This window comes from Odontesthes bonariensis, chromosome 2 (genome assembly GCF_027942865.1).
Source record: "Odontesthes bonariensis isolate fOdoBon6 chromosome 2, fOdoBon6.hap1, whole genome shotgun sequence".
NCBI classification, from domain to species: Eukaryota; Metazoa; Chordata; class Actinopteri; order Atheriniformes; family Atherinopsidae; genus Odontesthes; species Odontesthes bonariensis.
This window is the reverse complement of record NC_134507.1, coordinates 37528318-37599782: the sequence shown is the minus strand read 5'-3', so window position 1 is coordinate 37599782 and position 71465 is coordinate 37528318. Positions and strand designations below refer to the sequence as shown.

General features: G+C 45.9%; 10 non-coding genes and 2 pseudogenes across 10 annotated transcripts; 5 read left to right on the top strand and 7 right to left on the bottom strand.

The window, feature by feature from the left end:
• Positions 1 to 2316: 2316 nt before the first annotated feature.
• trnak-uuu (transfer RNA lysine (anticodon UUU)) lies at positions 2317 to 2389 on the top strand. Its single transcript has one exon. It is a non-coding gene; the product is annotated as a tRNA-Lys (tRNA).
• An 8956-nt stretch (positions 2390 to 11345) lies between these two features.
• trnap-ugg (transfer RNA proline (anticodon UGG)) lies at positions 11346 to 11417 on the top strand. Its single transcript has one exon. It is a non-coding gene; the product is annotated as a tRNA-Pro (tRNA).
• Positions 11418 to 27186: 15769 nt separating this feature from the next.
• Positions 27187 to 27362, top strand: LOC142370439 (U2 spliceosomal RNA; annotated as a pseudogene).
• Positions 27363 to 27726: 364 nt separating this feature from the next.
• LOC142374068 (5S ribosomal RNA) lies at positions 27727 to 27845 on the top strand. The gene has a single exon (XR_012768634.1). It is a non-coding gene; the product is annotated as a 5S ribosomal RNA (ribosomal RNA).
• A 609-nt stretch (positions 27846 to 28454) lies between these two features.
• LOC142374324 (U5 spliceosomal RNA) lies at positions 28455 to 28567 on the top strand. Its single transcript, XR_012768690.1, has one exon. It is a non-coding gene; the product is annotated as a U5 spliceosomal RNA (small nuclear RNA).
• A 212-nt stretch (positions 28568 to 28779) lies between these two features.
• Positions 28780 to 28943, bottom strand: LOC142366264 (U1 spliceosomal RNA). Its single transcript, XR_012766767.1, has one exon. It is a non-coding gene; the product is annotated as a U1 spliceosomal RNA (small nuclear RNA).
• A 549-nt stretch (positions 28944 to 29492) lies between these two features.
• On the bottom strand, positions 29493 to 29656 carry LOC142366515 (U1 spliceosomal RNA). The gene has a single exon (XR_012766840.1). It is a non-coding gene; the product is annotated as a U1 spliceosomal RNA (small nuclear RNA).
• Positions 29657 to 30204: 548 nt separating this feature from the next.
• On the bottom strand, positions 30205 to 30368 carry LOC142366460 (U1 spliceosomal RNA). The gene has a single exon (XR_012766825.1). It is a non-coding gene; the product is annotated as a U1 spliceosomal RNA (small nuclear RNA).
• Positions 30369 to 30916: 548 nt separating this feature from the next.
• Positions 30917 to 31080, bottom strand: LOC142402306 (U1 spliceosomal RNA). The gene has a single exon (XR_012773341.1). It is a non-coding gene; the product is annotated as a U1 spliceosomal RNA (small nuclear RNA).
• Positions 31081 to 40989: 9909 nt separating this feature from the next.
• Positions 40990 to 41116, bottom strand: LOC142366568 (U1 spliceosomal RNA; annotated as a pseudogene).
• Positions 41117 to 41664: 548 nt separating this feature from the next.
• LOC142366352 (U1 spliceosomal RNA) lies at positions 41665 to 41829 on the bottom strand. The gene has a single exon (XR_012766796.1). It is a non-coding gene; the product is annotated as a U1 spliceosomal RNA (small nuclear RNA).
• A 548-nt stretch (positions 41830 to 42377) lies between these two features.
• LOC142402303 (U1 spliceosomal RNA) lies at positions 42378 to 42541 on the bottom strand. The gene has a single exon (XR_012773337.1). It is a non-coding gene; the product is annotated as a U1 spliceosomal RNA (small nuclear RNA).
• Positions 42542 to 71465: the final 28924 nt, after the last annotated feature.

Genomic DNA, 71465 nt, shown 5'->3' with positions numbered 1-71465 from the left:
CCAACCCATGCCAGCTCAGTTAGCATATATACAGTTATAGGAATAGTTTACTGAATGTCCCATCTTGTAGACAGCCTCAGTGTTGCATTTCCAGTCCAGTCTGCTGTCCAGGTGAACCCTCAGGTATCTGTAATCCTCAACCACCTCTTCACCGAGGATGGAGACGGTACTCAGCTGACTGCTGCTCCTCCTAAAATCCACAATCATCTCTTTTGTTTGTATTCCAGATGAGGCCATAGTTTATTTTCCTATAGATGTGATAGTTTCATGTAGATGTGCTGAGGTGTGACAGGGAAGCTGTTGGTACATGGAGGATGTGAGGTCTGTAGCAGGAGGCAGCAGCATGCTGAGTTTGTCTGAACTCTTCCATCTGTCTGATCCCACATTATCCCAAAGCCTGTGAGCTTTTCCATTCCTGACCACACATCCCTCACACTGTTCTGCTGCAGATAGTTTCCCACCGACTTGCTCTCTTCCTTTTTTCTTCACACTCCTCCTTAACTCCCTGTTTCCCTCCATGAAGGCCTTCTTCTTTATGCTCAGTGGCTGCAACACAAGTTCACATCAACCAGGCATTTGTTCAGAAAACAGCGTCACAGCTTTGGACTCAGGGGCCCTCATTTATCAAACTTGCGTAAGACGAAAAACGTGCGTAGGTCGTGTGTACGTTCTTTTCTGCGCAAAGGTTGGCATTTATCAAATCCATCGTGAGCGCAGGAAAGATGAAATCGCTCGACAGGTCTGAGGCCGTGTACGCACTTTTCCATCTTGACTTGCGGTGACTGCAATACAGCAGCGTCACTAGTGCGTGCTCAGGAGTCGCAACAAATCCCTAGGTTAAAATGACAGACTTATCACTTCAAAGAAGGCCCATGTTTTATTTGACTTCAACATAAATATAAACATAAACGCAAATTAAATAAATTAAACAAGTACAACTCCGTAATTGGAAGAGTGATGGCTCATTATTCAACCGCGCACCCTCACACCGAACAGGAGAGGCGCAACACTGCGCATACGCGCACGCGTGCCACTGTGGAGAGGTGTATAGGGCTCCTAAAGCTGGATCTGTCTCTCGGCTGCGGGGGGAACCCTATACGCCCGAAAAGGTATGCAATATTATTATTTCATGTGGGGATCTCCATAACATTGCCCAAAAAATGGAGTGCCATTTCCAGATGTACATCCAGAGGACCCCGTACCCAGAGATCCCTACCACCAGCCTGCACAGCCAAGAGCGCTCAGGAGGAGAGAGGAACTTATTCAGCAATTCTGACTTTCGGTAAGCATTCTGTTATTCAAGGAAAAAAGAAAGGAGAACAACGATTTCTTTCAGCATTTATTCTGTGACTTCAGTGTTTCATTTATGTCTTTCAATGTACTGTCGATAGATTGCATGGTGTGTGTTAAAGCCATCATCCACTTTACGATCTCTGTTTGTCTTTCTAGGACCTCTGTGGTTAACACGGCTGGCCGGTGTGACGCTGCAGACCGGGGGGCAGAGGCAGGCAGACGCTTCGGATGTTGACGGGCCGCGTATTCGTTGCGCGGGTCAGGTTGCCCGGATGCCACTTCGGATTCATCTGTGAATGAAAAATATTAGTTTGATTAGGAACCTCATTTGTGTTGAAAATTAAAGCAACTGTTTTATTTAAACGTCTTGGGTGTGCAGTCATTCTTACCATTCTCGAGCTCTAGCATGGGCGCATCAGTGTCAAGTTTCCCTGGCACGCCCGATGAGGACGTAGCTCCGATCACGCCAGCCACCCTCTCCTCCAAGGCACTCAAATCCAAACCTTGATTCCCCACCCCGTTTGTGACATGCTGCGTCGGAGAGCTGCGACCTTCTTTTTCATATCGGACCACTTCTTCCTGATCTTACTGGAGAAAAAGTAAAACATCGCTCAATTTTAGATTTAATTTAATCTGGAGTTTATCACATTTTATTGACCATCACAGTAGGGGAAAATACATAACTCGTCCGGTCTGCGATTTACATCGCCAACGCTGTTGACAGCGTTTCTTTGCCGCCTTTCGTCAATCCATGTCGCAAATTCTAGAGGTGCGGCCTCTCAGCCCCCTTTTGTAGAAGGCGTGGTTAGGATCATTACGATGGATTTCAGCCACCGGATTTATCAACAGCCGCTCGGTTTTACGATGGGATTGGTGTGGTACACATGTTCTGTAAATCTCACTTGAGCCTCTGCGTACGACGAGTTCTCCGCTCATATCTACGATGCTTTCTACGACGGCTTGATAAATGAGGGCCAGGAAGTGTTTCAGATGTCAGCTGTCACTCAGACAAGCTTTCATAGGGCCTGGATAGCTCAGCTGGTAGAGCATCAGACTTTTAATCTGAGGGTCCAGGGTTCAAGTACCTGTTCAGGTGTAGAAATGTAATCTCCTACTTAACCTGTACTTCCGTCTATGCCTGCACTCTGTTTCTACACTGTCACCTCTGACAGAGCCTGGCTGATGCTTTTCCTTCTATGTAGCTTATTGTTAGCTTTGCTGTTAGCTGCATTATATCCTCATTTGTAAGTTATAGAAATATATAAATAATAAATAAATATATAAGTTATCTAAAATACATTGTTGCTCAGTTTTCCTCTGAGCCACAGAGATGGTCAGCTCTCATTGGCCCTCATTTATCAAGCCGTCGTAGAAAGCATCGTAGATATGAGCGGAGAACTCGTCGTACGCAGAGGCTCAAGTGAGATTTACAAAACATGCGTACCACACCAATCCCATCGTAAAACAGAGCGGCTGTTGATAAATCTGGCGGGTGAAATCCATCGTAATGATCCTAACCACGCCTTCTATAAAAGGGCCGCACCTCTAGATTTGCGACATGGATAGACAAAAGACGGCAAAGAAACGCTGTCAACGCTGTTGACAGCTGGGACGGCTGTCAACAGCGTTGGCGATGTAAATCGCAGACCGGACGAGTTATGTATTTTCCCCTACTGTGATGGTCAATAAAATGTGATAAACTCCAGATTAAATGAAATCTAAAATTGAACGATGTTTTACTTTTTCTCCAATAAGATCAGGAAGAAGTGGTCCGATATGAAATTGGCCACAAAAAAGGTCGCAGCTCTCGGACGCAGCATGTCACAAACAGGGGGGGGGGCTCTGATCCAGGTTTGGATTTGAGTGCCTAGGAGGAGAGGGTGGCTGGCCTGATCGGAGCTACGTCTTTTTTCCTTGAATAACAGAATGTGCAGGCTGGTGGGATCTCTGGGTACGGGGTCCTCTGGATGTACATCTGGAAATGGCACTCCATTTTTTTGGGCAATGTATGGAGAACCCCGCATGCAATAATAATATTGCATACCTTTTTGGGCGTATATAGAAGGGTTCCCCCGCAGCCGAGAGACAGATCCACCTGCCCTTTAGGTGCCCTAACCTCTCCACAATGCGCAGTGTTAAAGCGCCTCTCCTGTTCGGTGTGAGGGTGCGTGGTTGAATAATGAGCCATCACCCTTCCAATTACGGAGTTGTACTTGTTTAATTTATTTAATTTGCGTTTATGTTTATATTTATGTTGAAGTCAAATAAAACATGGGCCTTCTTTGAAGTGATAAGTCTGTAATTTTAACCAAGGGATTTGTTGCGACTCATAAGGCACGCACTAGTGACGCTGCTGTTTATGTATGCTATTGCAGTCACCGCAAGTCAAAATGGAAAAGTGCGTACACGGCCTCAGACCTGTCGTGGCGATTTCATCTTTCCTGCGCTCACGATGGATTTGATAAATGCCAACCTTTGCGCAGAAAAGAACGTACACACGACCTACGCACGTTTTTCGTCTTACGCAAGTTTGATAAATGAGGGCCATTGTGTCCAATAACTGCAGCTTCTAAAGTGGATTTCATAGCACTGCTGCATCTCTGACAGTTATCAGATCATTTGGGTGGAAAAACATACATCACAACCCTCTGAATCTGCTTTCAGTCCCACTTGAACAGTGTCTCACAGTTTCAGACACTAAATGTGTCTTTTAGTTTGAATCTCAGCTGACATTACAACAACTGTAGAGGGACTCATATCATTTCACCAGCTGGTGTGATAAACTTACAGAAACACCTCAGGAGCAGCACCTGGGATCTTTTGGGAGAAAAGGGGATTCTCTCCATGCTGATAGAGCTGGTAATAAATGAGTTTATGGATCCTACATATTACACAGTAAAACAATGATAAAGGTGCTTTCTGAGCATTGACATCTTTTTCTTTTATTAGGAAAATGTTCCAAATTTTATCCCATGGAGGGAGCCAATGAAGTAAAGATTGATGCATAAAAGCATTAAAACCTCTCCTGTAAGTTCTCTGTTCAAGTTTTATTTAGGTTCAGCTGCATGTTTCTCTTTGTGGAATCTTTAAGCCCTCATAGATCAGTCTGATCCCAACAGAAGTCTCGCAGGTTTACTTGGTTGCTGTAGTTCACTAAAGCAGGACTCTGAGCAGGGCCCTCCGCTAACAGGCTCCCCTCCTTTAGAGCCAGTGACAGGGTTGGCTTTGGGAGGTGACGTTACTCTGTGCTTTAAACAGCAGGCTTTAATCCACCAAACTTCAGTTGGATTATGATCTACTTTTCAGAGGATTTGTAAATGACTAAATAAATAACACCACTGACTAAACCTTCAACTGAACCTGAACTGTGAGCAAGAGCCACAGGCGCTTGCACACGCAGCGACTGGCAGGGAGAGAGTTTGGCGTCCGATATGTTTTTTTGTTTTAATCGGTTGTATAAGTCTTAATTCAATTCAATTCAATTCATTTTTATTTATATAGCGCCAAATACAACAAATGTCATCTCAAGGCACTTAGATAGTAAGTCCAATTCAAGCCAATTCCTGACGTTTGTCTGAAGTCTGTTTAAAGTTTGTCCACGTCATTTCACCCTGAACTGACGATACAAAACAAAAATGGAACTTTTCTATCTGGTTGTAACTTGGATTCTGGTGTCATGCCTGCTGCTTGCCCGAGACACAATGCAGGCCGCCCAAGCAAGAACTGTGTACAGCAGAGACCAGTTGCTTCAACTTCGCTTTGAGGGCGCGCACAACACACCAGATCCGGTTTTAAACTTACCAGACTGTATAAGAAAAGATCACAAGCCCGAACACTCGGCATGGCAGGGAAAAAAGAGGAAGCGGGGCAAACGCGGAGGTGTTCGTTTACGCCGGAGGAAGCGGTGTCTGAAACGGATCCCCCTCCCCACCATGATTTTAGGAAATGTACAATCCCTTAGGAATAAACTCGATGAGATGCAGGGAAACGTCCAGCTGCAGAAGGATTTTGGGGAATGCTGCGTCTTGGCCTTCACGGAGACCTGGTTGTCTGGGCACGACCAGGACCGAGAACTGTGGATCGACGGTTTTGGATCACCTATCCGGACGGACAGAGATGCTAACATAACGGGGGAGACGCTCGGCGGAGGGGTATGTGTATACCTGAACAGGCGCTACTGTACTTCTGTGACTGTCAGAGAAAACATCAGTTTACCCGACATTGAGCTCCTGTCCGTGTCAATGCGTCCATTCTATCTGCCACGCGAATTTCCGCAAATCTTTCTAACAGTCGTGTACATTCACCCGAAGGCAAATGCCACCATTGCCTGCAATGTTATTTCGGATGTCACGCATAAATTACAATCACTCTCACCCGACGCTCCGAACTTTATCCTAGGTGACTTCAATCATGTGACGCTAAAACATTCCGTGAGAGACTTTTATCAGTATGTCCCCTGTCCAACCAGGCGGGGAAAGACACTGGATCTCTGTTATGGTACAGTGAAGGACGCTTACAAATCGATTCCACTGCCCCCGCTGGGCTCTGCAGACCATAACTGTGTTCAACTCATTCCCAAGTACAGATCTGTCTTGAGAAGGGAACAAGTGCAAATCAAGGAAGTAAAGGAATGGACTGAGGATTCAGTTATGTGCCTTCAGGAATGTTATGACTGCACAGACTGGGACACTTTTACAGACTCCTGTAATGATTTGGATGAACTCACTGATGTGGTGTGTTCATATGTGGCTTTTTGTAGGGATATGATTATCCCATGTAAACAGATCAAGATTTACCCAAACAACAAGCCATGGGTAAATGGGACTATTAAAAGCTGTTTACAGAGAAAAAGGCAGGCTCACAAGCAGGGTACTGCTACTGATCTACATGTAGCCACCAGAGAACTGAAAACTGAGATATCTAAAGCCAAAAAAAGATATAAGTCCAAACTCGAACAAAGAATGGCTGAGAATAACCTTGGCTCTGCCTGGTCCTGTATGAAAACTATAGCTGGTATCCAGAACCAGCGTAAAAGTAACCATATATCCCTTGAAGGTTTTACATCTGATAATGAGCTTGCAAATGCCTTGAATTGTTTTTATAACCGTTTTGATAAGTTTGATTTCAGCCAGGAAATTGGAAAACTCCAGTGCAAACTCAAAGATGGTCAGCACACCAGCATCACATGTAGAGATGTTGAAAATGTCTTCTTCAAGACAAAGGTTAATAAAAGTTATGGACCAGACAATATCTGTGGGCATGTAATTAAGACATGTGCAAAAGAGTTGAGCTCAATATTCCAGCTCATTTTTAATAAATCTCTGCAGACACAACATGTACCCAAGGTATGGAAACACCCTGTTGTGGTCCCTGTCCCGAAATGTGGCAGGCCAAGTACTTTGAACTATTTTAGACCCTTTGCCCTAACCTCAATTGTAATGAAAAATTTTGAAAAATGGATAAGGTCACACATCTTAAGGCACACTGAAAATGCATTGGACCCCATGCAGTTTGCCTACAGGCCGAACAGAGGAGTGGAAGATGCTACCATCACCCTACTCCATCAGCTTCTAAAACATCTAGAAGGAAGTGGGTCACATGCACAAGTTTTATTTATTGACTTTTCATCAGCTTTTAACACCATCCAACCACACATTTTAATAAACCGTCTTCTTACACAATTTTCTTTAAGTTTTAATGTTGTTGGTTGGATTTTAGACTTTTTAATTAATAGGACACAGGAAGTCAGGGTGAATGGAGTCATGTCCAGTCAACTTTGCTCCTCCACAGGCTCGCCACAAGGGTGCGCACTCTCACCCCTCCTGTTCATCCTGTATACAAACATGTGTCAGAGTACTTTTGCTAATAGGACCATAATTAAATATGCAGATGACTCTGTCATTGTAAGCTTGCTACAGAAGAACGAAAGAGGTCATGGACCAATAGTAGAAGATTTTGTACAGTGGTGTGAGGAATCATATCTTCAACTGAACATAGCAAAAACAAAGGATATGCACATTGATTTTGGAAACAATCCTAGGCATGAGGCCACCACTATGAAAGGTCAAATAGTGGAACAAGTTAAATCCTATAAATGCTTAGGGACAATCATCAACGCCAAACTAAATCTCCAGGAGAATTGTGAGGCTATGTGCAAAAAAGGACAACAGCGGTTACACTGTTTGAGGAAGCTTTACCAGTTTAATGTGACAAGACCATGATGATTTTGTTTTATCACTCTTTTATTGAATCAATTATATCTTTTTCTTTAGCATCATGGTTTGGCAATATTCCCCTTACACACAAGAACCGCCAATACCAAATTGTCAAGTGGTCAAGCAAACTAATTGGGGAGACACAGCTGCACCCTTCTTCCCTATACACAAGACAACTACAGCGGATAGCAATGGGTATCCTGGATGATAGCCGACACCCCTTGAATAATGAATTCCAGTACCTCCCCTCTGGACGGAGGCTGGGAGTTCCTGGTTGCAGAACCAACAGATTCTAAAACAGTTTTGTCCCAGCTGCAGTTATTCTGCTAAATAAGATGTAAGACAAATTTCCTGTGGATTATTATGTTTCCAATGCACTTGCAGGTTATGTATTTACTTGTAGCAATGCTTTTGCACTTAAATTGCATTCTAACTGCCATAGTTCTTCAATAACTGCATGAAGCCTTATGGTCATCCCACTGCAGTTCTGCTTCTTGCGTACATATATGTTGTATGTTATATGTCAGCACTGTCCTTGTATTATTTATTCTTGTGTAGCCTATATGTGTTTTTTAGATTCCATGTTTATATGTGTCACGTGTCTTGTAGCTTGTATGTAAGGACACCCATCTCTCTCTTAAACTGCAAAACCAGTTTACCTACGGGTACCAATAAAGTAAACTGAACTGAACTGAACTAAACAGAAGTTTGACTGGTTTGGATACGGTCAGGAGGATCACACTCATTGGACTCATAGAAGATCTGATTTACTTCCTTTACTTCTTCATTTGCTGTTCTGAGTGACACAGAAGACGGGATGGTGAATGAAGAACTGCAGCTAACATTCTTCACAGAGCTGGTGTGGACGGGAGAAGATGATATTCACTGTTGAGGTGAATGGAGACGGTTCTGTGTTGGATGTCATGTAAACATTCCTTTCAACACCCCGACTGATTCATTATGGAACTGCTGCCTGTGCAGAAATCAGAGCAAAGGGTTCAGTGGAACAGTTTTTCTGCACACAAAGGTTCCTAACTGAGTTCAATAACAGGAAAAGGTCAAAAATCATGAATGTAAGGTGATGTGTTTCTGTATTTTATAGGTCAAAGTCCAGAGAGAAGAGGTGTAGGACAGCACATCTGAGTGTCTGGAAGAATAGCTCAGACTGTTTGGTGAATGTTTTCAACCTCAGAGGTTCTGGGATCAAAACTTATGACTCAGTGAAGTTTCAGCTCCAAACACTAAAAAGACAAATTGAAAAACACTCCAGAAACATCTCCAAGTGTGAAGGTGGCTTGGTGAGTTTCACAGAGACCATAGCTTGCCAGTGGTGCAACAGCTGGTTCAAATCCTGCCCGTTATCTTCAGGATAACTTTACATTCAATGGAGCAAACTCCCCATCCTTCCATTTGCTTTACATGGTTTCAGGGGGACTGGAGCCTATCTGCCACAGAAACTCATCAACATTTCAATCCAACAAGTCTGAAACTAAATGAAAAACTGCAGCCCCAGATCAACGTCAGCATGATATAGTCTATGTCAAATGCAAAGGCAGTCCCTGTTTCCCTTTTTGGAACTTCTCCTTTCTCAGGACAAAGTTAAATGTATGAGGACCAAAGCCAACAAATACCTGGGACATCTCAGCAGATCCAGGATCAGCAGCTTGTCCTCTGTGGAGGAAACCTCTGTTAACAAAGCTCAGTGAGACCGCATCAACGTTTCAGTTTAATTTGACTTCCTGAAGGAGAGAAACAGCGCTGGCTGCAGCTCGGAAGATGTCTCAACTTTATGACTGCTTATACATTCAAAGTTGGGGTGTTACACAAAAGTGGACGACCTGCACAGGACAGATAAGTTTTTCAGTCGCTAACTTGACCTCTAAAGCTGCCAGACTTTGCTTCCTGCTTCTGAAGAGTGCAGACGTGTCTCTGCTTCCTCCTGCTGCTTATTGCTTTATTTGCTTTTAAATCATTTTACTTCTTTCAACAAGTCTTGGATATAATTTTATTCTTTTTCTTTTAATGTCAGACAATATTTTCACGCCTTTCAGGTGTGGCGGATAAATACTACAAATTAAATGATACCATCACAGACTCTGTGGTATTTAGTAAATATAATAATAAACTTGAATCCACTGTGTACTTGTATGTAACTTTATTAGCACCGTCCTCCTGACGTAACATCCTCTCTGCCTCCTAACGCTTTCTGGTCGCTATAGTAACGCTGAAACATGTCTTCAAAATGCAGCTTTCTTTTTCTTAGCCTCTTCTTCTGTCTCCTCAGCGGGAAGAAGCTTTCCAAACACGCCTGTTTTTGACTCATTTTGCTCGGTTCGTGGGTTTAATATCAGCGCTAATGTGACTGAGACGAGAGAGCGAGTCAAGAACAGACGGATGGAACGGAGAGAATTCGGTCATTTTTCCAAATAGTATGGCTCTTTGTGGTAACACAGTAAAAAACTGCGGCTCTTAGTCTCTGACCGGTTGGCCACCCCTGCTTTAGGTGTTCTTGTGGGAGGTGTGAGCCAATGCCAGTAGTAGATGAGTCGGTGTGCTGCCGCGAACAGTCTTAAGTGTGCGAGAGGAGAGAGGAGGAGGGAGCAGACGTTCCGGAGCATACGTCATTTTTATGTTGGAACGTTGGCGGGACACTGGCCTGTGGATTTCAGTGGCGTGCGTTCAAATTTCGAAAATAACAGAGAACCGGGCATATTTATCACAAAAATGTATTTCAACTCGATAATAATAGTTATTTCTGACTAAACAAAAAAAAAAGTCGTCTCCAGGTGTCATGAGGTCTTTAATGTTGGCCTGTTGGGAATTTTATATACGTGGCTGAGATGCGATTAATTCTGCCCCACGTGGCTGGCATGGCTCGGGTCACGGTAGACTGGCACAGTCCCAATCGGTAGGCCAGCTCCCTCTGGAATGCCCCGGTTGGAACCCCAGTGTGCACATCACCTCTGGAATGCTCCGGTTGGAACCCCAGTGTGCACATCACCTCTGGAATGCTCCGGTTGGAACCCCAGTGTGCACATCACCTCTGGAATGCCCTGGTTGGAACCCCAGTGTGCACATCACCTCTGGAATGCTCCGGTTGGAACCCCAGTGTGCACATCACCTCTGGAATGCCCCGGTTGGAACCCCAGTGTGCACATCACCTCTGGAATGCCCCGGTTGGAACCCCAGTGTGCACATCACCTGTGGGCACAGGCAGCGCATGCCTCCTCGCTGTGTTGTGCTCCAACGCCGGCCGCAGCTCTGCGTACAGTTCCAGGAGGATTTCCCTCAAAACGGCTGATGAGTCAGTCGCCATCATGTGCCAGCTAATCCTCTCTGTTGTAGTGAACACACGCTCTCTTCGAATTGCACCATTTGCAAAGTCTTCTAATTTAAGCAGCCATTGTTTTTAATGGTATGCATTGCACCACTTTGCGCTGTTTTTATGTCCGCTCGTGTAATTGCAGACACATGGGTGTGTTAATAGTTTATCAGTATTAATTGTTCATGTGTCTCAGGTGTGCACATCACTGTCTGAGCACTAATTGTTTTTACATTTATTTATTATAACAGTGTCCCAACATCACCTTAGGTGTCGCCAAAGAATCAACAGCTGTAGAAAAGTGCGTACGCCAGCCCTGAAGCTGCCGTGAGGCACCGCACATTTCCACGGTCTTTTCGTTCTTGATCTGATCGTTGACGTGAAAACGTGCGCCACTATTTTGTGCGTACGCACGCTTTGTACATGAAGCCCCTGATGTCTATGTATGCACGCCACTGATTCCATGGCTACGTCAGCTGACCCCGCTCTCATGAAACGTAAAATGTCGACCTTCTGGCTCGTTGGTCTAGGGGTATGATTCTCGCTTTGGGTGCGAGAGGTCCCGGGTTCAAATCCCGGACGAGCCCTCTTACTCTAAGAAAAGCTTACGGAAAGCTTGATGGCTAACTTTGGGTACCTTCCTTGATCTCACCCAAATTGTTAATTAAGAGTGCTGATAACAATTGCAAAAATGTCCTGTCTTACTATATTGTTTGGAGCTGTAGCAGCTGGCTCTCCCTTCACTCAACATGAGTGAAGTTATTGAGGACATAGACTGAACATCCCCAACATTAAAGGAGTCTTGGCCCTGTGGTGAAGTGGTGGTTGATTGACGCTGTGACGCTTTGCTTTGCAGTAAGACGTATTGCATCATTTCCTGTTACCTTGCTTGTGCACTGTGGAATTTATTTCTCCTCTTGGACTACTGATAATCATTTTATTTCTACCTATAACTTACACAATTTTGCATAGTTAACTCTATAGCTTACCGTTCTTTTCTAACACACTCCTACAGATCTTTAATCTTTATTCTCACTTTTTAGCGGTGTGTCTGGTTCTCTAGCTTAGCATGGCTACCGGTTCTCTCCCTCCTTCTCCTGCTTTCACCTGCTCCGCGTGTCAGATGTTTAGTTACTCCTCTGCCTCCTGATAATGATAATGGTACATGTAACAAATGTAGTCTTTTTGTAGTTTTGGAGGCGAGGTTATCTGAATTGGAAGCTCGGCTCTGCACTGTTGAAAATCAACCGATAGCGAGCCAAGTCCCTTTTGCCAGTGTGGAGCCACCTAGCGCAGCTAGCTCAATTAGCCTCCCCCTAGCAGAACCTGAGCAGCCAGGATTACATCGTGGCTGGGTGACTGTCAGGAAGAGGCGTAGCTCTAAAGTAAAGCCCGTTGTTCACCATCGACCTGTCCACGCTTCAAATAGATTTTCCCCACTCAGCGACACACCCGCTGAGGACAAAACCCTGGTAACTGGCAGCTCTATAGTCAGAAACGTGGCATTAGAGACACCAGCGGCCATAGTCAAATGCATTCCAGGGGCCAGAGCGGGCGACATAGAATCCTATTTAAAACTGCTGGCTAAGGATAAACATAAATATGGTAAAATAGTTATTCACGTCGGCGTTAATGACGCCCGGTTACGCCAATCGGAGGTCACTAAAATTAATGTTGCATCGGTGTGTAATTTTGCCAAAACAATGTGGGACTCCGTAGTTTTCTCTGGACCCCTGCCAAATCTGACCAGTGATGACATGTTTAGTCGCATGTCGTCCTACAATCGCTGGTTGTCTAGATGGTGTCCAGCAAACAACATGGGCTACAGAGATAATTGGCAATCTTTCTGGAGAAAACCTGGAGAGACGGCATGCATCCCACTTTGGAAGGAGTGGGACTTTCCTGTTCCTGCACCACCGTTGACATAAAAGAAAAACTGCTCTGGATTTAGGCCACACACAAGTTTAATGCAGCAGTCTCTGATAGCATGGAACACACAGGCCTGCTCAGTGGCGGCTCCTGACATTTTTTTTAGGTAGTGCAATTTCCAGTCTGTGAAAGCTGCATCAGAGTGAGCTGTGCAATGCTGAACTGATTGCACTGATGCAAACCTGTTATGCTCCCACACAGGAAATAAAATGTCCAATCATCCAGAAACTCCTTGTCTTCCTTAAATAAACACAACGCAGAGTCGAGGGGTTATTTGGTCTGCCAAATAACCAAAGTGACTGCAATTTCCCCCGTTATGTCCATAAGTACCATAAAAGTCCATAGGACTGAGGTACATTTGTCTAGGTAGCATAATATATTATAATGATTTTAAATCATTTTTTGTTATTTTTTGCATAATTTGCCAATCAGTTAATATTACACCTTAACCATTATTTATTTATTTTTCCAGGATTCTATGAAATAAGTAAACACATAAGCTCTTAATGATAAGATTCATTCAATTTTCATTCTAAAGAATGTAATTAAAATGACAGCATATAAATCCAAGTCAAGTGTTTATTGAAGTTTTGGAAAGTATGACTTAGAAAAGCATGACCAGTTGTCAAACATGGTTAAGTGCAGCTTACTTATGTGAGATTTCTCTCTTTTTTAAATGTAATACTGCACCATTAACAATGAATGTGTCATTATACATTCTGCTATCATTGTCAACATTATATAAAAGATTTAAATCATTACAAGTCAATGACTGAGCACAAAAGGGTAAGTTATACTACCTGGAAAAATAGCAGGGTTGGTGGAGCCCTGGGTTTCATCTTTGCCTCGCAAGGCGAGCCCGAAAATCCCGCAAAATTCTTCCAAACTTCCTTCTCCGCATCAGTACGACGACTAAAGGGCACTTCTGTCAGAAACACTAACGTATTGTTGCACTCGACACTCGCCATCTTCTTCATAGAATGTTTTTTTTTTTTTCTTTATTGAAAACCACAATGTTACAACAACAAGTTGAAAGTTCATGGTCCCGCGCAACAGACATATGACGAAAGCACGTTGTGCGTCGTTTGTGCGAGCACATAAACCCTCATAGAAAATGCATTGGGAGCAGGATTTTTGAAAAAAACCGAGGTCCTATTCATGTCAATGGGAACTTCCTGGTGCAAATTCGACCCTGACAGAAATCGCACAAAATGGGCGTAGCAACACCAGGCGGGACCTTAATCTGATTGGACAATGACATATACAACCAGTTTGCCTACAGCAGATTAGTCCCACTTTAACAACTAGATTAAAAAAAAAAAAAAAAACTCTGTGTTTGGTAGTGCGTCGCACAATTCGCCCCTATGGAGGAGCCGCCACTGGGCCTGCTTCTGCTTCAGGTTCTGATACATCTGCCGCAGCACAGCTGGATCCACAGCTGGGGGTTCTCTGATGGCTCTCATTTCTGTCACAGCAGCAGACTGAGGACAATAGTCGGGCACATGTTCCTGCTCATCGTCTGGCTCTCTTTGCTGCAGCTCATCATCACAACTTCAGATTCAGGAGCCAGATTCCACCATTCATCCATCACATGCTCTCTGCTCTCCTCAAACTCTACAAGTGCATTCTCAATCTCCTCAGTGTGTTTCTCATATTAGTCTCTGTGTGTTTGTATAATGCTTTTCACGCTCTCAGGACGGTTTGAGCCTGGGAGCTGCACCCAGCCAGAGTTGTACAAAGACTCGTAGGTTGGAAGATGGGCACTTGGTATTTCATACTCGGATCGGTGAGGAAGGTACAGTCTCAGTAATCTGGCATAAAACTGCTCGGGCTGTTTCTCCTTGGAACATTGGTAATATCTGATGACAGAGGGCTTATCATTTTTCCGCCTTTGGACAAATCCCAGCTCATTCAGAAGTGGTGAAACACCATCACGCTTTGAGTGGTCTGCACTGACAAACCTGCAGCTAGCAGCAAAATCAGCCGAGCACATCTCCTCATACTCTGGGGTCTCGGGTCTGGCTTTGTATTTGTCACTCAAACTCGTCATCCAGACATTACGAGACTCTGACGGGGTGTCCTCCAAGAATGACATGGGGCGACTCATTTTCACTGGACTGTCATCAGTAGGAATGAACACAACACTGCGTGAGCACTTCTTCATCTTTATTCCACATGCACGAGTCACACACTCCTGAGCACTGATCTCTCTCTTTCTGGAGTGAGCCTGCATGACAGCTCTCATCTCATCACACTCATTAACTCTGTCCATGTTGGAATTCTCCATGACAGTTTGCAGGTACTCTGACAGACCACTTTCCTTCTTTGGGATGTATTTAGTCAGATACTGTACACACGAGTAAGCAGCTGCCCTGCAGTGAACATCATGTGCTGATTGGCTGCTTTATCTGTCAATCACTGACACTGCCCACAGGAACAGGACAGTATATTCAGCAATAAGGTAATACTTTCTGCTGACATGGCAGACTCGCTTTAACTGGAAACACTTGAGATATTTATATTACATTTACATTATATTACAACAACAGATATTTATATATAAATGTATGTTTATCCGTCAAGTGATGACTGTGCACATTTGTGAAAGTTAAGCAGTTATAGAAGTTTGTTGAAATTTTGTTAATAGTACAAACAAAATTGTGTCTTACAATGAAATCAAGTGACAGGTTTAGGATTATTACAACTTCCATCTTTCAAAGTGTTTTTCAGATGAAATCCTGTCAATTTTAGCCCTGTTATATGTGTAACCTGGACCTCTTGTAGCTGTTGTACTGTTATTTAAGAGTCGTAACCTTTCATTTTATCACAATAACATGGTGTGTTAGACTTAAATGTTATAAAATGTAATCTCAGGGTGGCGAACCGAGCTCAATGGGAATATAAGCTGACAGTTAAAACCCGACAACGCCACCCTGGGAATTTCACCCAGGGAACTAACTTAAAAATAAATTAAACAAAAATGTGATATGATGCTGCAGTTGCAATCCCAAAATCAAAGACACTCAGGTCCGTTTTACCCAAAGCAGTAGACGTGTTCCAATATGAAAAATATTTTATTAAAACAGATATGGTTTAAAAACAAGTTAAAAACAATGAGGAAATGGCTGTAATAATAATGCTAAGGCTTACCAGTGGGGGAGGCAGGTTAGGAGGAAGACATCAAGAGTTAGACATAAAATAAACAATGAATCAATTAAGCATCAGCGGCGTCCTCCGTTATCAAACAATGATACGAATTGATCAACCAGAGGCTGCGTAAAATCCAGGTCACAGAAATGAAACTTAAAGGCAAAGCAGCAGCGTTCCTGCAGTTTGGAGCCAGTCTAGAATCCTGGGCATAAATTAAACGTATTACTAAACGATTGCAGTAATTGGACGTTCTGGGATGCAGATGTTACATACCAATCAGGCAGGTGATCCAAGCAAGCGGCAGCGTGAGGCTTATCCACCTTTGGAAACGAGCGCATCTACCTAAGGCAAAACCACCTGCTTCATATACATCCAACCAAGACTGATGACATGTGAGAATCAAACTTACTGGGAGCGTTCCAGACACACGGGGGGGTCACAGAGGGAGACGATCTATCCGAGTGACAACAGTACATGGGCGGATGGCACTCAACACTCGAGTTCAATCGTAAAACATGAATCACCATCTAGCGTTTATAACCAGGATGGTGAGACCTGATTGGTCAATAATCTCAACAAGCCGGAAACTCATGGGCATTTCCTGCCACATCAGTAAGAGACATTATTAAAACTTTAATCAGAGTTCCCCAAAATGACTAATACGGTGCATGATTCTATCATAAGTTCAATGGATACAGTCAAATTTGCATGAGCTATATACTGACCGAGGGATCGGACCTGTCCTGCATAATGTTAATCTCCCCCTTTTGTGTAAATGGCAGAGCAGAGCCTTCCGTTATCAGGCCCCTCTCTGTGGAACCAGCTGCCAGTTTGGCTTCAGGAAGCAGACACCCTCTCTACTTTTAAGATCAGGCTTAAAACTTTCCTTTCTGATGAAGCTTATAGTTAGGGATGGCTCAGCTGAGCCTGAAACATCCCATAGTTCTGCTGCTGTAGGCCCAGCCTGCTGGGGGAGCTCCCATGATGCACCTCTCCTCTCCATGTACATGTGACATCATTGTTGTCATTAACTTGTTCCTCTCTCAGCAGGTGTCCCTGGCCTGGTGTTCCGCTGCTTGTTGTCCCCTCTTTTCTGTCCTCTCAGCCCCAGCTGCTCCAGGCAGATGGCCGCCCTTCCTGGTTCTGGTTCTGATGGAGGTTTCTTCCTGTTAAAACTCAGTTTTTTCTTCCCACACTTCTGTGCGTGCTCGGGATTGAACAGAAGTTACGGTGCATTTTGTAGGATTCCTTAGCTAAGCTACTTCTTTTAATTGTGTCTTTGTTAATAAAACTGAACTGAAATGACAAATAAATGAACATGTGCATCTGTACTGTTATATGTTACGTTAAAACAGAGTACTGAAATATATCTTTATTGAATAGATGAATAAATCTGAAGTCTGATTGTGTCCAGGGTTTCTTCCAGGTGTCCTCCCTCTGTCACCATCTCACATCTGAAATTCCTCTCAGTAGTATTTCAGAGCTGAGCCTTGGTTGGGAGAGTTTTTATCTTCACTTCATCTTCACAGACTATATTACCACAGCAATACAACTGAGCCAAATGCTGGATTTAAATGAATTTTTATTAGATTTTCAAAGAAACGTCATTAATAAAAATAGAACATAAAACAATATTAACTATGTGTAAACTATATACATATATATGAAATGTATTCTGCCAGAGGGCAGGGTCTTTCCACTGCCTCAATGTTAATGATTTTGTTCCCAATATATTTTAAATTTAGAAAGACTTTACCCTTTTCCAGGGCTCCCACAAGTCCTGGGAAATATAAAAGACTTCGGTGCTGGACATGAGGAGCTCCAGCACCCCCCCTGTGCTGCTCTCCATCACGCCCATCACCTCCACTCCAGCTGCCTCATCAGTCACAATCAGCACCTGCCAAAACAAACAGCACCTATGTCCCATAATACCTTGCAGCTAGATATTAAACCCCTTTCTTACTTGTTGTTTATTTCTTTAATCTCTTTCTCAATTGTGTCAGATCACTTGCCATTTTATGTCTGTATAATATTCACTAGATTGCCAACAGTATTCACTCACTCATCCAGATAATTAAATTCAGGGGTTCCCATCACTTCCATGGCCACAGGTGTAGAAATGCAAGCCCCTCGGCATGCAGACTGCTTCTACAAACATCTGTGAAAGAATGGCTCGCTCTCAGGAGCTCAGTGGGTTCCAGCGTGGTGCCATGATAGGATGCCACCTGTGCAACAAGTCCAGTGGAGACATTTCCTCGCTCCTAAATATCCCACAGTCAGCTGTCAGTGGTGTTAGAACAAAGTGGAAGCGACTGGGAACGCCAGCAGCTCAGCCACCAAGTGGTCGGCCACGTAAAATGACAGAGCGGGTTTGGAGGTCTGTAGCAATGGACTCTGCAGAAGGTTGGCGACCTTTCTGCAGAGTCCATTGCTGCAGACCTCCAAACTTCATGTGGCCTTTTACATGTTTAAACCAGAGAAAACAACTCCTTGTATGTGCCTACCGACTTGGCAAATAAAGCTCATTCTGATTCTGATTAGAATGTGTTTTTAGATTAGATGAATTAGAATGCTTTTTACTTCTACATTGCTGTAGGGTGTTGTGTGCAGGAAGTCCCCTCCTGCATCCATGTTGGACTTTAAGTGGGTAATCCTGCACTGGCTGCCGAGGTCCAGCTCCTGGACTGCAGCTTCCCGCCACAGCGTGAGGGAGGCAGAAGCTTTATCCTGTACAGAACACAGTATGAGATGTCAGAACTATAAAGGCACCAGAGATTACTCTGTAATGTGCAGCCTACAAGTGACCACAGTAAACATATAAACAACCAGCGCCGCAGAAAGAGACAGTTAGCACACTCCCATAGACTACTAAGGTACTCACAGAATATGAAAGTTATCTTATTTTATCTTCCCTTATCTAGAAACCACAGAGGCTGTCCCTCCTCTCCAATCCTCCCGTTCTCTGGTCTTACCTGCTGCAGCTTCACCTCACGCAGCGGGACCTCCTCTCTCCCACTGCGGACCTTTTTCACAGCTGAGAGCTAAATAAGAACAAGTTCAATCACTTAGTGATCTAATTAGAACTAAACATGTCATTGCAACAGCTTTTCTGTAATAAAACATTTCAAATACTGGTAGGCATTACTTTGTCTACCTAAAATGTTTGTATCTCTGAATTACAATTAAGCACGGTCATTTATCTGAGTGTATTAGTGTGTTCTTCTGATGAAGACAAATCAACATACCTGAACAACTTTGCCCTCCAGTGTGAGGAGGTCCTTTGTCCCCTTCTCATTCTTTATAGTTGTGTGTAGGGACGGGGGACAGAGGAGGGCTTTCCTGCAAAGGGGTCCATCCTGCAAACCTTGCAGCACCAACCCCGCTCCATGCTGTCAGAGGTGGAGAAGATCATTAGGCTTTCCCTGGCCCTGCCCATATCTGTCACAGCATCTGAGCGCTCTGTCTCAGCCTGAAAACCTGGCTGCGCAGCACCATGACGCAGGAGAGACTAACACATTTGGCCATTATGAACACTCACAGCGACCTTATGGATAAATTGGCTTAAACAATTTATCAAGAACACATCTTCAATTTGGAACTTCATACCGCATTTAATTTTCTCTAAATTAGGAGGCCTAAATTTCTTTTTACTTTGTAATTATAATGTTGAAAAAATCCCCTCAAAACTATCCTACTTTCATAAACAGATGCTTCTTTCTTGGTCATTGATCTGCAAACATAATTTTCCCCCACATAGATACAACATATGGAGCAATATTGGTATGAAGTTCCAAATTTAAAATGGGTTCTTGATAAATTGTTGCCAATTGCCAATTTATTTTGAAAATATTAATACCACCTCAAACCAACTGGGTTATGTGTCGCACACGGAGCAAGACACCTGAGCTCAGCCACTCTGCTGGGAAATAATATGGGCACGGAGCACAAAAAGAGCGAGATGAGGAGGTAACTGGGCTATATAGTCCATCCCACCAGCAGTAAATGGCTATTTACCCTTATTGCGTGTGCAATTAGGGCCGTCATGACTCATAGGGTGCGAAAGCATCTATGCTACTACACCAGCCTTCACCATTTCCCCAAGGAAAGACAGCGCCAGTGCATTATGAACCTCATTTATCCTCCTCTCTGCATCAAACACATTCATGCTGCCTTAACTGAAAACTGTCATTTCCACGTTGCAAATTTGAAAGTCAGGCCAAAATGCCATCGCTGTCAATTTGGGGAAAACGGAAAACTCATGCTACAACATTTCAAATGTGAGACTTTCAAAGTAATTAGGCTTTGGAACTGTTCAAAGGTTTTAAGATAATCACAGGACTATGGTGGGAAACCGCCCAAACTCGCCTTAACCATGGCCTGAACAGGCTAACGTTATGCCTGTTTGGTTCGTTAGCTAGCTAACTAATGCTAACGTTAGCTAGTGAACGCTAACAGTCAGAGCAGTAATTAAAACATATTAACAAACATACTTGCTTGATAACTTACCTTATTTATTCTTCTTCAAAAGAATTTAAAAAAGTGGACTCAGCAGGCTGCCCTCAGTGCCCCGGCCTGTGTGCTGGACTGCTGCGTTGCTGACATAGACCTAATATACTTTGCTGAGCCGGAGAGACTGAATGTTGCACCATGCACACTTCTTCTTCTTTGAATGCGCAGTGGGAGTGAGACTGTGTTGCTACTTATTGTTGAATGAGCCTCACTCTAAATAAAGTCATCTTCACTCTAAACACTAAGTTTTTTGCATTTTTCACCATGCAACTAACTTTTACTTCATAAAAATCAGTCATAAGTGCATATGGTAATTAACCTAGTAAAGTTAAGGAATGTATGTATGTCAGGGCAGCTATTGGACTTTACAGTGAAGATGTATTGTATTTAGATAATCCATGAGCCTAGTCAAGCGGTGAAGTTGTAAAGCAATGAGATTGCTGAGATTTTCTCATGAGAATGAGAAAAAAGTGATCAGAGCTTCATCCTCTGTGGCTGGTTGACTGTTAGAGCTTCCAGCTGCCTCTAACTCCCACACCTCAAAAAACAAATGTCCCTCACAGGGTAGACATCTCAGGTGATGGTCTGACTGGGGTGGTTTATATAATCTATGTGTAGAACTGTTTGTGTTCTACCACCCAGGTATAGACAATAGTGATCCCTCAGCTACTATTTATAACACTCTAATGCACACTCCTTCACAGTGACGGTGCTGCTGTCAACACAAATAATTATTAACTTCCGTCACAGAAATGGATGTTAATGACATGATTTTTATCCACAAGGACAATTCTTTCCAATTCTTCAAAAAAATACAGTTATATTTACTTCTGCGTCCTGCATGTCTTTTGTTGAAACATCTGACAATCACCCTGTGACACACACACACACACACACAGACACGAGGAAGTTAACCAGCTTAGGCTGCTGCTGATTGCTTGGCAGACACCTCTGTTTCTATTGGCTCTCAGTCTCCATGTTTCTGATCCTGGACCTGCTGAGATGTCCCAGGCCATTGTTGGCTTTGATCCTCATACATTTAACTTTGTCCGGAGCGGGCGGGAGTGCAAAGTTGTACCATCTGAAACGGCTGAAGAGTGCTCACTGCAGCGGGTGGGCGGAGGTGCAAAGTGACGCTTTGTAGGCAAAAAAAGAGCACCGCCACAAGTGCGCATTGTGCCAGGAAGGGGGCTCGGACGTGAAACAGTGGAGGGTTATCGCTTCTCGGCCTTTTGGCTAAGACTGCGATCGCCTCCTTTGGGTGGACTATTTTATGCCTTTTTGGCATCAAATTTTCTCGCTTTGGAGGTTTTTTTTTTGCGTTTGATCAAAGTATTCCAAGTCTATTGTAGTTGGAGTTCTTTGTATTTAAATTTTCTTGTATTACCCTTTTTTCCCAGGTATTTACTTTTTGAAAGAGTTTCAGCTGAAACAGGGTCAGTGGCTTCGTTCCGTTTTTTTTTTTTTAGAGGAAGGTAAGTATCCATTTTTAGTACCTTTTAATCCACTTTTTATTCTTTTATTGGGTTTTAGTGTGATATTCATTAGTGTTCTTTTAAGCATTTTATTTAAAAACTGTTTGTGGTCCCTCCATCATGTCGGCAAACTATGCTGGCATGAGGAGGCACCACAGCGCTAGATTTTTGTTTAAAGAAAATGAAGGAAAGCTCATAGAGATGTCCAGATTGGACTTCTCTCGGAAGCTAATCCAAAAAACATTGAACTTTAAGCCAGACGATTTGAATTGCATCCTGTCATTGCCTTTTAACAAAGGTTTCGATGTCAGTTTTCGCACTGCAGCTTTGCTGCAGGAGTTTTGGACAAGATTTGAAAATGTGCAAGCCCAGTTTTCTGCGTTTACTGTTGAGAAACTTACTGACAATACTCTGAAGACAGTAATTGTCAGAATGTTCAATGAAATGGTGAACGCAGAAGATATCTGTATATGGTTGGGAAGATTCTGCACTGTTAAAGGCCAGGCAATGAAGGTGAGGGATGTCGACGGCATCTGGAACTGCGCCTGGAGGGTCCCCATCCAACAATGGCAAGACCCCCAGGGCTTCCAGGGCCTGAGACATCTCCCATCAATGATTGTCTTGGGAGAAAACAGAGGCTACATCCACTACCAGGGACAGCCCAAACTCTGCCGCAAGTGTGGGGAGCACGGGCACCTGGTGGAGGCCTGCACGAAGGTGTTTTGTGGCAAATGTAGAGGAATCGGTCACACCTTCGAAGAGTGTACGAATGGCAGAAAGTGCAATCTCTGTGGAGAATCAAACCACCTCTTCAGAGATTGCCCAAAATCCTTTGCCAACAAATTGAAATCCAAAAAAACGCGGGAAGGAAATGGAGGGCAGACCGAGGCAGTTAACGAGCTACTTGAAACAGCTGGGCTGGAAAATTCAAACTTCCCGCCAAAATCCCTGAATGGTGGACAGCAGTCAGGTGAGGCCGAGGAGGGGGAGGGGCCTGCTACACCCCCACCAATGGAGAGTTCTGGAGAGGAGGAGGAGGTGGTGCAGGCAGAAGGCGGAGCTAGTTCAGAATGTGAAGAAGTCCAATCACAGGATGATAGCGAGGATGCCTCCCTCCCCGATGCCCAGCAAACAAAGAGGCTTGCATCAGAATTGTCCTCTGATTCTCCTATAGTCTCAGAGAAGAGGGGAAGAGCTGGGACTACCTCAGACAGTTCATCTGTGGAGGAGCCCAGAGTCTTCCCCTCCAATTCACCAAATGAGGTCTCTTTTTTTAAATGTAGTTCTGCAATCAACCCCTAGAGACTCAAAGTTTAACAAAACCTTGCAACAGAGGCCAACCCCCAGAGTCCGACCGGGGAATAGAGCTCAACACCCTCGCCTCTCACCTGTAGAAGTGAAGGAAGAGCTCCGTTCACAAGAAATTACATAACTGCTTTTAAGACATTTTAAATGTTTTAACCCTCATTTAGTCTTTTAAGATGTCATACCTGTTGTTTTTAACCATACTCATGACACTCACTCTCTCAACTATTAATGTGAGAAGTGTAAAGTCGAAAGTTAGAGCCCAGAGTGTTTTATCCTTTCTTAGTTCTTTTAAGTCAGATGTTCTTTTAATACAGGAATGCAGCCTACCGTTTTTAAAGCACTACAGACAGTGGGAGGAGATGTGGCCACAGACATCATTGTGGAGTGGATCCAACCAAAACAAAAATGATGGAGTGGCCATTTTGATCAAAAACCCTCAGGTTCTGGTGAAGGGCAGCACTGTGGTGAGAGACGGACGGGCACTTTTAGCACATTTGACTTTTATGGGACAAGATTTTAACCTCTTAAATATTTATGGCTTTAACGAAAAAAATGACCGGTATGACCTTTTAGAAGACCTGCAGTCCCACATGCTAGGTAGGGCACCACTAGTTTTAGGGGGTGATTTTAACTGTATTTTAAGCAGGAGTGACAGAAAAAGAGCAGGGGAATTTTTTAAAGTTGACAAAACATCGGTTTTATTACAGGGCATATGCAAGGATTTTAAACTTCAGGACTGTTTTAGGACCATGCATCCCAGAGAGGAGGGCTTCACCTGGTTCAGTGGTGATGGCACCAGAGCCTCTCGTATAGACTACCTTTTTACACGGGACTGCCCACCAACCGATGCTAGATTGACCCCCGTTTTCTTTTCGGATCACCTGATGTTTTCCTGCACCCTATCACTCTCTTCGGGTGTGACTTCCGGAAGTGGTCTGTGGAAACTAAACTGCTCCCTTTTAAAAGAAAATGAAATAGTTAGTCAGTACCGGGAGCAGTACCACGAGTGGCAGACCCTTCAAGACTTTTACGATACACGTGCACACTGGTGGGAAATGGTGAAGGAAAAGACCCAGACTTTCTTTAGACAGGCAGGTAGGAGAAAAAAGAATAGGGAAAACAGACGCATGATGGGACTGCAGAAGCGACTACAGCGCTATTTTAAATTAAACCAACAAGGGATGGATTTTAATGATGAAATTAAACAAGTGAAAACAGAGATGTCGATTTTAGCAGATATTAAAAGTAAGGGCGTCATTTTAAGAAGCAGGGAACGAGAAATAGAGGAAGGAGAGAAGTGCACAAGGTATTTTTTTTAAGAAAATTGTGAATAAAGGGGGGGCCATTTTAAAGCTAACAAAAGAGAACGGGTGCACAGTTGATTCAATGGAAGAAATTAAACAAGCTGTTGAACAATTTTATTGTGAATTGTACGAACAAAAACCTGTTGAAATGGACACCATGACAGAAGTTTTAAATTTCATAGAAAAAACAGTAAAAGACAGTGTGCTTTTAACCCAAGATTTTACAATTTCAGAGTTAAATAAATGTTTCACAAATTTTAAGAAAGGGAAGTCCCCAGGACAAGATGGACTTCCCTTGGAATTTTATTTGACCTTTTGGGATATTTTAGCACCTGACTTGTTTACTGTTTTTATGGAATTTGAGCAACTTTACCGACTTCCTGACAGTTTTAGAGCAGGGATAGTGACTCTTCTTCACAAAAAAAAAGACAAGACTGACTTGAAGAATTGGAGACCGATTACACTTTTAAACTTTGACTGTAAACTTTTTAGTAAACTTTTAGCCTCACGTATGTCCTTGTTTTTAGAAGACCTGATTCACCCGGATCAAGCCTGTGCCATCCCGGGGAGGAAGATAACCGACAGCCTCGTACTGATCCGAGACACCATCTGTTATGCGAGAGACAGAAACATTCGGCTAGCAGTCCTAAATTTAGACTTTGAGAAAGCCTTTGATCGGGTCTCGCACCAGTACCTTTTCCAGGTACTGCAAAAAATGGGGTTCCCAGAAAGGTTTATAGCTTGGGTGGGTCTGCTGTACCGGGGCATTACCAGCAAATTCCTTGTTAACGGGCATCTGACAAAAGCAGTAAACATCCACTGCGGTGTCCGTCAGGGTTGTCCGTTATCTGCCCTCCTCTACATCATCTGTGTGGAACCACTGGCACAGAGCTTGAGAAGGGACCACCGAATCAATGGGGTGAGAGTCCCGGGGAGCGGGGGACTATCGACAAAGTGTGTTTTATATATGGACGACGTGAACATTTTATGTACAGACCTAATATCCATCAATAGGACTCTGGACTTGACTGACTGGTATGGACGGGCCTCTGGGGCAAAACTAAACAGAAACAAGACCCAAGCCCAATTTTACGGGCCATGGACAGCGACTGAGACTGCAGGACTCCCCGTGACTATAACCCAGACAAAACAGAAAATACTGGGGATTAATTTTGACAAGGAAGGGGGAGGGACATCAAACTGGCCAGATGTGGTAGGGAAAGTAAAGCAAAGACTAGGATACTGGGGACTTAGAGGACTGACCATTGAAGGAAAGGTTTTAATCATCAAAGCCGTGATTTTACCTTTGCTTTTACTAATCAGTTCTGTTTTTATCCCACCTAGAAAAGTGCTTTTAGACCTGGACCGAGCCATTTTTTATTTTCTGTGGGGCTCCAAGTGGGAAAGACTGAGGAGAGATGTAATGAAGAAACAAAAAGAGAAAGGAGGAAAAGGAGTGCCTGATTTTTATTTGTTTTTAGGAAGCAGATACACTACACTGCACATCCTACAGGCCACAGACCCATCCGGAAACCCCAAAACTAAAGCAATGACACGATTCTGGATGGGTTCTTACCTCAGAAGACTGAAGATTTTACCCACCGACCTATAAGTGCATGTGTCTTTTAGCCTCCCACCATCCTATGCTTTTATCCAGACGTTCTTAAAGCATTTTAACTTGGAGGCAGAGGAGTTGCATGTTTTAACAAACCACCGCTCTTTGATTTCTGTTGTGCAGGAGCGGGAACCAGTGAGTCCAGTGCGTGGGCTCGCGTTTGGCGAGCCCTCAACAGTTTGGTGCAACGTCAACCATGCCGCTCTCCCAAACAGACTCCGGGACCTGTCGTGGATGGTGGCTCATGAGATCCTCCCAGTCAGGTCCGTTATGCACTCCCGGGGCATGTCAGCGATCTCAACCTGCCCGCGACCTGGTTATGGCGCGCCCGAGTCGGTGAGGCACCTGCTCTGGGAGTGCAGCGCTGCTGCAGACCGGTGGGCAACAGCCGGCTCCTTGCAATTCCCGTACTTGCCAGCAAGGGAGGTCCTCACAGCACAACTCGTGCTCTATGGGGTGAGCCAAACAAAAATAAAAAAGAATGACTTTGCCAAGCAGTGGCTCACCCTAGCCGCCATCAAAGACGCCATGTGGACCTCCAGGAACTTGCTGGTGAGGAAGCGCATGCAGATCCCCCCCGTGGCTGTGATCCGGATGGCCGCAGCGGCGGCTCAAGCGGCCGGAGCTGCAGGCGGCGGGCCTAGGACACATCCACAAAGAAGAATCGCCTCTGTGCCCATTCGGATGAAGGAGCCGGAGCTACACACAAAAACCACGACAGGATCCCGAGAGACCTACTGTTTGGGGGAGCGAAATGAGTTTCCCTGGGTAGGGACTCACTGCGCTCCTGCACAAAAAATGGACTTGGAAGAGAGCATTTTAACTAATGCACTCCTTTTTAAAGAAACTCAATACAAACTGCTACTCGCATGAGAACTACTTCACATGTAGCTTTTACCTTAGACGACATTGACTTTATCTGTAATATCCCATGGTAAACTTGTTTTATTGTTGTTGTTTTAAATGTGGTTATACAGATTACACTTATTTATTGATGTTTTTATTCATAGGTAAAACATATGTCTTAAATATGAAGTTTTTATGAAAATGTGATGTATTAGTGTCAATAAATTTTTTCGAAAGAAAAAATCTGTTCTTATCAGTTTAATATCTGATACGTCCTCTATATGAGGACTACATATTAAATGGATTTTTAGGCACAGGGGTTGAAAAAGGGGCTTGCTCCGTTCACTCCACGCATCGACCCGGTACTGCAGTGCCGCCGGGAACGGTGCACTCTTCCCAACTCTTGTGAAATAACAAAACCAGCGGTACATGGTGGTAGTTTCAGGGAGCCATTGTATTCTGACTTCTAAAATAGAACTATAATCTTTAGAAAAGATGCAGTTTATGAGCATGTCGTGGGACTGAGCTTCCCTGGTTTCCCTGTATGACCATGAACACCAAACTACACACAGAGAACAGAGGAGCTTGACAGACACACACTAAGTTATCTGAGAGTCCCATTTTCAGCTGCAGAGAAAAAACACATCAGGGAAGTCGACGTGCAGGCTGAACATCAGCCTCTCAAGCCAACTCTCTGGTAAAATAGGGGAAACGTATGGTTCCAGCACCTATGTAACACATATTTGTCACGAGGACTGTGGCTTACGGCCACACCGCCCTGAACACGCCCGATCTCGTCCGAACTCGGAAGCCAAGCAGGGTCGGGCCTGGTTAGTACTTGGATGGGAGACCGCTTGGGAATACCAGGTGCTGTAAGCATTTTTCTCTCTTCTCTTCTCTCTGCATGTCTTTTGTTGAAACATCTGATGATCACCCTGTGATCCATCTTGCTGATCCTGGATCTGCTAAGGTGTCCCAGGTCATGGTTGCCTTTGATCCTCATACATTTAACTTTGTCCTGACAAAGGAGCAGTTCCAAAACGTCAAACAGGGACTGCCTTTGCATTTGACGTAGTCAAACTGCATGCGCCTGGAGAAGCCAAAAGGCTTACAGCACCTGGTATTCCCAGGCGGTCTCCCCATCCAAGTACTAACCAGGCCCGACTCTGCTTAGCTTCTGAGATAAAACTCTGGCTTTTAGTCTGCGAAAAGAGAGTGAAAGTGAACTCCACTTTGAGATGGCTCTGGGATTGGGCCGACTGGGAGAATTGCTTGAAAAAAACCTCTACACCCAATGAGCGGTCAGAACAAAGCCTCAACACCCCTAGTCTTTTGCACAGAGTAAAAGACAAAGCAGCCATTGAATAGGGCCCGATTGTTCTTGCCTGGTCGGCCGAGGAGCCAGCGTCTCAACCAAGCAAAGCTCACCGTGGGGAAGGTGGCTATGCCAACTAGCCTGATGCACTGCTCCCGCAGTGTCAAATACTCGTACTCTGGTTTCTCTTCATAACGTACAAGTCTTTCGCCTTTTACTAAAGACTTCCGTGGAGAGCAGCATTAATGAGAAGCCCATTCTGTCTGTGCAGAGGAAATCTTCTTGCTGTGCCAAGTGATTTCTCGGAGTAGAGTCACCTTATTTGTTGAGACCGTGCCCATGTTCAAAGCTGGAGCGCTAAATTGTTGTTTGAATGGTGCTCAGTGGAGCGGGAGTGCAAAGTTGTACCATCTGAAACGGCTGAAGAGTGCTCACTGCAACGCCAGGACAAAAACCAAAGTTGAGTTGCCCAGGGATATTTACGTTATACAGTCAAATCAGGGGAGAGCGCGAACGCAGTCCCCCACTACCAGAAATTATGCAGTCCAGATTCCCACATTTGGGGAATTCGCAAGGGTCAGTACAGCCGGTGTGCAATGGCTGAGCCTCGTCCTGGGTGAACCACCTTCTTGATCATGGTATCTCCCCTGCCAGGTAAGTATGAGTTGGAACTGTCAGAGGCTGACACCTCTTTTCCAGGTGCCTCACTCGGCCGGACGGTGCAGCAAATTCAACTGTCTGCAGTGCCATGCCAGCAGCTAACCTGAATCTGAAAAGCTTGCAGATTAAAACAGTCCGGCTTTTCTTCATCTTTCTGATCAGTTCTTGTTTCAACAACCAAGGAACTTGGAGCACAAATTGATTTAGTTTTTCCACTCTCCCCATCTCTAGAGCCATACCCAACCCACACTGGGAAAATTCTTAGTTGAGGCAAACCCTCACGGCTTAATATCTCCAGTGCAGAAATGCTGCCGTATTCTCATCTCGTTGTTGCCATCACTAAGGCAACGCCCACCTGCCTGGGGTGACTGCACCGTATGACCTCACCTGACAACTGCGCAGCTGCATATCAGCTGTGCAGACCTGCCGCAGCATTCAGCAAACCTTGCAAAACATGGGTTTTAAAGATGGAAAGGTGTCGTTAAAGCAGCAACGCCAGGACAAAAACCAAGGTAGAGTTGCCCAGGGATATTTACGTTATACAGTCAAATCAGGGTAGAGCGCGAACGCAGTCCCCCACTACGAGAATTTATGCAGTCGAGATTCCCACATTTGGAGAATTCGCAAGGGTCAGTACAGCCGGTGTGCAATGGTTGAGCCTTGTCCTGGGTGAACCACCTTCTTGATCATGCCGTCTCCCCTGCCAGGTAAGTATGAGTTGGAACTGTCAGAGGCTGACACCTCTTTTCCAGGTGCCTCACTCGGCCGGACGGTGCAGCAAATTCAACTGTCTGCAGTGCCATGCCAGCAGCTAACCTGAATCTGAAAAGCTTGCAGATTAAAACAGTCCGGCTTTTCTTCATCTTTCTGATCAGTTCTTGTTTCAACAACCAAGGAACTTGGAGCACAAATTGATTTAGTTTTTCCACTCTCCCCATCTCTAGAGCCACACCCACCCACACTTGGAAAGTTCTTAGTTGAGGCAAACCCTCACGGCTTAATATCTCCAGTGTAGAAATGCTGCCGTATTCCCATCTCGTTGTTGCCATCACTAAGGCAACGCCCACCTGCCTGGGGTGACTGCACCGTATGACCTCACCTGACAACTGCGCAGCTGCATATCAGCTGTGCAGACCTGCCGCAGCATTCAGCAAACCTTGCAAAACAAGGGTTTTAAAGATGGAAAGGTGTCGTTAAAGCAGCAACGCCAGGACAAAAACCAAGGTAGAGTTGCCCAGGGATATTTACGTTATACAGTCAAATCAGGGGAGAGCGCGAACGCAGTCCCCCACTACCAGAAATTATGCAGTCGAGATTCCCACATTTGGGGAATTCGCAAGGGTCAGTACAGCCGGTGTGCAATGGCTGAGCCTCGTCCTGGGTGATCCACCTTCTTGATCATTGTATCTCTCCTGCCAGGTAAGTATGAGTTGGAACTGTCAGAGGCTGACACCTCTTTTCCAGGTGCCTCACTCGGCCGGACGGTGCAGCAAATTCAACTGTCTGCAGTGCCAGGCAAGCAGCTAACCTGAATCTGAAAAGCTTGCAGATTAAAACAGTCCGGCTTTTCTTCATCTTTCTTATCAGTTCTTGTTTCAACAACCAAGGAACTTGGAGCACAAATTGATTTAGTTTTTCCACTCTACCCATCTCTAGAGCCACACCCACCCACACTTGGAAAATTTTTAGTTGAGGCAAACCCTCACGGCTTAATATCTCCAGTGCAGAAATGCTGCCGTATTCTCATCTCGTTGTTGCCATCACTAAGGCAACGCCCACCTGCCTGGGGTGACTGCACTGTATGACCTCACCTGACAACTGCGCAGCTGCATATCAGCTGTGCAGACCTGCCGCAGCATTCAGCAAACCTTGCAAAACATGGGTTTTAAAGATGGAAAGGTGTCGTTAAAGCAGCAACGCCAGGACAAAAACTAAGGTAGAGTTGCCCAGGGATATTTACGTTATACAGTCAAATCAGGGGAGAGCGCGAACGCAGTCCCCCACTACCAGAAATTATGCAGTCGAGATTCCCACATTTGGGGAATTCGCAAGGGTCAGTACAGCCGGTGTGCAATGGCTGAGCCTCGTCCTGGGTGAACCACCTTCTTGATCATGGTATCTCCCCTGCCAGGTAAGTATGAGTTGGAACTGTCAGAGGCTGACACCTCTTTTCCAGGTGCCTCACTCGGCCGGACGGTGCAGCAAATTCAACTTTCTGCAGTGCCATGCCAGCAGCTAACCTGAATCTGAAAAGCTTGCAGATTAAAACAGTCCGGCTTTTCTTCATCTTTCTGATCAGTTCTTGTTTCAACAACCAAGGAACTTGGAGCACAAATTGATTTAGTTTTTCCACTCTCCCCATCTCTAGAGCCACACCCACCCACACTGGGAAAATTCTTAGTTGAGGCAAACCCTCACGGCTTAATATCTCCAGTGCAGAAATGCTGCCGTATTCTCATCTCGTTGTTGCCATCACTAAGGCAACGCCCACCTGCCTGGGGTGACTGCACTGTATGACTTCACCTGACAACTGCGCAGCTGCATATCAGCTGTGCAGACCTGCCGCAGCATTCAGCAAACCTTGCAAAACATGGGTTTTAAAGATGGAAAGGTGTCGTTAAAGCAGCAACGCCAGGACAAAAACCAAGGTAGAGTTGCCCAGGGATATTTACGTTATACAGTCAAATCAGGGGAGAGCGCAAACGCAGTCCCCCACTATCAGATATTATGCAGTCGAGATTCCCACATTTGGGGAGTTCGCGGAAGATTTCCGAACTGAAGTGCAAAAGTCTACGTTGCTTGTAGACAGTTACGGCCTGTCATTGGCCTAGAGTCTACGTTAAGTGTAGACTCTAGGCCAATCAGAGAGGAGTCTACATTCTAAATGTAGACTCTAGGCCAATCAGAGAGGCTCTTGGCCAATTCAAGCCAAACCAACTCGCGAAATACCGAGAGGCTGCTACGAAGGTACAGTTTGTTACTACGATCATATTCTAGCGATATACCTCTGTAATTGATAAAAAATGTCCCGCATTTACCTACTATGATTATATTCTAGCGATATACCTCTGTAATTTATCAAGAAGATCACCTGTTTATATGTAATACAAGGTTTTTAGCGTAATGTTAAAGCTGGGTGACCGAAGGGTGTTAGCAACGCTATAAAGTTTATTTTTAGCAAAAAAAATATACAGCATGGCTTTATTTATATCATTTTCCTGTCTTCTTTGTGAATGTCACATCAACAGATAACAGATAACGTTTTTAACGTTGTAACATGGAAGTCGAGTGACACCAGCGGCAGTACAGGTCTGCAGCCAGACCCTCTAGCTCGTCTGCGATCATATTCTGGCGATATACCTCTGTAATTTATTAAGAAGATCACCTGTTTATTTTTAATACAAGGTTTTAAGCGTAATGTTAAAGCTGGGTGACCGTACGCTGTAAATATCTCCGCGTTGCTCCATGGGTGTTTTGTTTAATCAACGCTATAAAGTTTATTTTTAGCAAAAGAAAAAAATACGTCATGGCTATATTTATATCATTTTCCTGTCTACTTTGTGAATGTCACATCAACAGATAATAGATAACGTTTTTAGCGTTGTAAAATGAAAGTCGAGTGACACCAGCGACAGTGCACATGCGCTCTTTCGAGCTGCAACTCTGTCAAGTGCGTCTGTGATTTGGCCCGGAGCCATTATTTATGCAAAAAAAATAAATAAAATATCCACCTCGTTTGGATGAATTTTAATACGTGTTACATTTGCCTGTTGTACATTTTCAATTCTGGTGGCAATGCTATGGCTTTTGCCTCCATTTGTCTAATAATAGTGACTATTGCAATGGTTATAATGATCATGATATTGCTAAAAGTCTGTTGACAATTTCAGGACATGGATACTTTGCTGCCAGCCCTCAACATCCTGAACACCAGCCTGCCGGCAGAGAGGCAGCAATGCGTTCTGGCAGCCTCCAAGGCAGCCAAGGCCCAGCAGGGGAGAGGTCAGGTTTGTCCGAGGGACGATAAACTGAGGGACCCCAAGACTGCCTTTGAGGAGGGTAAACATCTTGGCATTGCATTTATACTATAAATATATAAGTAATGACAATGTGGTGCACCAGAGCTTTTGCTTGCCTGTTCACTGAGGTCATAACATGTCTCGTCTTCAGCAAAGAGGCGCTGCAGCTTACAGAGGCCGACTGAGGCCCAGTACTTGGGGCAGCTGGTCCTGACCTTCGGCCGCTACACCGGCTGGACCTTTAAGTGGCTGGTCGAGAACGACGTGGGCTACGTCAAGTAGTAAGCATTTACAAGAAAACCAAAGCAAGCCAGGAACAGTTTTCCCTTCACTGAAACTAACAGCAATGTGTGTGTGTGTGTGTGTGTGTGTGCATTTCAGTCTTGTCGACCGCCACGTTAAAGAGAGCCGGCAGCCGGAGAAGCGTGGGGCCTTAAACGAGGAGTGGTTGAAGGACAGCCTGCTGCAGTACGTGGAGCTCTTTCCGGCCATCTCCTGCCACCTCGAGAGGAACGTGGACAAGGCCATTTACGGCATGGGCCGTTTCCGGTCGTTCACGTTCCTCGAGATGTGGCAGTGGTACCAGCACCACCAATCTGACCCTCAAGCCGGCAGTGAGCAGGAGCGGAGGATGGCGCAGGAGGCCCACACCTCTGTCAAGCAGTGGCTGCTGATGCGGGAGAGTGACATCACCTCGAAGTCACTCAAACGCTTCAGACAGTATATACTGGATAAAGAGGTAACTACACTGCATTCTGTAACTACACTGCATTCTGTAACTACACTGCAAAACCCAATAATAATGTAATAGCTCACACTCACCTGTAATTCACAGAGCGCCACTCCTCCTCCTGCTGCTGCCGCCGCTGCCACTTCAAGGGCCCCTGCTGCAGCTGCCACCTCCCAGGCGCCATGGTCTGACGACGCTCCGGACGACACTGCTCTGGTGGATGCCCTCGTCACCTTCGAGAGCCATGGGGAGCCCATCTCCGCCAGTCAGCCTCCTCCTGTGTCCGCCGAGGGTCCCAAACAGCCGTCGCCACTCTCCACCAGCGTGCCAGCTTCTCCAAAGAAGTCTACCAGCAAGAAGGAAAGGCGCAGCAAGCAGCAGAAGCCGTCCTCACAGCCCTCCACCAGCACGGCTGCCTTAACACAGCACAAGCAGCTCCTGCTGTCCTCACAGCCCTCCACCAGCACGGCTGCCTCAACACAGCACAAGCAGCTCCTGCTGTCCTCACAGCCCTCCACCAGCAAGGCTGCCTCAGAGCAGTTCCTGCTGTCCTCACAGCCGTCCACCAGCACGGCTGCCTCAACACAGCACAAGCAGCTCCTGCTGTCCTCACAGGCGTCCACCAGTAAGGCTGCCTCAAAGCAGCTCCTGCTGTCCTCACAGCCGTCCACCAGCAAGGCTGCCTCAAAGCAGCTCCTGCTGTCCTCACAGCCGTCCACCAGCACGGCTGCCTCAACACAGCACAAGCAGCTCCTGCTGTCCTCACAGGCGTCCACCAGTAAGGCTGCCTCAAAGCAGCTCCTGCTGTCCTCACAGCCGTCCACCAGCACGGCTGCCTCAACACAGCACAAGCAGCTCCTGCTGTCCTCACAGGCGTCCACCAGTAAGGCTGCCTCAAAGCAGCTCCTGCTGTCCTCACAGGCGTCCACCAGTAAGGCTGCCTCAAAGCAGCTCCTGCTGTCCTCACAGCCGTCCACCAGCAAGGCTGCCTCAAAGCAGCTCTTGCTGTCCTCACAGCCGTCCACCAGCAAGGCTGCCTCTACTGAGTCTCCTGAACAACAGACGCCCGTGCCGTCCTCAGCGCCTGGTCAGGGTCCCCCTGATGCTCGTCCCGAGGAGCCGCCGTCGACCTCACAGCCTGCGTCTGCCACCACCTTGTCACAGAGTGACTCTTCTGTAAGTGTAAAATCACAAAATACACAAGCAATGTTAATGCATTTCACAAAATCACCACATTAGGGAAAATAAATAACTAAATGTTGTGCGTTGTTGTACACCTTGTGTCTTGCAGGTGGAGCTGGAAGGCTGGGTGCGCCTCTGGGAAGACCCCAACGGAATCCCCTCTGCCGACATCCCCTGGCTGAAGGAGGACAGCGAGCGAGGCCTCTTCACACCAGTCCAGGTCTACAAGGACATAAAGGGCGCCATTAGAAGGCGGCGAGTGTTGAAGTCAGACCGGATGTGGTTCTACCCACCCGAGCCACCCGGCTTTGTGAGCGGCGGCATTCCCACTCCACAGGCCTTTTTCCGAGGCCGCTTTTTCTTCTGGCGTCCCGTCGGAGTGTGGCGGTGCTCCCTGAAGTGTCCGCGCGGAGAGAAGTGTGCCGGGGCTGGAGGCAACTCACACCTCTCCAAGTCTGGCTACCACTCCCGGGTAAGGCTCAGTCTCTGCACAGCTGTGCTCAGAGAAATACACACATCACCATGGACTACTTAACCTTGTAGCACCCAAGCATACGAATAATCATTGAAAAAAATCATTTTGGCTCTTCTTGCATCTTTTTGGGTGGAAATAAACCAATATTTTTGGAATTTTTGAAATTGGGCTATTTTTAATCATTTTAGGCAATGTTGCAAATTTGCAACTGTGGGCTTTCCTGATTAATTTTGTTCACACAACCAAGTCATTCTCTGCAGATCGATTGGCAAAAAAGGTATAGTGAACTGCTGCTACCACAATAAAATGTATGTAATAGACCTTTATTGAACATTCTTAATACAAAGTGCGGAACGCAACCATCATAAACTTTCCATTCAACAACAAATCAAAAAAATTTCACAGATCTTTGTTGTGAAAAAGGGAAGCACACATAAAATGCAAAAAATGTAATGTAAATAAATAATGTAAATAAATAAAAAGCTTGTTGCATATCTGCAACCTGTGATTGACCTGTGATTCTCTCTCTCTCTGTTTTAGGTACGTCACATCTGTGATGTGTTGGGCTGGTACACCCTGGCGACAGAGGTGTTGTCGTGCGGGCCGTGTCTCAAGGCTGCCAGAGGTGGAGAGAGCGGACCCATGGGTCGGTGGCTGGCGTGGGACGACGCCATCCTCCGGCAGCTGAGCGAGGCACATCGGGCCAGGTTTCCCGCCATACTGACTGCCAGGCGAGGGGTGGACAAGACCATCATTCGCCTCCTGCGTGACAGAACGGAGGGTAACACGATGGTCAAGGTGTGGCGGCAGGTGCAGGAGAACCACCTGGAGGACTACCACGAGAGGAAGGACCTCTACACCACACTCCTCATGGCCCTGGTGGAACCCAGAGGCATCGTCTCTGCGCTGGGCCACAGGGAGTTCCAGGCACCGCCCCCTCCGAGAGCGGTTCCCTGCGCCCGGCTCCTGCGCCACGCCTTCCTCCTGGCCGAGGCGGACAACGTGCAGGATTACCGGAGCCAGATCCTGTCCACGTTCGGCAAAGTGCTGAAAATGGACTCCACGAAGAAGGCAAGTTAGCCAAAAGTGTGTTGCATACAAGTACTCACAGGGAAACACCACATTATGCAAAGCTAAACTGTATTTGTTTGTTTGTTTTGTTGTAGGTGGTGAAGAAGCTGTCTGGGGAGGGCAAGGGCTCGGCTGAGTGGTTCACCAGCATCGGCAATGAGCTCTCCCAGATCGTCAGCTTTGTGCTTACCTGCGAGGAGTCGGTGGAGAAGCTGGGGCCCATGTGTCGTGGGGTGATGGAGAGGTTTCGCCTCGCAAACCAGCCCGTCCCCCAGATCCTCTACATCGACCGCGGCTGCTGCAAAGCACAGGGTCCGACCGCGGTGGAGATCATGTTCCAGTCCTGGGTGGACGAGGGGATGGTGGTGAGGCTGGACATTTTCCACTGGCTCCACCGCTTTGACGCCGCTCTAAGAACGGAGGCTCACTCCAAATACGGCCCCTTTAAATCCACGCTGGTCGGGGCGGTGCTGGCCTACAACCGCGAGGACCTCCAGCTCCTCATCGCTGCCATCAGGGCCAGAGACCCGGCCACCATGTAGGTGGTGAGTGATGAGGACGTGGTCCGGCGGTACGTCTCCCGGGACCAGCTGAAGCACCATGTCCGGCGGGTCACCCTCGGGGCCCAGGAGACGTTTCGCCTGGTCCACCTCCTCATCGAGGACCTGAAGGGTCCAGCAGGGCTGGATGAGAGCGGCGTCAGCCTCTTCAAGTCCCCTGGTAAGGAAAAAAAAAAAAAAAAAAAAAAAACACCTCACACACGCACGTGCAAAATGACTACAGCTCAACATGTGTGTGTGTGTGTTTACAGCGGCCATTGATGAGATGTGGGCAGCCCAGCAGCGACACCTGGAGTGCATCCAGGACCCCCCAGGCATGGTCATGTATCGTGTCGCCCGCACCACCACCATCAACGGTGTGGACGTCCCATATTACAAGGGCCTGCGTGGGAGCAACAGCCTGGAGGGGTTCCATAAATCTTTGCCCCACATGATTCCAGGTAATCTAAGGGGGAAAAATACCAAAAAAAAAAACACGTTTATCACATGATAACTGAGGTACTGATAATACCTGTTTGTTGTGATGTTCAGGTCCCCACTGTGCGGCGCGGCCTTATCAGGTTTACCTGATAAGCGGCATCGCCAGGTGGAACGCTGACCGCAGCTCAGACGCGGTGTTTGGGGGCGGAGGGCGGCACCACCGGGTGTACTCTACGCCACTCATCGACCGCCTGAACTCCCGCTGCCAGCAGCTGTTGGGCGAGCCAGTGGAGCGCAACTTCCGGGCCCCGGCTGATGTCCAGTCCGATGAGCTGCTCGGGCTGGAGTACCTCTTCAGCCAAAGCACGGGGGAGGCGTTCTCGCTGGAGGGCATCATCAGCGACGGTCCTGGGCCGGAGGAGGAGGTTGTTCAGCCTGGGGAGGTCGACCCAGACGCCGACGAGGCGTACCAGAGCGAGGAGGACCGTACTGATCTGGAGCCCCACATCAGACTGACCAGCAGCGAGACTGCTTCGGTCAACCCTCCTGCCTTTGTGAGTCCAATACATACTGATAGAAGAGAATACAGCGATACATGTGACCCACTGAAAAAACAAGACATCGTATACATTGAAACTTACCTACTTTTCTGTGTGTGTGTGTGTTTTACAGGATGATGTCTGCAGTGTCAGTCCTCTGCCCGGGTTCCAGAAGCTGGAGGCTTTCTGTGCTGCGCTGCTGGAGGTCGGCTTGACAGAGCAGAAGCTGCTCCTCAGCACAGCAGAGCGGAACAGGGTCCTTCATGCCTGGAACGCGGTGGAGGAGCATGACAAGCAGCCACAGCGGTACCACCAGCTCTACCGCACCCACTGGGGCAACACGCTATATTGTCGGACCAAGAGGGACGACCTGGCTGACGCCGCCGTGGTCCAGCGGGTAAAGATGGCTAGGAGGTACGCGCCAGCTCAGCAGGACAACAGCCCGCAGCACAACCGGCTGATGTACGTGCTGGTCAAGCTGCTGTGGCTGCGCAGCCCTCAGGCCTCCCGCTCCAGCCCTGAGAAGGCCAACATTCTCAAGGCCTATGAGAGGATCCAGCACCGGGTCTTGGTAGAGGACCCCGTCCTGTGCAAGGCGGGCATCCCTCTCCCCAAAATTAACACCAAGACGGTGAGAGACTTCATCCGCCAGCAGGAGAGGCTGGTCAACCTCCACGCCACCAGGCAGCCAGCTGTGACCTCAAAGGCCGCGTCTGTGTCTTGTGAGCAGCTGCCTCCTGCACCGCGCCAGCCTGACGTCCTCCCTCCACCCGACTACCCCGTGATGGAGTACGTCCCCACGCCCAGCACAGCCGGCACCAAGGTGTTGAAGGGTCGGACCAACCTGCTGCTGGAGACGCCGCAGCCTCCTCCACAGCTGCTCCGTCTGCCGGTGAGGAGAATCCCCACCACCTCCACCATCACCAGGCCTCCTGCAGTGCTGCCCCTCGTCTCCTGCTCTGCCCCGTCCACCATCACCACGCCTCTGCTGCCCCTCGTCTCCTGCTCTGCCCCGTCCACCATCACCAGGCCCACTGCAGTGCTGCCCCTCGTCTCCTGCTCTGCCCCGTCCACCATCACCACGCCTCTGCTGCCCCTCGTCTCCTCCTCCACACAGCCTGCTGGTCAGGCCTCCATCCCGCAGGTCACGGCGTCTGTGCCCATCAGGCCAGGTGTAAAGCCGCCCTCTGGACAAAGTGCTGTGGTAGGGTTGTCGTGGTCCCGATCGACTCTGTACAAGAGAAAGCTGGCAGACCACCCCACTGAGCTGGGCGTGAAGGTGCAGCGTCTCCCGGCCTGCAAAGTTTGCGGGCACAAAATCCAGGGACACAAAAAATATAAAAAAAAGACATATTGCCCTGAGATCCACCGTTCACCCTCCAAAGGACTGGAAGACATAGTTTTCAAAAACTTTGAACACTTCATGTCCGTTGTGGACGGACTGGAGGAGTGAACGGTCGGCCCCTTGTAAATAGTGTATATAGTTGCTGTGTTCATGCTCTGCGTTCTGTGTGTTGTTCTCTGCACTGTTGCCCTATTTCATTCACTTTATGTGGGGTTGTTCTCTGCACTGTTGCCCTGTTTCATTCACTTTATGTGGGGTTGTTCTCTGTGTTCTGGACGAACAATTGCCCTTAAACATGGCACGTGTTGTTCTCTGCACTGTTGCCCTGTTTCATTCACTTTATGTGGGGTTGTTCTCTGCACTGTTGCCCTGTTTCATTCACTTTATGTGGGGTTGTTCTCTGCACTGTTGCCCTGTTTCATTCACTTTATGTGGGGTTGTTCTCTGCACTGTTGCCCTGTTTCATTCACTTTATGTGGGGTTGTTCTCTGTGTTCTGGACGAACAATTGCCCTTAAACATGGCACGTGTTGTTCTCTGCACTGTTGCCCTGTTTCATTTACTTCATGTGGGGTTGTTCTCTGCACTGTTGCCCTGTTTCATTCACTTTATGTGGGGTTGTTCTCTGCACTGTTGCCCTGTTTCATTCACTTTATGTGGGGTTGTTCTCTGCACTGTTGCCCTGTTTCATTCACTTTATGTGGGGTTGTTCTCTGCACTGTTGCCCTGTTTCATTTACTTCATGTGGGGTTGTTCTCTGCACTGTTGCCCTGTTTCATTCACTTTATGTGGGGTTGTTCTCTGCACTGTTGCCCTGTTTCATTTACTTCATGTGGGGTTGTTCTCTGCACTGTTGCCCTGTTTCATTTACTTCATGTGGGGTTGTTCTCTGCACTGTTGCCCTGTTTCATTTATTTCATGTGGGGTTGTTCTCTGCACTGTTGCCCTGTTTCATTTATTTCATGTGGGGTTGTTCTCTGCACTGTGCCCTTTAAAGTTGCACTTCTGTGATGCTCTGTAAACTGTGCCATTACATTTTGTATTGCTCCACAATGCCATGCAATTCATGGTCCTCTGTGCCCTCTCTGAGTGCCCTTTAACGCAGCACCTTTTGTTGTTCCTCGGCACTGCACACTCTGGTGTCAACATTGCCCTTGGATGCTGTTTGCTGTGGTACTGAATAAAAATGGTCAGTGCTACAGTCACAATGAGTCGTGGAGTGTCTGTCAATTGATTCAACAATAACAGAGCCTAGTTATCAGAAATAAGTGCCATATAAATAAATGGCTTCTAGGGAAGTAGCATAAGAGGCATAGGAGTAAGTGATAATCAACAATACTTTATTGAAAGAAAGGGAGCAAAAAAAAATACATGGCATGAATTTTGAATAGCTTTTTGTTCATACACACACTTGAGATATGGCAAAAGTATGACAATAAATGCATTTAACACTTTATTCTGTTGATTGACATGACAAAACCATGCAAAAGCATGCCAGGAGGGGACTTTTGTGCGCAAATGGATGCAGGGGGCTTATGCTTGGTGCAACTATAAAATTGTGTGCCATTTGTGCTGTAATATCCTGGTCCTTCCTGGTCCATCCTGGTCCACAAGACCTGGGGGAAGGCATATGCAAATTACTCTTGAGGTCAGTGACATCAGAATTCTTAATTGCACCTACATGGACTCTAAGCCAATGGCTCGCAGGGTCAATTGCACTCCTATTCAGCACATCGCCCATTCGCAAGAACCAGCACAGCCGGTGTGCAATGGCTGAGCCTCATCCTGGGAGAACCACCTTCTTGATCATGGTATCTCCCCTGCCAGGTAAGTATGAGTTGGAACTGTCAGAGGCTGACACCTCTTTTCCAGGTGCCTCACTCGGCCGGACGGTGCAGCAAATTCAACTGTCTGCTGTGCCATGCCAGCAGCTAACCTGAATCTGAAAAGCTTGCAGAATAAAACAGTACGGCTTTTCTTCATCTTTCTGATCAGTTCTTGTTTCAACAATCAAGGAACTTGGAGCACAATTTGATTTAGTTTTTCCACTCTCCCCGTCTCTAGAGCCACACCCACCCACAATGGGAAAATTCTTAGTTGAGGCAAACCCTCACGGCTTAATATCTCCAGTGCAGAAATGCTGCCGTATTCTCATCTCGTTGTTGCCATCACTAAGGCAACGCCCACCTGCCTGGGGTGACTGCACTGTATGACCTCACCTGACAACTGCGCAGCTGCATATCAGCTGTGCAGACCTGCTGCAGCATTCAGCAAACCTTGCAAAACATGGGTTTTAAAGATGGAGAGGTGCCCTTAAAGCAGCAACGCCAGGACAAAAACCAAGGTTGAGTTGCCCAGGGATATTTACGTTATACAGTCAAATCAGGGGAGAGCGCGAACGCAGTCCCCCACTACCAGAAATTATGCAGTCGAGATTCCCACATTTAGGGAATTTCGCAAGGGTCAGTACAGCCGGTGTGCAATGGCTGAGCCTCGTCCTGGGTTAACCACCTTCTTGATCATGGTATCTCCCCTGCCAGGTAAGTATGAGTTGGAACTGTCAGAGGCTGACACCTCTTTTCCAGGTGCCTCACTCGGCCGGACGGTGCAGCAAATTCAACTGTCTGCAGTGCCATGCCAGCAGCTAACCTGAATCTGAAAAGCTTGCAGATTAAAACACTCCGGCTTTTCTTCATCTTCCTGATCAGTTCTTGTTTCAACAACCAAGGAACTTTGAGCACAATTTGATTTAGTTTTTCCACTCTACCCATCTCTAGAGCCACACCCACCCACACTGGGAAAATTCTTAGTTGAGGCAAACCCTCACGGCTTAATATCTCCAGTGCAGAAATGCTGCCGTATTCCCATCTCGTTATTGCCATCACTAAGGCAACGCCCACCTGCCTGGGGTGACTGCACTGTATGACCTCACCTGACAACTGCGCAGCTGCATATCAGCTGTGCAGACCTGCCGCAGCATTCAGCAAACCTTGCAAAACATGGGTTTTAAAGATGGAAAGGTGTTGTTAAAGCAGCAACGCCAGGACAAAAACCAAGGTAGAGTTGCCCAGGAATATTCACGTTATACCGTCAAATCAGGGGAGAGCGCGAACGCAGTCCCCCACTACCAGAAATTATGCAGTCGAGATTCCCACATTTGGGGAATTCGCAAGGGTCAGTACAGCCGGTGTGCAATGGCTGAGCCTCGTCCTGGGTGAACCACCTTCTTGATCATGGTATCTCCCCTGCCAGGTAAGTATGAGTTGGAACTGTCAGAGGCTGACACCTCTTTTCCACGTGCCTCACTCGGCCGGACGGTGCAGCAAATTCAACTGTCTGCTGTGCCATGCCAGCAGCTAACCTGAATCTGAAAAGCTTGCAGATTAAAACAGTCCGGCTTTTCTTCATCTTTCTGATCAGTTCTTGTTTCAACAACCAAGGAACTTGGAGCACAAATTTATTTAGTTTTTCCACTCGCCCCATCTCTAGAGCCACACCCACCCACACTGGGAAAATTCTTAGTTGAGGAAAACCCTCACGGCTTAATATCTCCAGTGCAGTCATGCTGCCGTATTCAGCAAAACTTGCCAACATCCACTTCATTGTTCACATGTGCTCTTTTTTTTCATCTTTTTGCTGCCATCTCTAATAGTGATGTGTCGGTCGCGAACGATCCGGCTCTAAGAGCCGGCTCTTTGAAGTGAACGACAGGAACCAGCTCCATAATGGGAGCCATTTTGGGATCCTATTTGGGAGACGTTTTTTTTTCTTTCAGTATCTCGCTGTCTCTCTGCCTCCCTGTCAGTGCCACAGAGCCGACAGTTTTTTTCCCACGTCATTTTTTTTGTCCTTCGGACCGGTGCCTCGCTGTCTCTCCCATCTCCCTCCCCCTCACTCTCACTCTCCCTCTCCTTGCGCGTTTTTCTCTGCTTCTGCCAGTGCTAGACGGGGATATATGGGGAGCCGTTGTGGAGCCGAAAGAGACGGCTCTCCACAGTAAGTCGAGCCATTAGAGCCGCATCTGGAAAAAGACCCGAAAATCCCATCACTAATCTCTAAGATCCCAGAGCAGGTGCCTCACCGACTCGGGCGCGCCACAACCAGGTCGCGGGCAGGTTGAGATCGCTGACATGCCCCAGGAGTGCATAACGGACCTGACTGGCAGGATCTCATGAGCCACCATCCATGACAGGTCCCGGAGTTTGTTTGGAAGAGCGGAATGGTTGACGTTGCACCAAACTGTTTAGTGCTCGCCAAACGCGAGCCCACGCACTGGACTCACTGGTTCCCGCTCCTGCACAACAGAGATCAGAGAGCGGTGGTTTGTTAAAACATGCAACTCCTCTGCCTCCAAGTTAAAATGCTTTTAGAACGTCTGGATAAAAGCATAGGATGGTGGCAGGCTAAAAGACACAGGCACTTTTAGGTAGGTGGGTAAAATCTTCAGTCTTCTGAGGTAAAAACCCATCCAGAATCGTGTCATTGCTTTAGTTTTGGGGTTTCCGGATGGGTCTGTAGCCTGTAGGATATGCAGTGTAGTGTATCTGCTTCCTAAAAACAAATAAAAATCAGGCACTACCTTTCCTCCTTTCTCTGTTTGTTTCTTCATTACATCTCTCCTCAGTCTATCCCACTTGGAGCCCCACAGAAAATAAAAAATGGCTCGGTCCAGGTCTAAAAGCACTTTCCTAGGTGGGATTAAAACAGAACTGATTAGTGTCACAGCCCCTGGGGCTTGTGCTGGGCATGTCTCTCTCCTCCCTCTTTCTTTGTCTCCTCCCTGAGACCAGGAAGCTGATTGGAGTGTGCAGCAGTGATTCCGGCAGCTCGTACACCTGGCCGTCTGTGGGAGTGGTTTTAAGCCGCCTTATTTTGTTAATTCTTCCCTTTTGGTTCCTGGCTGGGTTTGTGAGAACAGCATTGTGTTTTGGGTTTGTTTGGTTTATCCTTTTGTTATGTTTCGCACCATACAACACCTTTGCAGTACATTTATGCTCCATAACACCATTACACTACTGATGACTGATTGCCACATCCCATTGTTTTACTTTTGTTGAATTTGTAGCTTAAGTTCGAATTGTTTAAATAAATTTGATTTCCTTATAACTTACAAGCCGTGTGCTTCCTCCTTTTTGATACGGCTTTTGAGCCAGGTCGTGTCAAATTGGGGGCTTGTCCTTGTTCTATTTGCTAAAGTTTATTGGGTAGTTTCTGAGCTTGGGGTTGTTGGTGGTGGCTTGATTGCTGCGCACCTGAGTGCTGATTACCCGCTGCCCTGCTGGGGGAGGGATTGTTGGAAGTTTGCATGGCTTCAGTGGTTAGGTGAGGAGTTTCTCCTGGTGGTACTATTGTTGGGGGTAGGTTGAAACTCTGACCTGGTTGTTTTGAGGAAGTGCAAGGTTTGGTATTGAAGTTGATTTGGTTCTAGTTTGAAGGTAGTTTGTGTTGTGGTAATTTAGTTTATGCGCGCTGTTTGTTATTGTTTTGGGCTGGTTGTCAGGGTAAATGTTGGTTGGTGTGTCACATTCGACCGTGTGTTCCCTCTGTTAGGCTAAGTGCATTTTCCCTTTGTAATCTGCTCATCTGTCCGTAGTGTGGGGTGACGGCGGTTAGAGCAGTTGTCTCGGGGGCATGTCCATGGTTTTGGTGGTGTTGCCAGATGACTGGTCGCATCACCACACCAGTGGGTTTCAGTGCATAAATACCCGCTGCCAGATCCCCTGAAGACTAGGGTTGAGTTGGTTTAGGTTAGTTTTGGTTAGGCAGTTTAGTTAGTGGGGGGGACACACACTGAGTAGGGGTCAGTGATGACCTTTGGCACACTGGCTACACTTGCTTTGTGACGCAGCACAGGTCTGGTTAGAGCGCCTGAGTGTTTTTCCTTTCACTGCTCTTTTTCTTAATTAGTATTGACCTGGCTTGTATGTTGGGAACTTTTCTAGCTTAGAGATGGCTAGCATTGCTGAGTTTGTGGAAGCTCCGAGTTTAGAGTTATTGAATAGATTCACCAAAAACCAGTTACTCCGAGTAGCAGACCACTACAAGATAGGGATTAATGATAAAAAGTCAAATAAGGAGGTACTGAAGTCTGAGATTAAAGCCTTCTTGAGTGATTTAGGAATCCTGACCCTGACTGAGGAGGAGCCTCATCCGGATCCAGAGGAGAAGTGGCCTGGTGAATCTGGTGATGGTTTGGGCCAGCATTTTAATAAAGGAACTGGTAATTTAACATTTGAGCAGCAGAGGGAGCTGTTTTTTTTAAAGTCCCAAGAGAGAATTGAGGTGGAGAGGTTGCAGATTGAGCAGTCCAGACTTGACATTGAGAAAACTAAACTGGAACTGATAAAACAGGGGAAACTTGCAGCTGGGGAGGCTGGGGTAACTGGTGGTCGGTCAGGGGTTTCAGGGTCGAATGATCAGGACTTTGACATTTTTCGCAATCTGCACCTGGTACCAAAGTTCAATGAAAAAGATTCAGAAACATTCTTTTCTCTTTTTGAATGCGTTGCTGAGGTCCGGAATTGGCCGGAGTCTGTGCGCACATTGATGTTGCAGTGCGTATTTACTGGAAGAGCTCAAGAGGCCTTTGCAAGTTTAAATTCAGAGGATAGTAAGCAGTACACCTTAGTTAAAAAGGCAGTGTTAAGAGCTTTTGAGTTGGTGCCTGAGGCGTACCACAAACGTTTTCGTACGTGGCGGAAAAACGAGAAGCAAACCCACTTGGAATTGGCGGGTGATTTGGCGAGGCATTTTGACCGTTGGGTTGCTGCGCTGGAAGTCAGTGATTATGAGGGGTTGTGTGAACTTATAGTTCTCGAGCAATTTAAGAACACGTTACCTGAACATATTGCTAATTACATCAGTGACCAGAAAGTGAAAACAGTTGCGAACGCTGCGGCATTAGCAGATGAATATGTGCTCAGGCACAGACGTGGGTTTAGTGAGCGGCGTCTGTTTAGCCGGCACCACCTGTCTGGTGGTAATGGTCATGGAAACGGGGCACGTTCCGATTTATATGCAGTGGGTAGCTCAGTTAAAGTTGTTGCTACAGAGGATCATGGTGTTCGTAGCCGTGAGGAAAGAACCTGTAATTACTGTCATAAAAAGGGCTATTTACAAGCTGACTGTTATGCTCTTAAGGCTAAGTCAAACTCTAACCAGTCTGTCTCTCAACCTAGGGCTAGAGGGGTGTCTATGGCTGTCTCAGTGCCACCTTCGCTGCCTTTGGTGGTGAAGGAGGGGTTTCAGGTTGGGACTCATCAAAGTCCGGAACTGGAAAGTTAGACATTTTGTTAGTGATGGTTTTGTGTCTTTGGTGGGGAGTGACAAAAAAGTACCAGTAAAGATATTGCGTGACACTGCTGCTTATGATACTTTTATCAAAGCATCAGTTTTGCCATTCAGCAGTGAGAGTGATACTGGGTCTTGTATTCCTGTGTTGGGTATGGGTTTAAATGTATTTCAAGTTCCCGTGCATAACATCATGTTGTACTCCGATCTTTTCCAGGGACAAGCAGTTGTGGGGGTGCGTCCTGCTTTCCCAGTGGAGGGTGTCAATGTGCTTTTGGGTAATGGCCTGGCTGGTGCCTGTGCGTGGGTTGACGTGCCGCCACAGTTAGAGGTGGACACGGTGCCAGTGGTAAGACAACAGCCTGATGATAGTCAATCAGCATTCCCTGAAGAGTTCACAGCATGTGCTGTAACGCGTGCTATGACAGGGGATAAGTTTAATTCCAGCCTGTGTGAATCAAATAAAAATGTGGGGTCGTTATCTATGTTTTCTTTGTCTGACTATCCCTTGTCAGTTTTGCAGGAAGAGTTGAAGGCGGAGCAAGAGGCTGATTGTTCCCTGCAAGGTTTGTTTGACCAGGTGGTAACCGGTGCCCAGATAGAGAGCAGTGCTCGGGGCTATTTCCTTAAAGACTACCTGTTGGTAAGGAAATGGGTCCCGCATGGTCAGAGTTTTGTGGGTGATCCGATTATCCAAATCGTGTTGCCTGAGAGGTTTTGTGAACCTGTTTTTTTTTTTTTTAAACTAGCTCATGAGGGGTCGGGGCATCTTGGTGTTCGGAAGACATACGACCGGATTCTGAGGCATTTTTTCTGGCCTCGGTTGAAACATGACGTATCGGTACACATAAAAACTTGACACACATGCCAACTAACAAGTAAGCCCAATCAGACTCTAAAACCTGCTCCTCTATTATCAATTCCAGCAGTCAATCAACCTTTTGAGCACGTGATCGTGGACTGTGTCGGCCCCCTCCCTCACTCGAAATCCGGTACTATCTATCTTCTCACTGTAGTGTGCCAAGCCACTAGCTATCCAGCAGCGTACCCGTTGCGTACCATCACTGCTAGGTCGGTGGTGAGAGCGTTGTCACAATTCATCTCTATATTTGGCATTCCAAAAATCATTCAGTGACCAGGGTTCCAATTTCTCCTCACACCTTTTCTCTCAAGTGTTGAAGCAGCTTAACATCAAGCATAACAAAGCATCTGCGTATCATGCACAAAGTCAGGGAGCATTAGAACGTTTCCATCAAACGTTGAAGTCGTTGCTACGTTCTTATTGCATTCAAATGGAAGGTGACTGGGAGGAGGGTTTGCCCTGGTTAATGCTTGCGGCTAGGGAAGTAGTTCAAGAGAGTACAGGGTTTAGCCCAAATGACTTGGTGTTCGGCCATACTGTACAAGGTCCGTTAGCCATTTTGAGGGACCAGTGGATGGGGGAGGACCCTCCCCGGAACCTGTTAGACTATGTGAATGGTTTTCGGCGTAGACTTTATGCAGCTGGCGAACTGGCCAGGGAGAAAATGGAGCATGTGCAGGGAAAAATGAAAAAGCTCTATGATAGACGTACGGAACGGTGGGTTTTCAGTCCTGGTGATCGAGTACTGGCGCTGTTGCCCATCATAGGCTCACCATTTCAAGCCAAATTTACTGGCCCATGCACAGTTTTAAGGAAGCTTTCTGATTTAAATTATTTTATTTCGACTCCAGAGCGGCGCAGGAAAACCACCCAATTGTGTCATGTGAACCTGTTAAAACCATATTATGAGCGTGCGTCAAAATCACCTGGGTATGGTGCACAGGTTATCGCGGCGAATTCTCATCCAGCATGTTTAGCGACTAGAGCATCAGCGGTCACTACACCTTTGTTGGTGAGTGAGGTGGAGGCGGATGGGTTACCAGCTGTGGATCAAGCATTAACACATGGGCGGTTGAAAAACTCTGAGGCTCTCTGTAACCTTGAGGCATTGTTGCAACATCTGCCAGAGTTAGAAAGGGCAGAGTTGGCAGAGTTGATTAGGTCTTTTCCATGTTTGTTTGGTGATACGCCTACTCAGACCCTCCTTATTGAACACGATATTGAGGTGGGAGATGTTCAGCCTATTCGTCAACGTTTTTTTTCGTGTCAATGCTGAAAAACGCAGGTATCTGGATGCCGAAATTAAGTATATGTTGGAGAATGGCATAGCTGAGCCATCCTCCTCAAGCTGGGCATCGCCTTGCATCACGGTACCCAAAGCAGACGGCACACCAAGAATTTGTACTGACATCAGGAAAGTTAATGCTGTCACCAGACCTGACTCGTTCCCACTTCCTCATATGGAAGATTGTGTAGATGAGGTTGGTCATGCTAAGTTTGTAAGTAAGTTAGATCTGACAGGTCCCTTTAATTTAGCGGGCCCATGATATTTCTGTATTTGTGACACCGAACGCTTTGTTTTCTTACAAGGTTATGCCTTTTGGCTTGAGAAATGCGCCAGCGACATTTCAACGCCTTATGACTCGTGTTCTGGGGGACCTGGAGGGTTGCGCTGTCTATTTGGATGACTTGGTGGTGTTTTCTGACACTTGGCCTCAGCATGTCGAGCGCATCAGGGCGCTGTTCGGTCGCTTGGCTGAGGCCTGTCTCACTGTGAACCTCTCAAAATGTGAGTTTGCCAGGGCGACAGTAGCCCCTTTCACACTGCCGAATAACCCGCGTTTAATTCGCGAATTTAACGTGTCCGCTGTTGCGTTCACACTGCCGACCCGGGCTGCCGCGTCAACTCGACTCTCCTTTCGACCCGCGTCGGACCCTAGTCTTTTTGCCGAGCCGAGTTTGGTGTGAACGCAATCGACGCGGGTCGGACGTGGGCGTGGCATGACGTGAGGAGTTTAAAAGACAGAATGGACAGCTGATTCAGAACAACAGCGATAGGTGAGGACAAGTGTTTTACAAGTTTTACAGCTCCTCAGCCCCCGAGCAGAGGACGTTATTTACCACCACATGTCGGGGACGGTGAAGGATGGACCTCTGCTGGAAGGGCTGGAGAGAAAGACGGGAGAGCGCGGTTTCCCACGCAGCAAGACGCACTGTAAAGTAACATCTCCATGAACTGCATATACAATTGCATAAACGATATCTCAACGTGTCCCGCCATCGTTTGTTTGAAAAATTTGATGCAGACAGGTGTATTTAACCCTACCTCCGACGCATGGCTTGTGCCTACGTCATTGTACACGCCCAGCATTTTATGTGTTTCGTGTGACGCTCTGCCACTAGGCAACGCCCCCTGAACTCGGCTTCAGGCGACACGGGTCACCAACACGCCAAGCGTCCACATTGCTCGACGCGGGTCGAAGGTGCAATTTGGACCCGCTAAGATAGCAGGTCGCAGTATGAAAGGGGCTAGTGACTTATCTTGGCCAAGTTGTGGGTCAGGGGTGCGTCCGTCCTGTGGCTGCTAAAGTGAGCCCGGTTGAAAATTATCCGGTACCAACCACGAAAAAGGAACTGTTGTGGTTTCTTGGATTAGTGGGTTACTACAGGTGTTTTTGTCGCAATTTTTCCACTGTTGCATCGCAACTCACTAACCTTTTGAAGGCAAAGGCAGTGTATATATGGACCCCTGAATGTCAACAGGCTTTTGAGAACATTAAAGCCTTGTTATGTACAGCTCCTGTTCTTGAGGCACCACGGTTTGACCGCCCCTTTTCACTGCAGGTAGATGCGAGTCACGTGGGTGCAGGTGCTGTTCTATTGCAAGTTGATGATCTGGGTGTTGATAAGCCAGTGAGTTTTTTTTCCCCAAAAAGTTTAACTCCTACCAACTAAATTATTCAATCATCGAAAAGGAGGCACTAGCTTTGATATGGGCTTTGAAACATTTTGACGTGTATGTACTTTCAGGCACCACACCCGTGGTGGTCTACACGGATCACAATCCAATAACCTTTTTGAACTCCTTGCAGTGTCCAAACCAGAGACTGATACGATGGTCTCTGATGTTGCAGTCTTATGGGTTGGACATCCGATACATAAAAGGATCAGAGAATGTGGTGGCGGATGCCCTCTCTCCGGCCCATTAGAAGTATGGGTTGGCGAGGGACCTGGTGTGTTAGGACAACTTTGATCGGTTGATGTCCCCTTCCAGTTCCGCTTGCGGTGTCTGTTCCTGCCTCCTGTCTTGCTCCTCTTAAATGCTCACAGAAATCCTAGGCAAATCTCTGTTGCTGAGGAGCAAGAGTTTGGTGTGCTGGGGGCAGATGGCAGTGGTTGGACTTTAAACTGCTAATGGGGCAAGTGTTTTTTCTCTGATTTGTTTTTTTTGATAACTTTTCATTGAGCATTTAATAGTGCTGGTTGTGTGTTGTACCTACTAGGTTTTAAACATATTTCGGTTCCCTATATTGAACCTCTTTTAAGGGGGAGGGTGTCACAGCCCCTGGGGCTTGTGCTGGGCATGTCTCTCTCCTCCCTCTTTCTTTGGCTGTGTTCGAAACCGCCTACTACATACTTGAAAATGGCATACTCATCGATCTGACAGTATGCAGAGCGCTTACACACAGTGCACTTCACTCCTGCCCGAGCCGAAATCAGCCGGCCTGAAAAGCTGATTTCGCTTAAGCTATAAACTCTGTAAATATATAACTTTAGCAACATTTGAAACATTTTCAGGTGAGAAAGTAGTCATTTAGACCCCCAAGGTGTTAAAAATCTGACAAAATACCGGCTATTTACAATTTTGTTCCCATGAATTCGGCACTACAAAAGCTAGCTGCAGTGAGCAACGCACTTCCGGTTATGCCGTTTTGACTGCTCTGGTCCCGTTAACGGAATTTGCCTGTTCAAATGGCGATGGGTCACGTTACGTTGCATCTTGGGTAGTTTGAGTGTGACAAGTAACCTCATGATGAATACTCAACATTTCGGCGAATCTAGTATGTATTTAGTGTACATCCGGGAACTTCAAAAAGTATGACTAGTAGGAATAGTAGGAGAAGTAGGCGGTTTCGAACACAGCCTTTGTCTCCTCCCTCAAACCAGGAATCTGATTGGAGTGTGCAGCAGTGATTGCGGCAGCTCGCACACCTGGCCGTCTGTGGGAGTGGTTTTAAGCCGCCTTATTTTGTTAATTCTTCCCTTTTGGTTCCTGGCTGGGTTTGTGAGAACAGCATTGTGTTTTGGGATTGTTTGCTTTATCCTTTTGTTATTTTTCGCACCATTACCTTCCTCGCTATCATCCTGTGATTGGACTTCTTCACATTCTGAACTAGCTCCGCCTTCTGCCTGCACCACCTCCTTCTCTCCAGAACTCTCCATTGGTGGGGGTGTAGCAGGCCCCTCCCCCTCCTCGGCCTCACCTGACTGCTGTCCACCATTCAGAGGTTTTGGCTGGAAGTTTGAATTTTCCAGCCCAGCTGTTTCAAGTAGCTCGTTAACTGCCTCGTCTGCCCTCCATTGCCTTCCCACGTTTTTAAGGATTTCAATTTGTTGGCAAAGGATTTTGGGCAATCTCTGAAGAGGTGGTTTAATTCTCCACAGAGATTGCACTTTCTGCAATTAGTACACCAGGTGCCTGTGCCCCATATTTGCTGCAGAGTTTGGGCTGTCCCTGGTAGTGGATGTAGCCTCTGTTTTCTCCCAAGACAATCATTGATGGGAGATGTTTCAGGCCCTGGAAGCCCTGGGGGTCTTGCCATTGTTGGATGGGGACCCTCCAGGCGCAGTTCCAGATGCCGTCGACATCCCTCACCTTCATTGCCTGGCCTTTAACAGTGCAGAATCTTCCCAACCATATACAGATATCTTCTGCGTTCACCATTTCATTGAACATTCTGACAATTACTGTCTTCAGAGTATTGTCAGTAAGTTTCTCAACAGTAAACGCAGAAAACTGGGCTTGCACATTACCAAATCTCATCCAAAACTCCTGCAGCAAAGCTGCAGTGCGAAAACTTACATCGAAACCTTTGTTAAAAGGCAATGACAGGATGCAATTCAAATCGTCTGGCTTGAAGTTCAATATGTTTTGAATTAGCTTCCGAGAGAAGTCCAATCTGGACATCTCTAAAAGCTTTCCTTCTTTTTCTTTAAATAAAAATCTAGCGCTGTGGTGCCTCCTCATGCCAGCATAGTTTGTCGACATGATGGAGGGACCACAAACAGTTTTTAAATAAAATGCTTAAAAGAACAATAATAAATATCACACTAAAAGCCCAATAAAAGAGTAAAAAGTGGATAAAAAGGTACTAAAAAGGATACTTACCTTCCTCTAAAAAAAAAAAAAAACAGAACACCCACACCGACCCTGTTTCAGCTGAAACTCGTTCAAAGGCAAAAACCTGGGGAAAAAAAAGGGTAATGCAAGAAAATTTGATTACAAAGAACTCCAACTACAAACGACTTGGAATACTTTGATCGAACGCAAAAAAGAACCTCCAAAGCGAGAAAATTTAATGCCGAAAAGGCATAAAATAGTCGGCCAGAAGGCCGAGAAGCGATAACCCTCCACTGTTTCACGTCCGAGCGCCCTTCCTGGCACAATGCGCACTTGTGGCGGTGCTCTTTTTTTGCCTACAAAGCGTCACTTTGCACCTCCGCCCACCCGCTGCAGTGAGCACTCTTCAGCCTTTTCAGATGGTACAACTTTGCACTCCCGCCCGCTCAGGACAAAGTTAAATGTATGAGGATCAAAGCCAACAATGGCCTGGGACATCTCAACAGGTCCAGGATCAGAAACATGGAGACTGAGAGCCAATAGAAACAGAGATGTCTGCCAAGCAATCAGCAGCAGCCCAAGCTGGTTAACTTCCTCGTGTCTGTGTGTCTGTGGCTGTGTTCGAAACCGCCTACTTCTCCCACTATTCCTACTAGTCATACTTTTTTAAGTTCCCGGATGTACACTAGATGCATACTAGATTCGCCGAAATGTTTAGTATTCATCATGAGGTTACTTGTCACACTCAAACTACCCAAGATGCAACGTAACGTGACTTTGCCCATCGCCATTTGAACGGTCAAATTCCGTTAACAGGACGAGAGCAGTCAAAACGGCATAACCGGAAGTGCGTTGCTCACTGCGGCTAGCTTTAGCGCCGAATTCGTGGGAACAAAATTGTAAATAGCTGGTATTTTGTCAGATTTTCAACACCTTGGGGGTCTAAATGACTATTTTCTCGCCTGAAAATGTTTCAAATGTTGCTAAAGTTATATATTTACAGAGTTTATAGCTTAAGCGAAATCAGCTTTTCAGGCCGGCTGATTTCGGCTCGGGCAGGAGTGAAGTGCACTGTGTGTAAACGCTCTGCATACTGTCAGATCGATGAGTATGCCGTTTGCAAGTATGTAGTAGGTGGTTTCGAACACAGCCAGAGTGTGTGTGTGTGTCACAGGGTGATCGGCAGATTTTAACAAAAGACATGCAGGACGCAGAAGTAAATATAACTGTATTTTTTTGAAGAATTGGAAAGAATTGTCCTTGTGGATAACAATCATGTCATTAACATCCATTTCTGTGACGGAAGTTAATAATTATTTGTGTTGACAGCAGCACCGTCACTGTGAAGGAGAGAGCATGAGAGTGTTATAAACAGTAGCTGATGGATCACTATTGTCTATACCTGGGTGGTAGAACACAAACAGTTCTACACGTAGATTATATAAACCACCCCAGTCAGACCATCATCTGAGATGTCTACCCTGTGAGGGACATTTGTTTTTTGAGGTGTGGGAGTTAGAGGCAGCTGGAAGCTCTAACAGTCAACCAGCCACAGAGGATGAAGCTCTGATCACTTTTCTCATTCTCATGAGAAAATCTCAGCAATCTCATTGCTTTACAACTTCACCGCTTGACTAGGCTCATGGATTATCTATATACAATACATCTTCACTGTAAAGTCCAATATCTGCCCTGACATACATACATTCCTTAACTTTACTAGGTTAATTACCATATGCACTTATGACTGATTTTTATGAAGTGAAAGTTAGTTGCATGGTGAAAAATGCAAAAAACTTAGTGTTTACAGTGAAGATGACTTTATTTAGAGTGAAGCTCATTCAACAATAAGTAGCAACACAGTCTCACTCCCACTGCGCATTCAAAGAAGAAGAAGTGTGCATGGTGCGACATTCAGTCTCTCCCGCTCAGCAAAGTATATTAGGTCTATGTCAGCAACGCAGCAGTCCAGCACACAGGCCGGGGCACTGAGGGCAGCCTGCTGAGTCCACTTTTTTAAATTCTTTTGAAGAAGAATAAATAAGGTAAGTTATCAAGCAAGTATGTTTGTTAATATGTTTTAATTACTGCTCTGACTGTTAGCGTTCACTAGCTAACGTTAGCATTAGTTAGCTAGCTAACGAACCAAACAGGCATAACGTTAGCCTGTTCAGGCCATGGTTAAGGCGAGTTTGGGCGGTTTCCCACCATAGTCCTGTGATTATCTTAAAACCTTTGAACAGTTCCAAAGTCTAATTACTTTGAAAGTCTCACATTTGAAATGTTGTAGCATGAGTTTTCCGTTTTCCCCAAATTGACAGCGATGGCATTTTGGCCTGACTTTCAAATTTGCAACGTGGAAATGACAGTTTTCAGTTAAGGCAGCATGAATGTGTTTGATGCAGAGAGGAGGATAAATGAGGTTCATAATGCACTGGCGCTGTCTTTCCTTGGGGAAATGGTGAAGGCTGGTGTAGTTCAATATAAACACAAGAAACTTGTGCTAAAGAAAATAAAAAATAAAATAAAATAAAGGACCAGACTCAGTGAATAATTCACTACACTCCGTATTATATAGATCAATGAGCAGTGCTGACCAACATATCATTGGGGTCATCAGGTGGGAACCTCCTTTCATCAGTGTTTCGTCTAGTTGGGCCCACGACACCTCCAGGAGGCTAGACAATGACCACTGGCGTCCCAGAGTCACCCCCCTAATGCCAGCCAACACTGCCCCTCACACCACAACGACCATAATCTACCTCAGCCTCTCACCAATTGCACACCAGTTAAAGCGGGGTGGGGATGCAAACCCTGGTTCGGGTAGGGGGAGAAATAAAAGAGGTAAGAAAAGCAGGAATTGGATTCAAACCCTGGTTCGGGTAGGGGGTAATGAAAATATAGAGAGTGCCAGAGGTGGAGGAAGGACAAGAGACACTAGCAGATTCAGCAGACAAACTCACCTAAACAGTCCTATAATCACTAAAATACCAGCAAAAACAAATCCATACAACTCACTCTCACCAACTGCACACCAGTCACAGCGGGGTGGGGATGCAAACCCTGGTTCGGGTAGGGGGAAGAAATAAAAGAGGTAAGAAAAGCAGGAATGGGATTCAAACCCTGGTTCGGGTAGGGGTAGTGAAAATATAGAGGGTGCCAGAGGTGGAGGAAGGACAAGACACACTAGCAGATTCAGCAGACAAACTCACTTAAATAGTCCTATAATCACTAAAATACCAGCAAAAACAAATCCATACAACTCACTCCAAGCCAACTCACCCAAAATGGCCGCCTGGTTTCAAAAGGATCACATGTGCCAAACCCACCACTTAAATAGCTTGAACTTCTTCTTTGCTTTTTCAAAAGTCTGTTTACCCTAAGTGCTCCCCCTGCTGGGCCCCCAGCTGCTATTGCTTCTTCTTATCCAAATCCACTGACTGGATTGTAATGCTTTATCTGAAACCTCCTGCACTATTTTTCTCACACTCTGTCCAGTTACACCCAGCTCCCTCAACAATGAGACAACAGACTTTGCAACAAATCCTCTACATCCTACTTCCACTGGACAAATTCTAACCTTCCATCCTCGCTGCTCTGCTTCTGCCCCCAACTCCACATATCTAAGCTTTTTCCTTTCATATGCTTCCTCTACCAATTCCTCCCAAGGAACAGTCAGCTCTATGAAATAGACTCTCATTCTACTCCTAGACCACAAGACTATATCAGGCCTTAAGTTTGTAGAGGCTATTTCCTGGGGAACAACAAGCTTGTTTCCTAAATCTACCTGCATCTCCCAATCACAAGCATCCTCCAAGCTGCCGTGCCTCCTTATCGTCTTTTTAACTTTCTCCCCCTGTTGAACAAACTGAATTGCAACTCTCTGTACCTTGGACCCTCCTAAGTTTACCTGCCTTCGTTTATCTTCAATACCTGCAGCTAAACTTCTTAATACTTGGTCATGTCGCCATGTATACCGGCCTTGTGACAGACTAACCTTACAACCTGACAAAATATGCTTTAGAGTTGCAGTACCTGAACATAACGAGCTTTCGCATCCTACGAGTCATGACGGCCCTAATTGCACACAGCAATAAGGGTAAATAGCCATTGACTGCTGGTGGGATGGACTATATAGCCCAGTTACCTCCTCATCTCGCTCTTTTTGCGCTCCGTGCCCATATTATTTCCCAGCAGAGTGGCTGAGCTCAGGTGTCTTGCTCCGTGTGCGACACATAACCCAGTTGGTTTGAGGTGGTATTACTATTTTCAAAATAAATTGGCAATTGGCAACAACTTATCAAGAACCCATTTTAAATTTGGAACTTCATACTAATATTGCTCCATATGTAGTATCTATGTGGGGGAAAATTATGTTTGCAGATCAATGACCAAGAAAGAAGCATCTGTTTATGAAAGTAGGATAGTTTTGAGGGGATTTTTTCAACATTATAATTACAAAGTAAAAAGAAATTTAGGCCTCCTAATTTAGAGAAAATTAAATTCGGTATGAAGTTCCAAATTGAAGATGTGTTCTTGATAAATTGTTTAAGCCAATTTATCCGTAAGGTCACTGTGAGTGTTCATAATGGCCAAATGTGTTAGTCTCTCCTGCGTCATGGTGCTGCGCAGCCAGGTTTTCAGGCTGAGAAAGAGCGCTCAGATGCTGTGACAGATATGGGCAGGGCCAGGGAAAGCCTAATGATCTTCTCCACCTCTGACAGCATGGAGCGGGGTTGGTGCTGCAAGGTTTGCAGGATGGACCCCTTTGCAGGAAAGCCCTCCTCTGTCCCCCGTCCCTACACACAACTATAAAGAATGTGAAGGGGACAAAGGGCCTCCTCACACTGGAGGGCAAAGTTGTTCAGGTATGTTGATTTGTCTTCATCAGAAGAACACACTAATACACTCAGATAAATGACCGTGCTTAATTGTAATTCAGAGATACAAACGTTTTAGGTAGACAAAGTAATGCCTACCAGTATTTGAAATGTTTTATTACAGAAAAGCTGTTGCAATGACATGTTTAGGTCTAATTAGATCACTAAGTGATTGAACTTGTTCTTATTTAGCTCTCAGCTGTGAAAAAGGTCCGCAGTGGGAGAGAGGAGGTCCCGCTGCGTGAGGTGAAGCTGCAGCAGGTAAGACCAGAGAACGGGAGGATTGGAGAGGAGGGACAACCTCTGTGGTTTCTAGATAAGGGAAGATAAAATAAGATAACTTTCATATTCTGTGAGTACCTTAGTAGTCTATGGGAGTGTGCTAACTGTCTCTTTCTGCGGCGCTGGTTGTTTCTATGTTTACTGTGGTCACTTGTAGGCTGCACATTACAGAGTAATCTCTGGTGCCTTTATAGTTCTGACATCTCATACTGTGTTCTGTACAGGATAAAGCTTCTGTCTCCCTCACGCTGTGGCGGGAAGCTGCAGTCCAGGAGCTGGACCTCGGCAGCCAGTGCAGGATTACCCACTTAAAGTCCAACATGGATGCAGGAGGGGACTTCCTGCACACAACACCCTACAGCAATGTAGAAGTAAAAAGCATTCTAATTCATCTAATCTAAAAACACATTCTAATCAGAATCAGAATGAGCTTTAATTGCCAAGTCGGTAGGCACATACAAGGAGTTGTTTTCTCTGGTTTAAACATGTAAAAGGCCACATGAAGTTTGGAGGTCTGCAGCAATGGACTCTGCAGAAAGGTCGCCAACCTTCTGCAGAGTCCATTGCTACAGACCTCCAAACCCGCTCTGTCATTTTACGTGGCCGACCACTTGGTGGCTGAGCTGCTGGCGTTCCCAGTCGCTTCCACTTTGTTCTAACACCACTGACAGCTGACTGTGGGACATTTAGGAGCGAGGAAATGTCTCCACTGGACTTGTTGCACAGGTGGCATCCTATCATGGCACCACGCTGGAATCCACTGAGCTCCTGAGAGCGAGCCATTCTTTCACAGATGTTTGTAGAAGCAGTCTGCATGCCGAGGGGCTTGCATTTCTACACCTGTGGCCATGGAAGTGATGGGAACACCTGAATTTAATTATTTGGATGAGTGAGTGAATACTTTTGGCAATCTAGTGTATATTATACAGACATAAAATGGCAAATGATCTGACACAATTGAGAAAGAGATTAAAGAATTAAACAAGGAGTAAGAAAGGGGTTTAATATCTAGCTGCAAGGTATTATGGGACATAAGTGCTGTTTGTTTTGGCAGGTGCTGATTGTGACTGATGCGGCAGCTGGAGTGGAGGTGATGGGCGTGATGGAGAGCAGCACAAGGGGGGTGCTGGAGCTCCTCATGTCCAGCACCAAAGTCTTTTATATTTCCCAGGACTTGTGGGAGCCCTTGAAAAGGGTAAAGTCTTTCTAAATATAAAATATATTGGGAACAAAATCATTAACATTGAGGCAGTGGAAAGACCCTGCCCTCTGGCAGAATAAATTTCATATATATGTATATAGTTTACACATAGTTAATATTGTTTTATGTTCTATTTTTATTAATGACGTTTCTTTGAAAATATAATGAAAATGAATTTAAATCCAGCATTTGGCTCAGTTGTATTGCTGTGGTAATATAGTCTGTGAAGATGAAGTGAAGATAAAAACTCTCCCAACCAAGGCTCAGCTCTGAAATACTACTGAGAGGAATTTCAGATGTGAGATGGTGACAGAGGGAGGACACCTGGAAGAAACCCTGGACAGAATCAGACTTCAGATTTATTCATCTATTCAATAAAGATATATTTCAGTACTCTGTTTTAACGTAACATATAACAGTACAGATGTACATGTTCATTTATTTGTCATTTCAGTTCAGTTTTATTAACACAGACACAATTAAAAGAAGTAGCTTAGCTAAGGAATCCTACAAAATGCACCGTAATTTCTGTTCAATCCCGAGCATGCACAGAAGTGTGGGAAGAAAAAACTGAGTTTTAACAGGAAGAAAGCTCCATCAGAACCAGAACCAGGAAGGGCGGCCATCTGCCTGGAGCAGCTGGGGCTGAGAGGACAGAAAAGAGGGGACAACAAGCAGCGGAACACCAGGCCAGGGACACCTGCTGAGAGAGGAACAAGTTAATGACAACAATGATGGCACATGTACATGGAGAGGAGAGGTGCATCATGGGAGCTCCCCCAGCAGGCTGGGCCTATAGCAGCAGAACTATGGGATGTTTCAGGCTCAGCTGAGCCATCCCTAACTATAAGCTTCATCAGAAAGGAAAGTTTTAAGCCTGATCTTAAAAGTAGAGAGGGTGTCTGCTTCCTGAAGCCAAACTGGCAGCTGGTTCCACAGAGAGGGGCCTGATAACGGAAGGCTCTGCTCTGCCATTTACACAAAAGGGGGAGATTAACATTATGCAGGACAGGTCCGATCCCTCGGTCAGTATATAGCTCATGCAAATTTGACTGTATCCATTGAACTTATGATAGAATCATGCACCGTATTAGTCATTTTGGGGAACTCTGATTAAAGTTTTAATAATATCTCTTGCTGAGATTACATTTTATAACATTTAAGTCCAACACACCATGTTATTGTGATAAAATGAAAGGTTACGACTCTTAAATAACAGTACAACAGCTACAAGACGTCCAGGTTACACATATAACAGGGCTAAAACTGACAGGATTTCAGGTGAAAAACACTTTGAAAGATGGAAGTTGTAATAATCCTAAACCTGTCACTTGATTTCATTGTAAGTCACAAATTTGTTTTGTACTATTAACAAAATTTCAACAAACTTCTATAACTGCTTAACTTTAAAAATTTCACAAAAATGTGCACAGTCGTCACTTGACGGATAAACATACATTTATATTTATATCTAAATATCTGTTGTTGTAATATAATGTAAATGTAATATAAATATCTCAAGTGTTTCCAGTTAAAGCGAGTCTGCCATGTCAGCAGAAAGTATTACCTTATTGCTGAATATACTGTCCTGTTCCTGTGGGCAGTGTCAGTGATTGACAGATAAAGCAGCCAATCAGCACATGATGTTCACTGCAGGGCAGCTGCTTACTCGTGTGTACAGTATCTGACTAAATACATCCCAAAGAAGGAAAGTGGTCTGTCAGAGTACCTGCAAACTGTCATGGAGAATTCCAACATGGACAGAGTTAATGAGTGTGATGAGATGAGAGCTGTCATGCAGGCTTCCTCCAGAAAGAGAGAGATCAGTGCTCAGGAGTGTGTGACTCGTGCATGTGGAATAAAGATGAAGAAGTGCTCACGCAGTGTTGTGTTCATTCCTACTGATGACAGTCCAGTGAAAATGAGTCGCCCCATGTCATTCTTGGAGGACACCCCGTCAGAGTCTCGTAATGTCTGGATGACGAGTTTGAGTGACAAATACAAAGCCAGACCCGAGACCCCAGAGTATGAGGAGATGTGCTCGGCTGATTTTGCTGCTAGCTGCAGGTTTGTCAGTGCAGACCACTCAAAGCGTGATGGTGTTTCACCACTTCTGAATGAGCTGGGATTTGTCCAAAGGCGGAAAAATGATAAGCCCTCTGTCATCAGATATTACCAATGTTCCAAGGAGAAACAGCCCGAGCAGTTTTATGCCAGATTACTGAGACTGTACCTTCCTCACCGATCCGAGTATGAAATACCAAGTGCCCATCTTCCAACCTACGAGTCTTTGTACAACTCTGGCTGGGTGCAGCTCCCAGGCTCAAACCGTCCGGAGAGCGTGAAAAACATTACACAAACACACAGAGACTAATATGAGAAACACACTGAGGAGATTGAGAATGCACTTGTAGAGTTTGAGGAGAGCAGAGAGCATGTGATGGATGAATGGTGGAATCTGGCTCCTGAATCTGAAGTTGTGATGATGAGCTGCAGCAAAGAGAGCCAGACGATGAGCAGGAACATGTGCCCGACTATTGTGACAGAAATGAGAGCCATCAGAGAACCCCCAGCTGTGGATCCAGCTGTGCTGCGGCAGATGTATCAGAACCTGAAGCAGAAGCAGGCCTGTGTGTTCCATGCTATCAGAGACTGCTGCATTAAACTTGTGTGTGGCCTAAATCCAGAGCAGTTTTTCTTTTATGTCAACGGTGGTGCAGGAACAGGAAAGTCCCACCTGATGAAATGCATTTACTCAGAGGCATCTAAGATACTGAGCAAACTGCAGCTACATGCAGAGGAGTTTGCCATATCAAAGCCAACTGTTTTACTCTCTTCTTTCACTGGAACTGCAGCTTTCAGCATCTGTGGCACAACACTGCACTCTCTGCTGAAGCTTCCACGCAGTCTGAAAGCACCAATCCAAGGACTCGCTAACCAACTGGATGAACTCACATCTGAACCTTTTAATGCTCAAATCATCATTATCGCTGAGGTCTCCATGGTTTCAAAGCCTCTTTTTGCTTATGTGGACGCAGGACTGAAACAGATCAAAGGCAATCAGAGAGCGTTTGGTGGAATGTCAGTTTTAGCTGTTGGAGATTTCTATCAGCTGCCGCCTGTGCGCCAGTCTAAACCTCTGTGTGTACACGACCCAGCAGATACTGACCTGTGGCAGGAACACTTTCAGATGATCACTCTGACTGAGATCATGAGACAGAAGGATGATGTTGCCTTTGCAGACGTGCTGAACAGGATTGGGGTGAAACCAAAGGCAGACGAGCTGTCTCAGGCTGACAGAGATTTGTTGTCACAGGCCATCACTGAACCAGCTCTTTGTCCCACTGAGCTTCTGCACATTTTCCCCACCAATAAGTTGGTTGATGAACACAACTCAGCAACACTGGCTTTGTTCCATTCCAACATTATCACGATGGATGCAGATGACTTCCAGAAAGATCCCGAACAGGCAGAATGGCCCGTAAAGACACACCATGTAAGGGAGGCCGAAATGATTTAGCCCACACTCTGAAAGCTGCTGAAGGGGCTCGTGTCATGCTCACCAGAAACTTTGACATTCAGAACGGTCTGGTTAACGGTGCTTCTGCCACACTGATGTGCATAGTGACTTCTGAGGATGATCAACACATCACTAAGCTGGGCCTGAGGATGGATAATCAGACAGGTGTAGCAAGAATCCAGAGTGGAGCTCCAGAATCTGCCAATCTGGTTTACATGGAGAGAGCAGAGGAGAAGCTGCAACAGAACGGAGTGCTACGCAGACAGTTTCCTGTGAGGCTGGCGTTCTCCTGCACTGTCCATAAAACCCAGGGCCTCACAACACATGCAGCCGTGGTGTCCCTGCAGAAAGTCTCTGAAGCAGGTATGGCTTATGTAGCTCTCAGCAGGGGGACGTCTCTCAGTGGGCTGGATTTACTGGATTTGGATGAAAAGAAAATATACGCCAATGCTGAAGTGAGCGCAGCGCTCCAGACCATGAGACAAGCCGATGTGGATCACATGATGCCTCTTCTTCAGGTGAGAGAAACAGTACACAGGCCCGACACTCTGAGCCTTGTTCAGCACAACACAGAGGGACTGCCATCTCACATCGGTGACATCAGGAGACATCATGAGCTGTGCCTGGCAGATGTCCTGTGTCTGACAGAAACTCACCTGCAGGGCTCCTTTGTTGCAGACAGGCTGCATCTGGACGGCTACAACATGTTCAAGCGCAACAGACACACGTCCTACACTCAGTATCCTCAGATGGCCAGCAGAGCAGGTGGCGGGGTTGCTGTCTATGTGAGAAAGCACATTCAGGTGCGTGAGAGACAGTATTTGCATAATGTGACTGATCTGGAGTTTGTGGCTTTGAAGGTTGAGGCTCCAGTCTGTGCAGTGATTGCAGCTGTGTACAGACCTCCTGACTACAGTCTGAGACCGTTCCTGGAGAACCTGGGAAGCCTTTTGGATGGACTGTCACCCTGTTATTGTGTGTGGACACTTCAATGAGAATCAGCTACTCAGGTCAACAAAGCCCGTTCTAGATCTGTTTCAGTCTAAGGGATATGTACAGCTGATCACCTCTGCCACCACAGACAGGAACACGCTGCTTGACCTTATTTTCATTTCCCAGCCACAGCGATGTCTCCACTCAGGTGTCATGAGAACGTATTACAGCTATCACAACCCAGTGTTCTGTGTCCTGTCCACCAGGGAACCATGAAGAGGTCGCTGAGTCTTAAAAATCATGACAAATGTAAACAATTACTGCCTGAAGTTCGTAGTTTTGGTGAAGAGATAATAATGTTTTCTTCAGAAAAGTATAAGAAAAGTTTTATCACAAAATCTGAAGAGCTGAAATATGCTATTGATATTTCACTGAATCGGATAATGACTTTTTCCAAATACTGTATTTTTTCTCAATATCGGACGTTTCTCTTCATAAAATATTATTGACAGCTAATATAATACTTATAATATAACCCTCTTACCTGATTTAAAACACAACTTAATTTCAGAAAAGGGACATTTTTGTCCACTTTTAAAACCACTTAAAAACATCATATATTAATATTTTTTCCACTTTATTTTTCATAAACCTTTTATTCCACTTCAGTTCTAATCATAACTACCAAGTTTTCAATTATTTAAAAGAAAATGAAACCTTTAGATGCCAATTTGAACTTTTTAGCCCAAATTTTCAGCCTTTAGGTGCCAGTATTTTCAAAATATGGAATGCAAAGTGGAATTATTGAGTAGGGATAATTATGGTCTGGGATATAGCTAAAGCGGAACAAGACACATATTCTCTCTGCCTTCTGCTTCTGCACAAGAGAAACAACAAAGAAAGCCGAGTGCTGCTGAGATAACAGCAGCTGAGTCCAGAACTCATTAATACAACATGAATAACAGGAAAGTCTCTGAGGACATTAAACAGCTTTGGCTTGTTGTCAGATTCTGATCCATTCATGAAGCTAAACTGGTGGTTTGGTGCAGCAAACTGGTCCCAGCAGCTGGACATCAGTGGTTGGACTGGTGGACTACCTCAGTGAAGAGTAGAGGACATCTGGCTCTGCTGGAGACTCTGAAAACAAACACACACAGTTCCAGCTGCAGGAAACACAACTCCAGGAGAAAGGATTGAAGCTGATTATCTCTGGGACGTTCAGGATCAGAGGCTCCCGCATACCTGCAGCTCCCCCTTTCATCCAGGCAGGAAAAGTCAAAGGACAGAGGCCAAAATACATCAGATGTTGCTGCATACTTGAAATGAAAGTGTTTCTGCAGCCAAAGACATTTGTACTATATTTGCACTTTATATAACTGGATGAGAATCGATAAGCGACATCGATAATGGAACCGGAATTGGTCAATTTCTAACAATTCCCATCCCAAGTCCTGGGAACCTGGGCCCTCATTTATCATTAGTGCGTAGAATCCCTTCTAAATCCTGTCGTATGAGTGAAATTTAGAATGTGCCCAAGTACAAAAAAAAAAAAATCGGCATTCATCAAACGTTCTTACACAGGTCGTACGCACACAGGTAGGTAATCTGCAATGATAAATACCACACCTGCCAGTTCACCTTGCGCGGCACGAGCAGACTAATTTGCATCATGGAACGCCCCCAATTAACCATATATGGGACCAACATTCCCTTTAAAAGCCACCGGAACTTGCTTGCTTGCGCTTGACATTTCTTTTCTCATGTGTCTATGCATGAAATATCTTTTAACTTATCTAGACTGTTGCCTGTTTTTAAATTCATTTAAATGATTTTATTTGTTTCTCTTTATATTCTTTTACGTATTTTTAATGCTTCTTGCACTCCCTGTTGCAATGCTTTTATTTTATGTAAAGCACTTTGAACTGTTTGTACATGAAATGTGCTATACAAATAAATTTGATTTGATTTGATTTGATTGACTCAGAGCGCGGATCTCGAAAACACATGAGAAGCAATACAGAATCATACGCGGCGGACAGCACAGCTTTATGCCAATTACGCACACAGGCTCCACACCTCCACGCCACGCATCGCATCTGCAATCATAACTCATTAGGGGAAATCACATTTTGCCAATATTTTAGAGACCCCCCCAACATTTCCCAAATCATGTTTTCGGGGGTTTTCGTGTCAGTTTCAGGGGGTCTCGGATCCCCCGAGTCCCCCCGTTGTTCGAACACTGACCATACATATAACCAATGTTGCAAACATGCTGCGCAACACTCACCAATAAGCCATCCATCTTCAACAGCTCCTTCTTGCAAACGAAGGCCCACGGAGCTGTTCTGCAAAATAAAGGAATCGTGCGTCCCCCCTGGCCATCGGGCAACGACATTGAGAAGCAGCATATCACTGTCGCATATAAGCTGTACATTAATGGAGTGCTTCCCCTTCCTATTCACAAAGTTGTATTCGTGCTGTGATTGTGCTTTTAGTGCGACGTGAGTGCAGTCTATTGCTCCTATGACGTTGGGGAACTGCGCGATACCATAAAACCCTCGCTTAATGCTGCCTGGCGTGGACCCCCATAAGGGAATCGAATGTAAGTCGGTGCCAAAGAAATAATCGCATCCAACACTGTGGGCAGAATTCGGCTCATGGACGGCTGAGAAATGCTGCATCGATCTCCTACCTCGCGCTGAAACGTACCTGTAGCCAAAAAGCCCAAAGTGGATAGCAGAGGTCGAGCAATATATGTTTTGGAAATCTGAACCTGCTTAGAAGCCACTCATTACTTTCTGCCAATAAATCTGCACGCTCCCTAAACACGCGCTCCCTCCGTAGCGCACGGTTTTCCAGATCCTGAAGCAATGCAAGATGGGCCATGTTGCATTCTGAATGGCATGTCCTACGTGTGCCTTTTATACCCATATCAATTAAACTAGGCTGATTATTGTCAGGTGTTCTGGTGAAACAATTATTGTTACACTCTGAATGAAATGCAATGAACGCCAGGTGGGTCTAATGCACCGTGCTTTGGAATTGCATAGGCTACGCGGACCCAAATGCCGTCAGACATACTGTAATGCAACAATTGAATGAACATTGTAATATTCCCCCGTGCAGCGATCAACACCATTTGCAGTTTCGTAATTCTACCACTAGGCAATGTGCGTAAGCATGGTCAAAGCTGTGCGTAGATTTAGGCACATTTCTAAGTTCAAGTACATGTTCATAAATCCCACACTTTGCTCAGGAATGATCGCACGCACGCTTTACGCACAGATCTGTTCCTAAGAACGCTTGATAAATGAGGGCCCTGGTGAGTGTGAAAATGATGCACTGATGGTGGATAAAGCAGTGGGACACGTCCAGCAGTGGAGCTGCAGCAGAGCTGGAGTCCGGTTGGGTTATCTGAGCATAGAGGCTGGAAGCAGGGTGAACAGCTGAGCTGCTTCTGTGCAGAGTTGGGAATAAAGAGCAGCTGTACCTCTGGTCCTGTTGGATCTGATGACTGTTTGTCCAGAAGTGAGGTGGTCTGTCCTGACTGCAGAGTAGACTGCAGCTGGATGGCTTTCTGCAACATGAAATGCATCCAGAGTATATCCCTGCAGGTAAAACTTTAACATCACTGCTGCTGGGGAAAACATTAGATTTTCCTCATGCAGCAGGATGAAGAAGACGGGACAAACAGCAACACTTTTGCACAGTTTGCTCCTCTTCTTAACACCTCTGCTGAGAGCAGTAAATAACCAAATATAGATGGTGAGAATCAGCCTGAAAGCGGAGAGTGGACGACCACGAAGCTGCAGCTTCTGTTTCTACAAGAGAACAGCTTTGAGCACAGGGTGGAAAACAGATCTGCTGTCACACTATCAGCAACCACAGCAGAGCTCTGTGCAGAGAGAAGTCTCAGCATCAGAGAACAGACGGGCATCTGCAGGAGGAAGCTGCAGCTGTGCTTTCACATGCACACTTTCTAACTCCACAGGACTATTCTGGCAAAGTTCAGAATACAACTTTAGGCAATACAGTAACATTTGCTTGTTGTGTGGAAATAAACCGTCTAACATGGTCCCAAACCAGCTCAAACTTCATCTCCAAACTAAACATCCGTCACTTCAGAACAAGAACACCAAGTATTTGGTTTGCCTGCATCAACACGCTGAGGAACAGGCAACTTTCATGAGAAAAACCTCTGAGGTTTCTCTGAATGTTTGCTACGTGGAAGCTGAACTCAAAGCAAATAAAAGCAGCCACACAGGAGCAGAGGCGTGAATACTACCTGCCTGCAGAGCCTTTGTAATGAGATGCTCGGGCCTAACGCTGCTTAACAAGCAGCTAAAGTTCCTCCGTCAGAGAACACAGTTTCAGACATATTGATGACGGAGTTTTAGAGCATCTGAATGAACTGAACACTGACATGAAAACCCGCTCACAAGCACGACAATGGATTCTGCCCAAAGATGCACCTCTGGAAACAACACCTGGAACGGGCCAACCTTGACATGTTCCCCCTCTGAAATGACTGAAATGAAGTGTTGCAGCACTTTGGGGGATAATCAGGTCAGGCCTAGAGAAGGAGCTCACCTCCCAGGAAGGTTTACTCCAGGAGCCTCCAGCCCACTGTTGATCCTGTGGTTCAGAGGAACAACGGACCAGATATTCATCAACGCAGTTACTGAAGGGGTCGTGGGAGTTTGAACACACAGTCCACATGTTTTTGTTGACTTAGAGAAGGCGTATAACCACGTCCCCCGAGGGATCCTGTGAGAGGTGCTGAGTGTGACGTCATGAGGGCGAGTAGAAAGCATGATTTACAGACTAAGACGTGCTGTGTGAGTGTGGCTGAATGTGGCATGTAGTGTTGAAGCTCTGAGTGCTCATTAAGATCAGAAAAGTGCTGTACAGGAACAGTCCATTTCTACTTTCTGATAAGGTTCTGTGTGGGCGTGGCCTAAAGCCCATCTCTATCTGACACCACTGTCTCTTAGAGTTCCTCAAACATTTCCTGCTGTCGACTTTAGCAGAAAACACCTGAGCTGAAACAAGGTGGGGCGAGCAGTGGTAAAGCCCTGCTGCCCCCCCCCACAGACCACTCACACCGTTTATTCTTTACACGCTCAGCTGCAGGAGTTTGGATCAAACTGAGCATTTATTTTGCATTCTTTTCACTTAGTTTCTGTCCGCTCTGAGTTGTGTAAAGTTCCTCCTGAAGCAGCTCATCATCATGTGTTTTCCATCCGACCTCAGCCTGAGCTGTTTTAATGTCCCCTCCACTATCAGAAGTTCTCCACAGAGCAGGAACAGTTAAAGGATTTCAGCTGAAGCAGAAAAACACAGCTTCTCTACTTACAGAGCAGCTGCTGAACACTTGTTTCCAGCGTTGTGTCTCTCACTCATTTGGCCAGTTTGAGCTGGTTGTTGAAGCCCCAAATAAAGCCCGCCCTCTTCCTGAGTGGGTCCCTGTGGTTTCTTCTTCTCTTCATACACCAGGGGGCAAAGTTTTTAAAGATACAAGCCATAAACCATTAATTCCAAAAATATGTCCAAAGCTGAATGAACATGTTGTAAATAATCAGATAAGATAAATCATCTACCTTTAACTGATGTATGACTGAGCATCTGGACACACGGCTTGGGCTGCGAGCTGAAAGACAGCTGTGACTCAGAGCATCTGAGGGAACTGAACCCATGATGAGTCCAACCCCAGGCAGCGTCCCATCATCCTGAGCTGCTCCTTGTGAGCAGCGTTGTTGAACTTTAAAAGTCGTCTGGTCGTAGTTTCCACGTTCTCTGAGGCTCAAAGCTTTCAGCCGACAGCCTGAGCTGTTCAAGGGTTGAATCCTAAAGTTTTTCTTTTCATTTTGGCTTGATAAATCCCAGCCTGCTCTGAGCTGAACAACCTGCCCTTCCTTTCCTTTAGCCATCAGCATCCACAGGAGCTGAAGCCCCTCCCTCTGCTTCCAGAAGCTGCTCTGCATCTGCCTGAACCGCCCAATCACAGCTTCAGCCTCCTTTCTGAGCTGCTTCCATTCTTCTGTTGGGATGCTGAACTAAAGACTTTATTTCTTTAGGAGCTTTTATCCCTCATCTTGACAAACTAAAAGCTGTTCAGTACCAGTTTGAGCCATTAAATCAAAGAATGAAACTTTCCACCTTAAAGCTTTTCACTCTTTGCTTTGGCCTCTAAAACCTGGAGACATTAGTCTTCCAACATGTTTCCTGTGAAGCAGCTTTGTTCAACAACTGTCTCTGGTTTGTTCAGCTGCTTGGTGTTCTGTCTCATGCTCTGTATCCCAATAAAGTCTCCGACTTGTTGGTTTCAAACTTTGAAGACTGAAAAAATTGAGTGGAATCTGGAAAAGGCTTGAACTCAGTCCCTATGAATAGAAAATGAAAAGAGAAAGTTTAGGATTCAACCTTTTAGTGTGTAGTTGATCCATGTAGTTGTCTTATCCACCAGTGACCTCACATTTCCCCTGATGATCGAGGTAAGAAATGCTTTAAACTTCCTCCTCCTTTTCCTCCATGTTGTTCCTGCTCTGCATCCTAGACGTCTCCTCTTCAGCACTCCAGATTTGGGGTATTTTTCCAGCCATTTCTTGGGCTTTTGTGAAGCTCAGGCCGTTTCTCAATATACGTTCTTGTCCGTACTTGTGTTCTTGTGAAACGTCATCAGTCGCAGCCCAAGTACTGTCCCAATACACAAGTTCGCATTTCGCTGAGAACGGTGAAAGTTCCCAGATGTGTTCTCGACACGCCCATTTTACCGAGGATGCATCGGTAGCTAACTTGTGCTAACTTGTCAGCGCAAATATCCCACAATGCACTGCGCTCCTACCCGAGCCGAAATCAACAGGCTGAAGCTGATTTCATTTTAGCTCTAAACTCTTTAAATATATCACTTTATCCACGTTTAAAACATTTTGAGGCGAGAAAGTAGCCCTTTAGATCCCGATTTTATCATTAATTTGTCTTAATACCAGCTATTTACAATTTTGTTCGGAAGAATTCTGCACCTCAAACTTGTCAGCGCTTGGATGAAAAAGCCCAGCTGTTTAATCAGAGCAGGCTGCCTCGGGCACGAAGAACGCATCGTCTCAAAACTGAAAACGGAGCATGTGTACTTGTGATCTCCCGAGTTCATTCTTCCGAGGTTGACTAGCAAGAACATTCTCCTCAAGAACATAAGTCTGTTCTTTGCATTCTTGGTATTGAGAAACGGCCTCAGTTACCTGCACCAACAGGTGAACAACTTTCCCGTTGCTACGGTTACGCATCATAACAGATGTGAAAAACTACCAGAGTGACCAGCAGAAGTCCTTCCAGCAGCATCCACACCAGCTCAGAAACATGTTTTAGAAGTTTCTGTTTTCACAGAGAAAATCTGAAGAAGATGCAAAGAATTCTGGAATAATGGTGCTGACCTGGTTCGGTTCCACCTGAACCCAAAACATTTCATCCGGAGCCAAAAGCTTCCATTCAATATGTATCATCAATCTACATTTATAAATAACTAAAGCTGACATATGAGTTTATTATTTTATTTTTTTAACTAAAGAGGAAAACCTCCATTTAACCAGGAGTTACAGCAGATTAAATCTATAAGTTAGTGTAAATATAAATATATATGGCGAAAAACACTAACTTCATGGTCGCACTGGAGGAAACTCAGGTATTCTGCAGAAGCACAGGAGTTCATCCCCTTCAGATCATGAATATCTGACATTGATTCCTGCTTTTAAAAGAATCAATGAGAAATCCCCACCAGTGAAACGACACTGCCACCAGGAGGTCATATTGGAACATTACACTATTGTTTGGATCCAGCACTGTGTTCTTCAACAACCTTCAGTTTTACAGATCATTACG